Below are 60948 nucleotides of genomic sequence, written 5' to 3' on the forward strand. Positions count from 1 at the left end.
TTCCCCCATGTACCAATCACCTTATCCCCTGGTGTGGATGTAAAACTTCAACTGGTCATTCTATGAAGGGCTTTACAATGGTTATTTTCTCTTTTGCATGCAAGACTTACAGCAAACATATAGAAGGAAAAAAATGACTAGAAACAGAATCTAAATTCCAAACTTCAAAGGCTTTCCAGGCAGAAGTATACAAGGAACACATTTCAAGGCACCAGATCCTTGACTACCTACAGCCCTCAACCCCTTATTACCTTTTCTTCCAAAATCAAGTAATAATTAAATGGGGAAAACTTATTTCTTCCAAAAATTTAGTATCAAAAGGGAATTGAAATTATTCTAAAAGATCAGACAGAAGACCCAAAGAAACACAATGTACTGTTTTCTATGCATCATGTTGGTTACATCCCTGATGATTTGAAAAGAGTTTGATGCCCTGTTAAATTCTTCCAGCTTTGACTGCTAACACTTTTCTTAGAATTCAGAACATTTAAATAGGCCAATGACTCCAGTGCAGTGACAGTCAGAAGTGCTTGTTGTCATAGATGATGATGATTGACAACAGTATGGGTCACAAGTTTAGGGTTACATGCGTTTATCCTACAGGGACTTAGAAGGATTAAAGTAAATTACAGTACTTTAAATAGAAGCTGCGGATTAATTATGATGTTGGGTTTGATTTATAGAGAATACAACATAATGATAACTGGGTAACAATGAGTGAAAGCAGTCCGGTGTGTTGTCCAGTTGAAGAGCTGGTTGCTGGGGGGGGGGGGGAGGAGAGAGAGGGGAAAAAATGCCATAAGCCACATTTGAAATAAGCAGAGTCTGCATTTCCTATGACCCCTTTTCTCATAGTACAAATCAGTCCGAACCTTGACACTGTTTGTGGTAGCTAGATGTGGCCAGTAAGTTCTCAACAAGGCAATAAACCACACTGATTATCATTTTTCACCTGCACAGGAGTGCCTATCTTTTGTGCTGCCCCATCCAGTTCTTGTTCTTAGTTGTTCAGCAAGGTATTTAGCAATACTGTAGAATCCTAAGCATGATAGCTGAGAAGTTCATTAAAAAGATGACTTTCAGTCTACTTAGATGTGAGTCCCACTGGGTTCAATGAGACTTATTTCCAGGTAAATGTGCATAGGATTGCAAACTAAGGGAGGAACATCTAAACAATGTTTAGAAATTGTGTTCTGGGTCCTGTTTAGCACCTTACTCTCTATACATTTTCTTATGAGAAGGTGAGGTAGATTGTCCACAAAGCACTCCACATATCAAGGATTAGGAGGATGGGGCACAGAGGGAACAAGCTGTCACTCCTCAGCAGAGAAGGTCCCAGGTTCAGTCACTGGCTACACAAAAGGATCTTAAGCAAGGCTGGGAGGTCTGCTAGTGAACTAGATGGACCAAAGATCTGATTGAATATGAAGGCCATTTCATAGGTTTATGGGAGTTGTGAGAAAGAAGGTGATGACAGTATAATGGAGACAAAGATTTGTAAAAATATGAAATGCTTTATGGCAAATTCTGGGCACTGGAGGCACTAAAGGAATGTCTTGACAAGTTACCTCGGCAGTTCTTGCCGTCTTCCTGCAATGTCCCAGTTACACAGCTGCAGAGTGGCCCATCTACCTGGCTTGTGCATATCTGCTCACAGCCTCCATTGTCTTCACACCAGTCTAAACCTTTAAAAAAAAAAACCACAGGAAGATGAAACTATGATAAAAGAGGAAACTGCCTATGTCTTTATACTAAAAAGTATATAAGGAAATTTCCCATATCTAGGATTGCAGTCTGCAATGGAATGATACAGTGAGGAATAGCCAGACCAGGGTTGGCATCCTTCAGTCTCGGAAGACTATGCTATTGCGCTCTGAATAGTGGTTCTGGATCAGTGTCCTCTCCAGTGTGCAAAGCCTGGGTAAAGTAGATATGGAGGATAGACTGTTACCCATGCAGCAAATCTCCCCCTCTCCACGTCGCTGAAATGGTCCAATGGAAAGGCAGAAGCCGATACGGTTGGTTCCAGCGGCATCGCAGGAGTTGCCAGAACGTGACTGTGTTCAGCCATGAACTGCCTCAGGGACTCCGGCTCTGAATTTTGCCCCTGGGGGCTGGGGATAAGAATAGGCCTTCAGCCAGACCAAGAAGATTACAAATACTTTCCATTAAAGCTGTTTTTTTTTTTACCTCTGCACAAGAATGCTAAGTTTATGGCAGGTCAAAAGCCAACATTCCATTTTGTTTTCTGTTAATCGTTTTTCCTGGAGGGCTGGAGCATAAAGGGTATTTATTTTTAAAATACAAAAAAGTGAGATTCTATTTCTGGAGCACACTGGTTTCCAAAATGGATGCCTCACTTCATGATGAGGTCTTGCACTCTCAGTGTCCTTGCTGGAACTTTGGGGGAGGGGTGTCACACTTACGCTTTCTCCTGATTGGCCCCACAGAGATGATCTGCTCATTCAGCTCTTTGGCATTGTCACTGCCCCTCCTGGTATTCTGTGGACAGCTCTGAACAAGTGAAAGCAAAGAGAAATTATCCTAAGTGTATGTGCTTCAGAACTCCTTAAGCATACAAGTTGTTTGGGGGCTACATGAAGGACACCATTCCTCCTCACGCACTCCTTACAGGGCCCCTCCTGCAGAACATAAGGGATGCTGATTACTGGTATGGATGGAGGTGTTCCCTAAAATATTGCAGAGCCCAAGGTATGAACAGCTACAGGCCCAGATGCATGGCTCCATGTCACCTACTATTTTGCATGAGTACGTTTCTGAGTCGCAGAGGGAGACAGCACAGTGCAGATGAACCTCGTCGTAATCCCCAATGAACTTGAAGACAGTGACATGGAAGCGGCAAGTCAGTGAAACCCCATTCTCTTCAATCCCGATGGTGTTGTCCTTCAGGTTCTGGCAGCTGGAACACACACGACTTCACTGGTTGGTCCTGCTGCAGTTGCAGTGAACTTGCAGCTTCTATGCATGGCATCTCAAATATCATGAGGGCGGGGGAAGGCGTTACTCACCCTTCTTCAATGATAAAGTATCTCAGCTTGTCATTGCTGTCTCGAGAAGGTGTGGCATAACATTTATTCAGCATCAAGATGAGGTGGGTGGAATCTGCGCCAAGGACAAAGACTCCAACATACAACACATCGCGTGTGGTCAACACTACTTCCCCTTGTCGATAGGGATGCTTGTAGGAGGAGTTTTTGTACAGTGCCATCTTGGTTGTGAAACTGCCTTCTTGTGTAGGCACTGTCAGATTAATTACACTTAAAATGGAGAGAGAGAAAGAGAAGGAGATGAAGAATGAAAGGAAGATCTATGGACTAAGCTGACTCACGAGAAACATAATTTTGGCCAAGAAACACAACTGTCCGAGAGCCTGAAACTTGTACTGCAAGACAGTGCCCTGCTTATGCCCTACTCATGACATCTTATGCTCTACTCATGACATCACTCCTATGAATTAAGATGCATGGATAACATTAGCTTCTATTAAGACCTTACCCAATGTAAAGCATAGGCCTGTGGTTAGAGACTCAGTAGATTGTGCACTTTTCCAAAAGAAATAAACTAGATAAATTTCCTTTATTCAAAACACCAAAGTCCCACTACAAGCCCACAAAGGAGCCAGGTGTGTCTCTTACCTGAGCATTGGCTTTATAACAGAATCCAAAGAAATTTTGATGTCAAGCTCATATGCACAGGAAAATTCAACGTTAATGGTTCGGTCCCGGGTGATTATGTTTCCTGTGTTGTTTGCGCTTTCAATCCAGACTGTGTTTTTGTACATGATGTGGGTGCTGTTGGACTGTGCAGAGGAAAGAGAAAAAGAAATGGAAAAAAAGGACATGTACACCAAAGGCAGCAGAGGTTATGTCAACTTTCTTCATGTTGTATGCACCATTTCAGGATCTATCTAGTCATTTATTTAGGCTACAGAAACTTATGGTTAAGCATATTGATATAACACTTTTAAACAAAAAAGTTAACAAAGCAGTTTGCACAGCAAGTAAATAAATATATGGTTCCCTGTCCCCAAATGGCTCATAGTCTAAAAAGATTAAGAAGAAACATCAACTTAATTTTCTTTTTACAGTTAAGTGGAATGGAAGTGGACATCAGACAGGCAGCGGTAGTCCACAAACCTCAACAACAACCTTGAACATTTTGATTGATCTGTTTTCATAAATAACAACTTAGGCATTGGTTGTTTTGATTTTTTTTTTCCACTTTCTGTTTTATGACATAGGGCAGTGCTTCACAAATGGTGAGTTTGGACCCACTAGGTGGGTTGTTAGCCAATTTTAGACTGGTCACCTAGCTCAGCCACCACTGAAAATACAGAGCGGAAAATATAGGGTCCAGAGCTGCTGGGGGGGGGGGGGGCTATGTGGTTGGAGAATGATCCAAAGTCTGTGTTCTCCTTTGACTTCCAAGCTGGAATGTTTGAATTCTAAGCTATACAAAATAACAGCATGAGCATGTTATGTAATGGGAATTTGGTAATTTGGCTAATCGTGGCTGAGGTTTGAAACCTAAACTGATGATGTCATTTTCAGCTAGCTGCCTTGGGTCCCTTCAGGGAGAAAGGTGGGGTATAGATAAAGTAAATAAATAAATAATAATTCGGCTACATCACTTCCAAGTTAATGGCATCACTTCTGCTGGATCCTGACAGATTGGCATTCTAAAAAGTGGGTTCTGGTGCTAAAACATTTAAGAACCACTGATGCAGAGTAATATTTGAATTAATACTGCATGTTAACCTTTTTTTTTTTTTTAAGTCCTCACTAAAACAACAATAAGGAAAGTGTGGAGAAAAGATGCCCAGCAAGCTTTTGGTAGCATGAAAACATATTCAATGTGATCAATCAATCATTTGAAAGCTAGACAAGCAACGAACTAAGCAATCAAGAACTTTAGTTAGTGGATAATCCTTGAAAAAGAGAAACAGCAAATACGGCATCACAAGATACCCTCTCTGCCCTCCATTTTCTTCCCTGCTCTCTGTTTTAGATGATAACTTCCTTGGGGCAGGAGCTTACATGTACTTGTTGAAAGTTTAGTTAGTGAAGTGCATACTGATGATGCTGTATGAGTAAAATAATCAGAATGCTTATGCTGTCATTTTTACTGCAGCAGTGCAAAATTCTTCACATGAGGAACCCCAGAAGACTAGCAGAATTAAAGAAGAAAAACTTTGAGAGCAGAAGTAAAAAAAATCCAGAGTCCCCCAACCATTCTGACCTGGACTATGTTTCCACAATTGCCTTTGGTGTTATTGATCTGGAAGGAAATGAAATCTTCACCCTCAATGCCGAGGCACTGGCGATCATTGATGCGCACCCCTTCTCTTTCAAAGCCCAGCTGGAACAGCTTGCACTTAGAAATGGAGACCTCCATCTGAGCAGCTTTGCAGGTTACCTCAGCATCCAAGATGTCATGAGTATCTGCAGGAAACATTTAGGTTGTTACAACAACAACAACAACAACAACAACGAGAAGATGTGTGGCACCTTAGGAATGGACCTTTGGAGAACCGTCTTTCAGTGCTTTAGCATTCAAGATTCCAAAGCAGAAGCCAAGAGTCTGGACACCAGCAGTTCAGTTCAGTTGAAGCCCTGGGTCCGATAGCACCACTACTTTGTTATTTTTAACTGTGCAAAACTGCAGAAGTCAGATTAATTGCAACTTCTCTGAGACGGAAGTACCTAAGAATGACTATATGCATATATTATAGGCTTATCTAGCATAAAACTAGTTTAACTCTTATATTCAGACATTGGGTACAGTTGTAATACTTTAGAGAAGTGGTTGTCAAACCTTTTAGCACCGGGACCCACTTTTTGGAATGACAGTCTATCAGGACAAACCAGCAGTGATGTCATGACTGGAAATGGACATCATCAGGCAGGAAAATTTTTAACATATCCACAAGACAAAATCAAATCCAATCAAGTAAGCAAGTAAATAAATTAAAAGTTTACAATAAGTTTAAAAATATATTTAAAATAAAGAAGAAGCCTCCTAATCTTCCCAAGCAGTAGCTGATCTGTTTTAGAAAAATTCACCAAACATTCTCAAGGTTGCAATCCTATCCATACTTACCCAGGAATGAGCACTATTGACTATCTTTTTTCTTTCTTTTTTTTTTACTATTTTTTTTTAAGCAGCTTTTGCTGGTTAGCTGAGTAAACCCCAGATGGATTGCTGGATCCCTTGAACTAAACTTTGATTTCTTGCAATGTCTAATAGGAAGCAGGGTCTGTATAGCAGGAAAGTGTAGCCTCTCTGTATGTCAAAGCACAAGGGATTTGGGTGTCCTTGTGAAAACAGGCCCTCTTCTGCCTGGGAATTGGCACTTCATGGCCTTTTTGAAGCTTTACATATTCTGCCAAAATCAACCAGGTGCTGATTAGAAAAGTTATTATGCTTCATCTCAAAATTGGGCATCTAGAGTGTGCCTGATAGTTATCCTAGGGCAGAATCAACTTCTCACCTGGTATTTGATAAGAGCTAGAAATAATTGGGGTGCTTCTTTCAATTAAGTGGCAATTCCCTTCCTCAAGCATGATTTATGGTACATTTTGATGCTACTTTAGATTAGAGATTGAGGTAGGTCAAACAAGAGTTGTGCTTTTTATTGCCCCCTCTGATTAGTGAAGTTTCAATTGCAGGCCCTCACTTAGCGTATTGTAGGCTTTGATCCTCTTCTCCCTCTTAAAAAGGGTGCACTCCTACTTCAGGAACATGAGAGTGTGCATGTGAGAGACAGAGAGAAAAAGTGTGTATGTGTACTGACAGGCATGTTTGCAAACACTTACAAGGAGATAACTTCAACCAACTTCTCCCTCTCTCTTGGAGACAGTGGAGTCTTGATTTGAAAGTTGGTTCTTTGTTTGCCAGTTGGAGAACTGCAGTGGGAACAAGCAACTGCTGTGTGACATTCAACTGCCTTTTCTGAGTCAGATCCTTGGCAGATCCACCTCAAGACAGGCAACTCTGACTGGAAGCAATTCTCCAAGATTTCAGCTTTTCCAGCCCTACCTGGAGATGCTGTCAGGGTCCCATCATTTATTTGAAATGACCAAATGCAACCAGTGGCATTGGGGCTTTTATGCCCAACAGGGAGTTTCCTATGCGTGCTATAGGAACTTCCTGATGAAATGACTCAGAGCTGGCTACCCTTTTCCACCATCATCCTGGGAAACTGCATAGGTGAGAAAAATCATTAACATTCCAAGCATCCCAAGCACAAGCACGTGCTTGGACACCTGAGATTTGCTGGCTCTTTTCTGGCATATTCTTGGAACACAATAAATTATAACAGCAGCCGTGATTGCTGCCCAACCCTGAAGGTGTTTTCTGACACCATGCCCATTTGGTGCCAAGAACAGGCAACACACCCAGGGCATTAAATTGCCTCTATGAATAGGAACTGTTTTGATGCTCTTTTAAATGTGTGGAAAGCATTTGTTTATCTATCAAGAAGGTTTCTGCTCATTCATAAGTTTCTGTGCAATTTCCTGGGAAAGGACTCAAGAATCAGCCAGGACCTGAAGTTACAAGCAGGGCTCTCAGATGTCCACTTAATGAAACCAATGTCCTTTCTGTTGTCAATCCAGAGTTAACAAAAAGATCCAGGCTGCATTTTCCATGGCTGGTGAACTGAGGCTACAAGTGACATTCAAGTGACAGCAAGAAAGAGAATGGTGCAGAATTGATTTTTTTTTTTTAAATGTGCATTTGTATGGAAATTGGATAAGACCCCCAGGGCTCATGGCAAACTGAAAACAAGGCTGGATAAAGCAATAGAAGATCTTGCTACTGGAAAGAACTAGGTGTTGAGAGTCAAGGAAGAAGCTAGATGAAATAAACGTGACTCTCCTTTTTAAAAAGTTCCAAGGGTCTAATTCTTCAATGATGTAAACGAACACAGCACTAGCTACAGTTGTTGGAAAGAGACCAAAATGTCTCAGTTGAAGATCAGATTCTACATTTCTATGGTTCTGCTTCCAATCTAAGAATCTCTGTTCAAACCAGGAAATTCTAGCATATTATTTGCATGGTTTTTGTGTCAGTGGACCATCCCCCTGGGGCAAATAGCACCTGTAGAAACCCCCCAAACTGGATTCTCACCTCCTCTGTTGTTATTTATTACAAAAAGCCCCAAGAACAGGCTTAGTATAGTGTGAGCCTAAGAAAACATACCAAATCATTACATTCCAATGTTCTCCATAATGTTCTCCTGTGAAAAAACAATCCAGTGGGTTTTTTCAGACCTAAATTGTGATTTTAATAAAACACAATAGCACTGCCTAGCCATCCAGTGCAATTTTGTTAAAAAGAAAAAAAAAATTTGAGGGCATGACTCATAAAAGGTGCAATTTGTTATTTATTTCCCCAGATGTGAGAAACATGAAGCCATAAAACAGCTAGACCCTGCAAGGAGGAAACTTTTAATTAACACTGAAGGGGACATTGCTGAACAGGACTTACTTGCAAATAAACATTTAAAAAGGATTTTTGACTCCTGGGAAAGGCATCGCTGGACAATGTCGAACTATATCCAGTGCTGTGTAGAACTCCTGTTTTAATTAGGTTTTCAGCTGACTGTGGAATGTGGCACCTATAGGGCTCCAGTATAGAAGCAAGCCATGACTGCTGGGATGGTCAGTTACCGGATCCTCCAGGAAGTTACGTATATGCAGGCTTTCTTTAACTTAAACATGTAAAATGCAAGCAGAAGCATCCCAACTAGTTAGCCCCTTCCCTGAGGCCACTCACTGTTTCCATAGGGCGGGGGTTCAATGCAGCCACATAGTTCTTCACCATTGTCTACTTCGCAAGTTCTGTTGGGACAGTCTGCCCCCACGCAGGGATCTTCAACCACTCCTGCTAAAAAGGAAAAGGGGGGAAGGGAGAGACACCAACAACCAATTTATTTTAAGACCAGTTACCTGCACTGCTGTTTGTTACTCACACATGCCATGTGCTTGGACAAGGAAAGACCCACTTCCTTCCCTGACTCCCACAGGATGCTAGAAAGGAAAGAAACCACTTGGGCCAACCCCCTAGTGATTGCCACGCATAACTCGGTTTTTGACATATCCCTACTGTAAACAATTGAAAAACAGAGCTGGACCCACTATGACAGAATGAGGTGGGCCACCAAAGACACCAGTTGGTAGAAGGTACCAGTTGGTAGAACCAGCCCCAGGAGGAGGATGGAACAAAACCCTAGCTCGCTTACAGCAATTTTCCTTCTCAATCCACTCTGTGCTGAGGATCCCAAAGGAGCGGCAGGCTTCCCCATAGGCTGCCAGAGAACCGCAGAGCTGGTACTTCTTCTGGTTGTAGCAGCCGTCGAGGAAACATGATTCGTAGAAAGGCAGTGGGTCCAGCAGGCCGTAGCAAGGCTGGAAGAAGCCTTTCATGTCAGTAAGTTTGAGGCAGTAGCTGTCACTCTGCAGGATCTGGATCTGAACGTTGTCACAGGCGGCGGCATACTGAGCGTACTGGAGCTCATTGCAGCTGGAAACACAAAACTTCAAAGACTACAGGACATGGAGGATGCAGAAAGGTGGACTGGAGACCGTGAGCAGGAATATGGTGTCAAGGAGCTACTGGGGTCAGAACCAGAAATTCAGGGCTCTGTTCACCATTGCCCCCATATGACGACCTGCTAGGGACAACATCCTAGGCAATAAAGAGTTCTCAGGGACTGGTGTGAAGCCACCTCAACAGGAAGTGACAACAGACGCTTCCTGCTGTGGCAAGGACTTTGCCTATGCAATGGGTTTCTCCTGGCTCTGCTTCATTATGACTCTTGGCTTGTTCCCTGGCTTGACCCCCTCAGCTCAACCTCTCAGACTACTGGTTTCATCCCTTACCTCTGACAAATGGTTTAACTCCTGGTACCAACTTGACAGCTTCCTGAAGCTAGGTTCTGACACATGGATATGTACTGAGTGCCAAAGCCATTCCACATCACGTCTAGAAGTACCAAAAACCCATCCACCTATTCTTGTTTCTGAACTATTTGACATATACTGCCCTGCTCTTTTCAAAAATTTCTTTTGCAATCAGTGACATCTAATATTTTTTCGTTTTTAATGAGAATTGAAAAGGTTAGGGTTTTTCAGTCTTCACATCACTGCCCAGACTTTTGCAGCAAACCACAGAGAGGATCAGAGCTGGGCCAATTGTGAAACAAGCTATTTCAGGAACCAGAACTGTGGGTCAGTTCTCTGGGCAACATGGCACCCTCTGACATCCCCCCTCCCCCCCATAGATGGCCTGCAAAGGGAGAAAAGCTAATGGCACCACTCTGCATCTCCCCTTTCCTTCCTAACAGAAGATGAAAGAAGGGGAGAGATCTGGGAAAGAAGGAAGGAATTGGGATGGGTGTGTGATTTTAGCAGAAGAGAAAGCAGACAAAAGAGAAGAAACACCATTTTAGGTAGCAAAATAGGCAAGTGCTGGAGAAAACTCTTTATCCTTTCCTTCGACCAGGGAATGACATAATAATGAGATGATACTGATTACCAATCAGACATGCTGGGTATGCATCGTGGGTACAGAGTGGCCTTTCCTTTCAAGAACTGCCATTGCATTTGACTTACCTCTTCTGCATGCCATTGGTCTTCCAGCTCTGGGCCAGGAAGACACTGCTCACAACTGGCTTCCCTCGTAGAGTGACATAATCATCTGTGCGATCCCCATTGAAATTCCCACAAAGACCACAGACTTTATTTTGCAAGCGTTCGCTAATGCTGATCTTGATTACATTGAAGCCGTTATAATGGATCTGGATGTCTGGGCTGGTGTCAATGACCAGAAAACCCTCCATGCTGTAGATCTTGGTTGACAAACCCGTCACAAAAGGGACGCTCACCTGGGTCCCATTCACCTGATTGTGAAAATAATTATCACTGAGGCAGAGAAGTGAAGATTTGGAGATTTTCAACTAGTTTATTTACTGGCTAAACTTGGTAACATCACAGAATTCCAATATGGAATCTGGAAGATTCCATTATGAAAACTTAAGTTCTGGAACTGCAAATCCATGTCAGGACTCAAGTATGGACAAGTTCAAAACCTAGGTCATACCCTACAACCCAGACCCTACATTTGCTGATGGGTTTAAGGCACAATCCTAAGCAGATCTACTCAGAAGTAAGTCCTATTGTGTTCAATGGGACTTATTCCCAGGAAAGTGAGGTTAGGATTGTGGCCTTAGTGTTTTCTACCAAAAACCAGGAATTCAAGCATATGCATTTGTGAATTTAGTGTTCCAAACTTTCAATCAGATATGTGATATATTTGGAGATTGCAAATTCACAGAAGAGATCTGAGTTGGGGAATCTTCAGGCTAAGATATAGAGCCAGACTTTTTACTCCCACTTTGATGCTAGTTGGCAATGAAGAGAAGTGGCTGATATTACACCAGTAGATCCCTACCAGCATTCTTGGAATATAAGCAGTTCTTAGTGGGCCCATCAGATACCAAATTTATTAGACCATGTTCCAATTTTGCCTTGAAAGTACCATGATGAGTTGATACTCTTACCTTGACAGTGTTACGGTCACTGATAAGAATCTGCTCCTCATTAATATAGAAGTAAATGGGCGAGATGACAGTTAGGTTGGGAGAAGACCACTTGTCAAAATTGATAATGAGCTGAAAGGAGAAGTCAGGGAGTTTTTGGCAAATGGTGGAGAGGACAAAGGCACAGTTGGCAGGGAAGCGGAGGAAGGCACCATCGAATGTTCGGAACACCCCTCCACCTGCTGCGATGCAGTAGGAACTCTTCATGCTGAAGCAGCCCCTGACTCCATTCCGGAGGGCACACTCCTCATCTGACTTGCACTGCCGTGGGTCACACTGAATGAGGTTGCGGCGAAAGCAGCGACAGCGGCGAGTACAGTCACTGTTCCAGAACAGTTGCTTGGGCTAAGAGAGAGAGGTGGCACAGAATTGGAATGGATTTTGCTAGGAGGAAAAGCCCACCATAGATTTCCCCTCCCAAAGGCTGCACCAGTGGCCATCACCGGTGCCCTTAGAAAGTAGAACAAGATTTGAAAGCCACTTATTATGTTATCTGTAAGGAGAAAAAGCAAACCACCATTGTAAGAACATTGCCATGTATTGGTTTCCTGGTGTGCCTGTCTCTGTGCCTGTCTCAACACTCATGCTATCACAGACATCCTTCAATGCACATGCTTTTCTGCCCAACCTGTGTCAGAAAATACAATGTGTGACATAGCCCTGATTCACAAGGAACAGCACTGGTTACAAATGCAGACATTTTTTGTCTCTTGGGGTAGCTGGTGGGCTGATCACAAAATCTTATTTGATCCAACCATGTATGCTGAAAAAATAGTGCATTTCATCTTTTCTTGTGCCTGTTTCCTAGTGTGTAATGAAATGTGATTCCAACTGCGGGCAACAAGGGCACAGAGTTTCAGATCATATCATTGGGCATGCTCAGTAGCATTTAGTACCTCACTGACAGAATGTCATACAGATTGACCAAGAGTTTTCACTTCAACCAGCAGAGGGCAGGCACGTAGTATACATTTAAATTAACATGCTGCAGACCTGCTTCTGATCTAAAAGTGATTGACAGCCTGTCTTAAAGAGGCTTCAGGCGTTTGCCACACTTAAATATGGGAACTTGGGATATGTGGTTTTGCCAGATGTCCACAGAGATGTTCATCCAAATGTCACTTCCAGGAATGTGGCATGTCTTGGCCTTTCAAACACCTCCAAATGATACCAAAAGTGGGCAGAAAAAGTCAAGTACATGAAGAACCATTCAGACAAAACAAACAAACTGAGGATCTGCAGGACAGAAATCATACATCTGAAGTGTTGCTCACCCTTTAGGCTCTTTCAAGCACACATTTTCACCACCTGATAAGAGCAGCAGAAGTCAGTGCCTTGCACAAGTGTGCGGAATCATCACAAATCTAATACCAAAGACAGAACTTCCACTGTACTTTTAACAAAATGTTTTTCAAAGGCGCCAACAGGCACTCTCAGTTGACAGTCATCAACTGTTGAATAACCAAGTGACAAACATGCATGTGTGAACCACATGAGTCCCTTCGGGGAGAAAGGCGGGGTAGAAATAAAGTTATTATTATTATTATTATTATTTATTAACCAGTTCTTAGCAGCACATAATTCCCAAAGCGTTAGAGGAAGATAGATGAAAGGGAAAAGTAATAGCTCCAAATTCTACTTGTACAATATTGTAACCAGGAGCAAAGAACCTGGAGTGTTGGTAATACAGTGGTTAGATCAGTGTCTCAACATTTGTCCTCCACCGTACCACTTCCCATAGTCCACTTATTCAAAGTGCCACTGGAAGCAACTGGCAATGACATCATTGCCAGGGTTGGGAGGCCAGATGCAAATACCAGTAAGAGGCTTTGGGTGGACGGGAGAGCTTTTTTGAGCATGGAAAAGCCTGCTTTGGAGTCTCCTACCACTGTTTATTGTGTTGCATTTCTGGTCTTGCTGCCAGGCAGCAGGTGTCCAGGGGTCCCACGAGTACCACCAGATACCACCTCAAGTACCACTGGTGGTACAATATACCACTGATTGAGAAACATTGGGTTAGATGGGTTGGAGTAGGATGATGATGATTTATGTAGCACCCTCAATGAACATGGTGTATTATTACACAGTGTGAAAAGGAAGTTCCTGTTCCAAAGGGCTTACGATCTAGAAACTGACGCAAAGGAGACAATAGAGGGAAGGAAGGGAGATGAAAACAGGGCTAGATGGGAAGTATATGAGGTTGCTTCAATTACATATCCTTAGCTTAGATCACAATCCTATGCATGCCTGCTCAGTGCTGCTGCAGTCAATGGGGCTCATTCCCAGGAAAGTGTGTATAGGATTGCAAACTTTGTAACAAGGAATTGAGACCCATGTTCAAGTGTCCACTCATTGGGTGACCTTGGGTTAGTCATTCTTTCTCAATCATTCTTTCTTTTACAAGGTTGCGGTGAGGATGAAGGGTAGAGGGAAAGGACCAAATAACCCAACACGAGCTCCTTGGAGGAATGGTAGAGCATCCAGTAAATCTAATAAATAAATAATGTTTCCAACAGACAAAGGCAAAAGCATGAAGGAAGATTCTATATTACTGGCCTCTAAATTAGCCAGACAGATTCCAAAAAAGTAATTAAAAAATGCAGTGCTGTTCCCTTCCCCCGCCCTTTTCTTTTTTTTACAATCTTGCCTTGAGGTCTTAATTCACGCAGAAGGGTGTGTGTGTTTGTGTTTGTGTGTGTGTGTGTGTGTGTGTGTGTGTGTGTGTGTGTGTGTGTGAGAGAGAGAGAGAGAGAGAGAGAGAGAGAGAGAGAGAGAGAGAGACCAACCTGATACTACTTGTCTGACACTTATCACAGTAGAAGCAAGGAAATTCAAAGTTACAGTTTCCACAGCAACCTCCCTGCTTCTTCCTTCACAAGAGAGCACTACAAATATCCTGTTGACCACTGATGTGTACCTTACCAGCAAAGCACAAATTACATTCCACCCTCTTGTTATCAGATTTATAGAATAATTGAGCATATGAGCTTGCTCCTCTGCTGATAAGGGGCTTCGATGCCACATTCCTTAAAGCAGGGGGAAAAGTAGGTGCAGGGAAGTGGAGGGACCAAGCTAGCCAAACAAGCCTGGGCCACTGCAACAGATTCTTCCAAAAGGTTCTTGTTTAAGAAAATGGAGGATGGTAAAGGCCATAGTAAAATTGTTCTGTGGCAAATCCTTCCAAGGGCTTCCATGCCCTCCAACATTTCACAGATAAAAATAAGGACATGCTTGTAATTTATGTATATCTCACCTTTCTTCAACCATGGAGCTCAGGGCAGGGTCTGATTCTCATTCAGACACTGGTCTGGCCTGGATGAGCTGGGCTTTTGCCAGGCAGCTATAGCATGTTCTCTGAGCCATGCCCTAAGGCCCTGTCCTGAGGCCAGTGGTGATGGTCCAGACCCCCCCCCTCCAACTCCACAACCATTTCTGATTGCTAAAGATTCCAGTCCTTCTGCTGTTTGCTGCATTATTCATTGCTCTGCAACAGCCCATCCGTCTATTTACTTAAAAGACAAGATGGTGTTTGTTCTTCTCTTTAAAAATATATTAGGAAAACATAATTGTCCGATAAATATGCCATGCTCTTGAGGCTCAGAATCAAAAACACTCCCCAGCAGCTGTGGCCTGTTAAGTGAGGGGCTGGGGACTGCCTGGGGCCTCTCTTGCAGGAGCAGACAGACTGCAGGCTTGCAGGATGCATCTTGTGCTTGTCTGGCACCCCTAGGCTAACCAACCAGAGCCAGGCACAGAATATTTGGCAGGGCAGAGCCAGGAACAAAACAGTAGATCAGGAGCACATCCAATTCCCTGCTACACCCCATGAGCCAGGCAGTGAGATAACCTGCATATACAAGTACAGATGTATACTTTAGATCAAAGATTCCAACACAAAATGGGCTGGCAGAGCTGAACAAAGACCAGGTCAAAGGAAAGCAACCAGGCAATTTTCTTATCTTACGAATGATACCTCTGGGCACAGGGCCTAGAAGAGGGGAGTAAAGGAGGTAATTTGTACCCAGGCCCAGGGTCAGAAAGGGGACCCAGAAGCCAAAGGAGGGGGCCCAGAAATTTCCTGGGATCTTCCATTTTCCAATCTCACCCAGACTCATTGTCCATGTGGGATGCTGGGGGCATTACCATGGGCACATAGTGGCGACTACTGCCACAAGCAAACACACCAGGCCCAGGAATGCATATATTCCTGCATATCTTGGAGGACACTGACCTGCTACAGTAGCTGTTTGGCTTGTGGATCCACTAACCATGAAAGAGTGTATAGGAGCTCAGCAACACAGCTGCGGGACTACAGCTGCTGCAGAAGTTTTGGTGTACACAGGACACTTTCCATTCTAGTATGAGCCTAAATACAATGATACTAACCTCCTGCAATGAATTTTCTATATTTGAAAGTTTTTGGGGAGACTTAGGAGTGTGTTTTGTTTTCCGTATTACTGTGTCTAGCTGCCAGTGCTGGGCAGGCAGGTAGACCTGAGCTCTGCATTGGGAAGACAGGTAGACCTGGGCTCCAAGGACTATTCCAACTGTTACCACTTTCCCCCTGCCAGTTGTGCCCCCATTCCACCCACCCTTACTGCCACAACCCACTCTGTCTCACCCCTCCCACTTTGGGAAGGGGTCCAAAAGAAACTTTGTACCCCCTGATAAAATTCCCCTCAGAGGCCCATGCTCATCTGGGCATGGTTGGAGGGCACATGATGAAGCTACTCTGAGGAAGGGTCAGTCCAGCATCTGGGTAAGAGAAGACCTGGGCATGCTGCCTTGAGCTCCATGATGGTGAGAAATGGAGTGTAAATAAGTCAGCAATTAGTACAAGGCTAGACCTGGGAGATAATTTTTTTCCTTAGATTTTTTTCCTTGCTGTTATAAATCCTTGTTGCTCTACTGCAAATCACCCAGAGATCTACCAGTAGATCCTGATCAACCATCTGTCTACCCTTGCTCTAGTGTTCGTGTACATGCATTGATATACAGCCGCACTAAAGAAAAGATGCATTCAACCCCTCACTCAGAAATGCAACTTCTGGGAATCCAAGAGAAAGAGTGAAAGGCTGACAACCACACAGCTAACACAAGCAACACTGTTACAAGACATCACCAAAGGTGAAAATAGAGGCAGAGATATATTAGGGCAGGTAATGAATATAGGGACTGTCATTGGCCAACAGGGACACATATGAGCATCCCAGCCAACTCTCCCCTGTCCCTATATCAAAAGGAGAGATGCTTTGGGGTAGGGAAAAAAGCCCAACACACATTCTAGTCATTTTCCTTCTTTATCCTACTGCCATTTCTTATTTTAACAAAAACCACACCCTCCTGAATTTATACTATCTCATTGATATACACGGAAAGCAAAATCCTGGGATTCAGTAGTCACCCTGGTGTAAGTAACAGGGAAGACTCTCCTCTGGGTCCATGCAAATGATCATATAAATTAAAGTTTAATTTCATTGTGTGTTTTTTTACCTCTACCAAAAGCAAATCTGAGCAGCAATGGCCTTATTACTGGGAATTTGTCATTTCATTGTGAGGATTAAATGGATTAATATTACATAATGCACAGCACTGTTCCTTATTTGGGGGGATCGTGCTCCAGGATAATGGTGAAGGAAACGGGTAGCTGACAGCAATGCAAACTAGCAGAAGAGAGAAAAAGGAGCGGAACATTCTTTGCAGGAAAATTTCACCTTTTGAAGCAATACAAGCGGGTTCTCAAGGGCATTGTGTTTACATCCTCCAAAATCAACCTATTAAGGAGCGAGAGCATTGAAAGCAATGATGGCAGGCAGAAAACATTCCATCTCCATCCTCTAGTTTCTTCTTATTTGGAAACCGTTTACTATCCAATTCCACAGGCAGGTTAGGGAAGAAAATCACCATAATTTGTACTGTACACTCTCAAATTCTACAAGTTTCTTTCTCTTTTTTTTTGTTTTTGTCGTTATTTTTGCTGCTTGGAGGAATATAGATGAGGCATACTCCTTGAAGGAGCCCTTATTTGGATGCATTGCTCAGAAGCTGTTGGCGGAGAGCATCAGAGATGGTGGGAAAACAGAAAGGCCCTTATTCCTTCCCAGAGAAGAAATGGAAAGAACCTGGAAAGCCGTCATGTGGCAATACTGCCGACTGGCGGTTGCTGCTCATTACAGATAATGCCTTTTTGGCACCACCTGGTAAGTGCAGAACAGCTCCCAAGCAGGAATTTTCTAATTTGCTTTTATGTCCTTTTGTACCTTACAGTTCTGATCCTTTTGGAAAATCTGTCCAGCTAATAGAACTTTCCCTCCTCTGAAAAAAAAAAATAAATTGGCTGGCCTCTCCATGAGACCAACTGAGGCCTTAAACAGCGAATTGGTAGGGGGGCACCAACTTACTTGTACCTGCCCACTTCCACTTGCTCTGTGGATAAGGAAAACGGGGTGGAAGAGGCCAAGTGGATGAGAGAAGAGTGGTTGGCAAGACACTCCAACTCTCTTGCCCAACTACTCTCTGCCCCTCCACACTTCCTTTTCCCCCTCTATCCCCCTCTTTGTTTTCCAGTTCAGGGAGTAAGAGGAGGAAGTGGCTGATGCACCACTGAGGGAGAGGGGCAGCATTTGTTGTACCACTTCAGGCACCTAGAAGTCTTAGACCATCTCAGCAAAGAAACGAAACACATGAAAAGTCACATTTTCATTGAAAACTGGTTCCCAACACTTCGGTTTTCTAGTTCCGTTTTGTCTTCACAGGGAAATGTTTTCTGTGTTCAACCAGAAAGCATTAATGCAAATAGGGCTATTTGCTTTTCTCAGCTGCACTGAATTGTCAGTTTGGATACTGCTCTCAATGCGACATTGAGAGACCTATAATTGGACTGCCTCTGTGTATGTATGGGTGAGATGCATGCATGTTTAAACCGAATCACAGCTATGGGGAAAGAGTGAGGCAATTCATATTGGGATCATGGCACTATGAGATTTAACAGACAATGCCTTGGGACTGCTGTCAGTTTGTAAGAGTCGCCCACGCCTTACCTCATAGTATTTGCCATCAGAGTAGCAGCCACAGTTGTGAGGCAGTATGCAGCTCTTGCCATTGAGGACATAACCCGGGTCACACTGGCATCCTTCCACGCAGTAATGGTTGCAGTCGCTTTTCAGTCGGATGGCAGCACAACGAGGCTGGCACACGCTCACACAGCTCTCGTAGTGGCTGTTGGGAGGGCAGCTGACCGCTGGCAGAAAAAGAGGCACACTTTCTTAACATTGATATGGCCTCCACTGCACCATCGGTCACCACTGCCAGCATGGCGGGTCTAATAAAGATCATGAACAAGGGCTGGAGGAGGAGGGCAGCCCAATCCATTGTAACTCCCTGCATGGTGATACAGAGGTGCCGCTGAATCCCACAGGGGAGTTTTGGCCTCGGGAGGCCTCCTTGGGGTAAGACAACATTTGGTCCCTTACCCATTGGGCAAGTCCCTGCAGACTCAGTGGGTCAATCATGACCTGCACCAGCTCTGTAGCCGGCACAAGTCCATGTTGATCTGGGAAGGCAGATCATGCCCAGGAAGAGGATCAGGATTTGGTGTGTGCTTCTGCCACTGAACCTTCCTCCCTCCTGGGTCTGATCCACCCTCCTCTTTGCCCCACCACTGCCTCATTCCACCCCCCCCTTCCACCCTCCCCCACTCCATTCCACCCCCTGTGCAACTTTACCTGGTTCAGCAGATCTTCAGGTATCCACAGGTGCATGGAAGGCCACTAGTGTCCCTCCAGAGGCCTAGCAGTACATGCAGCAGAGGCTGCTTTGCCACTGCCATAAAGCAGCCTCTGCCAGCCCCAGTGTATGTTACGCCGGCACCCGGCTGGCATAGGATTGGGCCAAAAGTGATCCCTCCGAAGTACTGAGAGTTGCAGTGCCCCAGGAGCCTCTGTCAGTGGCACTACTGTCCCTGCCACAATGCAGCCAAATGAGAGAAGCAGGGGCTGCCCACCAGCATCCCACTCTGAACTACTGCCGCCAACAAGAATGCTCACGGAAGGGCAAAATGGTTGTGGATTTGGGTGGATTTTTCTACAAACTCCCTGCCAGCTTCAACACTCCCATTGCGTCCAAGGAAAAGACTAAACCCCAGGAAATGCCTCTTCCCTTCCTGCTGGTCTTGGTGAAGTAAGAACTCCTTGAGCTACAGTGTGTGCAACCTTGGCACACACTGTAGCAACTGAAATGGCCCATAGAGAAGAAGGGGGAAGTCTATTGGCAGGAGCATCCCAGGTAGCTTAAGGGGAAAGTGGTGCTCTAGAGCAGGGGTGTCCAAAGTTTTTGGCAGGAGGGCCATATCGTCTCTCTGACACTATGTCAGGGGCCGGGGGGAAAAAAGAATTAATTTACATTTAAAAATTTGAATAAATTCACATAAGTTTATATAAATGAATATATTAAAGATGAACTTAAATGAATGAATGAAGGTCTTGCAATAGCTCAAGACCTATAAAAGGCCTTGCACAAAGCAAGGCTGGCCTTTCCTTTGCTGCTGCAAAGGAGGCTGCTGCAGAGGCTCATTGGAGACTGGGGGCTCCCTAAGGGCCGCATTGAGAGGCTTCGAGGGCCACAAGCGACCCCAGGGCCGGGGTTTGGGCACCCCTGCTCTAGAGAAACATACCACAGCTAGGTGACAGTCTGCTGGTACTCAAAGGAGGTTGGACCTCTGTGTGAGTCACTGAAGAGGGAGCAGGCTATATAGCTATATCAGAAGCAATACTGGGCTCCCCAAATGGAGCAAACTTTTGACTGCCTGCTCCCCTCCCCTGCTTCTAAGATCTACAATCTGGCTCTTGAGTTTCAGGAGCAAGGCTGATTTAGGCCATCAATCTGAAGACAGAAAATGATCCAAATATAATTTTTAAATCTTATTAGCAATGAAAATGACTTTTCAATTGATTTGCCAGATGGCCTGCCTGCCGGAGAGGCTTTGCATCTTCATTTATGAGGAGCGTAATTGAACAATACATTGTAATCCTATTGACCGTAGAAACAGGCCTCCCTAGAACAAATACGTACTCTTCCCCTCACGTATATAAGCTAATAACATTTGAATTTGACAAACAAAGAATGACTGCCTTTGGGACCGGGGAGTTTGCCTACTTCTTTCCAGAACAGCGTTACGACATGCAAGACAAAGTAACTTCCTGTAACAACCCGTCCTTCCAAAGTGGGCTACCTGGCCATTCTTTCATGGGGGTGGGGGGACAGAACATCCAGCATATGGGATGCAAAGGTTAAGAAAAGCCTGGTGACATGCTTGATCTGCCTGTCCTGCCTTGTGTAATGTCTGAAGGGCATTACCCAATATGATCACATTTCTTATGAGACCCTGCTTCAGAAATGAAGTGATAGTGGCTGGCTAGCTATTCTTTTAGCATCCATTCATCATCACCATCATTATCTTATGCCATCTATGTGCCTGGCAGTTGACAAAAAAGGCAGGTTCCTGTCCCGGAGGTGGGGGGCAAACAATATACATGGTGGACACTTTCTTCCTCCAAAGCAGGCCACTCCTCCATCTAGCCCAGAATGTCTTTTCCCAGCCTGGCTACCTCAGCTCATTTAACTTAGGGAGGTCACCAATCTAAATCAATCTTCACCAATTAATCACGCACTATTTGCATGAATTTGCACATGAATAGAAACAAGGATTCTGAAGCAAGAAGCATCCTCACTTTGTTTCTAGGTGATGCCTGCATGTGTCAGAATAGGTATAAGAAGAGGCACCCCTTCCTATGGGAAAGGGCAGGAATGCCTCTTCAGGCAGTGTTTACCGTCTGCACTTTTTAGAAGTGCTTTCATTCAAAGTGATTTCTTTTAATGGTTGGCAATCTTCAGTCTCGAAAGACTATGGTATAAGCCTACAGCATCCGGTATTCCCAGGTGGTCTCCCATCCAAGTACTAACCAGGCCTAAACCTGCTTAGCTTCCAAGATCAGGGATATGTAGGGTAACAGTTGCTGCTAAACTTGCTGCCTAACTAGGAAGATAGGAACCTGCCTTGCATCAAGTCAGACCCTGGACATATCCGGCTCATATCATCAACCCTGGCCAGCAGCAGCTCTCCAGGGTTTCAACAGATTTTGCTCTGCCCCACCTGCAGATGCTGCCAGGGATGCAAACCGGAACCCTCTATATGCAAATCTTGTGCTCTACTCACTGAGCCATGGGCCCTTGGCCTTGGGGTACTGTTGTGATAGCCTATGAGCCAAATCCAGCCCACACCACATAAGGACAACAGTTCCGAAGTTTGCAGCAGCCAGACTTAGGGCATCTGCAGAGCCACGAAGCCACAGGAGGCTTTTTAGCAGGGAACTCAAGGAATCAAAAAGGGCAGCCCAAGCTTGTGCCCTGGGTGCTTAAATATCTGTCAGGCTTAGAGAGCAAGCCATCAGTCATCTTCTCGCAGCTCAATTTCTTTTATGAAACCAGTGACATGAGAGATAATTTTCCATGGCTCTAGTACACATCTCTTTCACGTTGAGGTATTTGTGAAGCTATTCTTTTTCCCTGTCTCCTCTTATCAGTGTCATTTTTATCCAATACTTTCTGCTTTATCATTAGTTGCCCTAATTGGAGTCTCTTTCTCTCTGCCTCTCTGTCAAGGAATCCTGGAAGCCCAGAATCTCTGTCTGTCCCCATCCCTGCCAATAGAATCATTGAGCTCAACATCATGTTAGCTAGTCTCCATCTCTGTTACAAACCATCTGTCAAGATTCCACAAAAGTAATGCAACATCATCTCCATGCAAAGGACAAGCTACGGGGTGAGCCTTAAACCATGCAGGGCAAACAGGCCAAGAGGAAGTCGGAGGCAGAGCTGCTCCAGGAGAGCAGACGCATCCCAAGGCAGTTCATTAAGTTGACTCTGCTGTTGGAGGGCAGAGCACAAAGTGACCAGCAATCAGGCTGAAAGACAATGGCCACAGGCCAGCCAGGTGCCTGGAATCTGGAGGGATGCAAGGCAAGTTGACTGGTCAGCATCCTCTGCAGACCCAAAAGCCTCATTGGTTCGGAAATCACTTTTGTATGCCTAACATTAGTCTCAAAAAGAATCTAGGTCAGGGATGGATAGAAGTGTCCTGAAGCCAGGAACTGAAAGGGGAAGTTCTACCACACATGCCTCTATCAAGTTGCACCCAAGTAAAGGAAGGACAAGGCAACCATTCCAACAAGCACTATAAACCCAGCATAGGATTGGGTCTTAATACTAGTGATAGTACTATAGCTGGTTCAAGGAGATTAAAAAGGGCTCTGCTCACAGCATGAGGTGAAATTTCTCCAGCCAGTGACGGCAATCCCCTGGGTCTGGCAGGTGCTGGCATAATTCTGCAGCCAGCTGCAGGCGGTTTGCACAGCTCCACCATCAATGCAGGTGTCGAACAAGCAATTCTTGTAGAAGAAGTTTGGGTTGACCTTGCTGTGGCACCTGGAGAAGACGCCGCTCTTGCTGGGAATCAGGCTGCAGAGTTGCTGGGGCTTCCAGAAGCCTTCCACCTTGCGGCAGGTTGGGCACCGGTCGCCACATCCCACCTGACAGAAAGGATCCCGCTTGACCCAGCTCTGGCCAAAGTCATTTACATTGGCAGCCATGAGACCGCTGGGGGTCTGGAGGTCATCATCAGGGTCACCATTATATTGCCCACACAGTCCATACGTGGTGTTCTGGAGACTCTGTGGAACGGTGATGGAGAGGAAGGTCTTCCAGTCATAGACCACCTTCAGGCCAAAGTCGGTCTCTACGACAATGTGGAAACCAAAGGCAAAGATGTTGACTTTCCCTTGGCCCAGCTTCAAGGGCAGGTAAAGGCGCTCATTGTTAATCTGCAGAGAAAATGGGAAGAAATCGGTTGAAGAGGGTGACAGTAGTTTTGAAAGGGGGGGGGGGTTTCAAAGAAAAATGGCCTGATCCAGGAACCCCTTCATGCTCAAATTGCGAAACTCATTGTACAGCTTTGGAATCATGGTGCAGACACTTTGCCCATCCAGGCCCTCCTTGCTTACAGGTTTGTTACAAGGCCAAAATTCCTCTCTGAACCCTTTGGAGAAACAGTGCCATACAAATGTAATTAATAAATGTGAAAAGCAACATACCAATCTAGGAGGAGACATGCTACACCAATTTAAAACAGCAGAAGACATGGGCCACAACTGAGCTCATTAATTGTGTGAACTGAAGCACATTGAAATCTGTGTGGAGCTTGACTGCTGTCAGTGTCCATCTTAGCTCCTCCTACTCCTCTGACCAATGCAGCAGCTTCAAGGCTTGGAAAATTAATATTTTACAGCTGCAGGTAGCTTCTCTCTCTCCCTCCCCCACACTCATATAGATTATTATAATGCCCTTTATGTTGATCTTTCTTTATTCCATTAAAAACCACTGAAAGCTGTACTTTGTTCCACAGTTTGTCTCAACCTGATTGCCCATAAACATGCTCATGTTCCTCCTCTCATTTCTGCTGTGCCTTCATTTCCTTTCCCAGATCATGTTCTTAGAATTCTCCTTCATACTCTGAAACACTTGTACTTTGTTGCTGCTTGCTAAAGTCTCTCATTTCTCTTTATACTTCTTCCATAGCTCTGAATTCTTCTCTTTCAGTTAGACAACTGGTTCCCAACCTGTGGTCAGTGGACCACAGGTGGTTCACGAGGCCCTGAGAAGCGGTCCATGAGGTCTCAGAAAAAAAAGAGATCACCTTCTATCACATCCAGCATTGCCCAAATGAGCACTCCCCCAATTTTTGAATTAGTGGTTCACTGTCTCCTAATGCTGCGAAGCACTGAGTTAGATAGAACAAGGCATCCATGGTCTGCCTCTCTCCGTTTTTGCTTAGGAATTCATTGCCTCCAAATATCTGCAGGATTCCATTCTTCCCACTATTTAACAAGTGCCTGAAGACATATTTATTTTCTCAGGCCTTCCCCAATTTGTTGAGATTTTCACTTAGTGTCTCCCCTATAGTCTTTCTGTTCCCCCTCTCCCTTTCTTTTCCTTATATGTTTACTTATTGTAAGCCTGGGGCAGGATTTAGTCACTGCTATTTTTATAATTTGTAAGTGCTTTTTTTAGGTGTTTAAGAAATTTTTGTTGGACATCTCCCATTTGGCCAGGGAGAGTCAGCTGACCTGGAGATACAATATGGCCCCAGTTGACTTACCAGCACTGTGTGTTTGTAGGCCCGGTGAATGATAATGTTGTAATGAAAGACCTCCACCTCTACCTGCTTCACCCACAAGGCCAGGGAGGGGTCCCGGTCCTCATTCTTAGCTGTGACTGTAAACTCAGGGATTGTGTCCAACCTCTCGGACTTCTGCTGGGAGACAGTTGTGCAAAGCACCAGTGGGCAGCTGCTCTGGAAGTCAAAAGCAAAACCATCGAAGGTCAAGTAATGGCTGTAGCCAGAGATGATGCAGGAGGCATCAGTCCGGGCCTGGCAGTAGTAGAGGCCACTCTCCTCCAGGCAGTACTCATCCTCCTTGCAGGGGATGTTCTCACAGCGCACGCTGTTGTCGGACCCGTTGCAGTAGCAGAAGTAGTGGCAGTCAATGTCCATCCAAAAGGACTGGTTGGTGAAGAGGTGGTGTCCCTCAAAGCTGCAGCCGCACTCGCTCCGGGGAATGCAGTGGGTGCCGCGCAGTGCAAACCCTTCATCACACTGGCAGCCCTCCTTGCAGCTCTCCATGCACACAGGCCCCGTCCCCAGAGTCTCACAGGTCTCCAGGCAGGTCATGCACTCCTCAAAGTGGCTGTTCTCAGGGCACGCAAGAGCTGAAGCAAAAGAAAAAAGACACCCGGTCAGTCTCTCATTTGCCTGTGTCTCTTAAATCTGATCTCACTGCTTCTTCAGACTGAACCTCAATGCTGTCGTTCAGTGTGGAGGAGCGACGGGGGAGTTGGAAGAATGCAACTCCTCTTCCAAGATCCGCAAGAACATAAGGGGAGCATCACTTTTCAGAAGGGGTGACAGATCTGCCTTGCCAATCTCTAGCATCCAACATATCCCCCATCCTCTCCCATCCTTCAGCTTCCATCCATTTGGCTAAGCCCCCTGACTTGGGAGAGAAATTTCAGCTCAGGGTACATTATACCACAATGTGGCATTTCTATGTTTGCTTTTAGGATTGTCAAATTACCAGCAGCAAGGATATTACCACAGCAAAACAAAACAGAACACCTCCCTGCATACCTGTCTCTCTCCTTCAAATTAGTTTTTGTTGTTACAGCACAAGTCACCATCTCTGCTGCAATTCAAGAACACTCATACACAGTGCCATAAAACTCCTGATGTCTCCTGAAATGCCGTCTACCTAACTGGGAAACTGTGTCTTGGGGCAAAAGGTAGCCGCAAAGAAAAACAAATATCCCAGGCAGCAAAGGCTATGTTTTAGATCATTTTAATCTTTATTGTATAGAGAGAAGTGGAACGTTCATCATTAAGATTGGTAGTTTGTATAGAGTGGTGCGGATGTGTTTCGCAGGAATCCATCTGTGTGTATGCAATATGTGGCATCCTGAGCTTTTGGAGCAGAGGGTACAAATATACCCACAATTCCCCTCACAATGATGCTACATCACTATGGGCACAATCCTAACCAACTTTCGAGCACTGACTTAGCCGCATTGAAGCCCCAAAGTAAGGTAACAAACATGCCCTTACCTTGAGGAGGTCCCCTTGACTGCCTCCCCACTGCAGAATGCAGCGCATGCCACACTGGCACAGCTATGTCAGTGCTAGAAAGTTGGTTAAGATTGCGGCCTATGTCACATAGTTCAGAGAAGACTTGTGCAGGGAAGAGAGGGAGGCTGCCAAGAGAGTCATTATCACTACCACTACTGGAAGAAGTGCTATCCCAATGAAACAAGGTGACAGTGAAGTGATGTGAGCCTCTTCTCCTCTTCACCAACCTTCCTCCCAAAATCCAAGCAAAAGTTCTCCATAGAAAGACTCCTAGTCTGGGACACAATACTGAGCTAGTTAGAGCAATGGTCTGATTCAATGTAAGGCATCCTCCTATTCTTCCAAGAGCAATACAAAGGATGGTTGAGGAAGTCAGGTCCTGATCCCTCCTTGAAAGAACAAAATTGCTCCTTCTGTGCTCTTGAAATCTCCTTTTTTGCCCCGTCTTGCTGTGGAGACAGGTTTTGCCCGACTCCAGGGTTTGCTTTCCCCAAGAGTTAGCTAGCCTCAAGTCTCAAGCACTTTCCTGGCTTCTCCTAGCCAGAAATAGCCCCTCCAAATCCTTGAAGGAGTACCCAAAACAGAAGAACCGACGGAGCTCCTGAAAGCTGCGTCTTGTTGCCCGGGCTGTAGCTCCTCCCCCCTTTTTTGCCCCGTCTTAAAAGGTTGGCCAAGTCCTCTAAGGCAAATCTAAGTATGTGATCCAAGAACCATACGGTGTTGAGCTCTATTTGAATTTACTTTGCAGCAAAGGCAAGGCAAAGAGGCCCCCCCCCCCAGAACCCACAGACTCACGGCAAAAGTCGAAGCTCCTCCATGGCCCAACTTCCACTTCTGCATTCTTACAGGCGCTCGCGTAGCGAGCCACCGAGTCGCAGAGTTCCGACTTATTTCCTCCACTCTGGCACAAGCGGAAGAGGCAGGTCCGGTAGTAGGCGGAGACATTGACCACCGAGTGGCACTCCAGGAAGGAGCTGTTGGTGGGGTCGTTGATGATGCCACATTTTGAGCGGCTTCGGTAGTCCTTCAACAGCTCCGAATCATTGTTGCAAGCCTTCAGCAGGTCACCGCACTCCCCATTGCAAATCTCATCAAAGGTCGTCCAGCTGTCCAGGAAAACCACCAGGTTGTCCGTGCACTTCCCATTGGGGAAGCAGAATTCATCGCTAACATTCCCATTGAAAAAGCCGCAGAGGCCCCCAGTGCAGTTGAAGTAGATCGTTGAGAGGCGCACTTCCAGTATCCCAGAGTCTGAGTACTCAACACGTATAAGCCCCTCGGATTCAATGACTGTCCCGTTTCTGCTTCTGTAGATCTCCAGTTGTCCAGAAGGGTGGAAATATGGAAGCTCCAACTCATAGCCATTCACCTGCAAATGAAAGAACAAATTAATGAAAGGAAAAGTGGATGAGACAGAAACCTACCTCAGTTTCCTTCTCTTTAGATAGCAAGCAATAAGCAGAGGTGGGCCGTGGAGGGCAAACAGTGAAACAACATGTTTTGCAGATGCAGGGAGTCTGATGCCTGAAGACCAGACAAGAGGCACTTCGATATTTGCTCTGCGGGAAGTTTGATTAGAATGAGACATTTTGAAAACTTCAATGTGTCTTCCTGGTCCAAGGCATCTTCCACACCGTATTCTGTGGTGCCACTCAAAACACCCTTTACAAGGACCCACAGCAATTTTGGTTCTCTATTGAGTTCGTGTAGGTGTTAGATTATCAAGTCAGGACCAAGGGACATGAGTTCAAATCCTGCCTCAGTCATGAATGTCACTGGGTTATCTTCTCTCAGCCCAACCTAAGTCACAGGGTTGTCTGTGGGAGACAAAATTGGAGGAAGAAGAACCACAAGCTCTTTGGAAGAAAGACAGGACGAACAATGGATGTTCCAGTTTGCAAACTCACAGTTCATATGTATCATTTGGGGAAACTATTCGGTAAAGAAGGAGAAGCTCTAAGTCAAGCAGTTCAGGGGTTTAAAATGGCTCTCCAATAGGAGAAGTTCACTTGCTTGCTAGAATGCCTCAGAAACAAGGCCTGCATCCCCACAAGCTCTGATGAGTGCAGAAGCTCAACCAGGAAACCATCAGAGACTTAAAAATCCCACTATGTATGTGCAACTCCAGGGTACCCCTTTCCTTGCCTTCTTTAAAGGGTTATACCAGCAAATACCATCAGACTATCCAAACTGTTTGTGCGCAGAACTGCTTTGAAAGACCTGATCTGTCCTTTGAAGTGTGGTTGGAGCCCTGCTGATTCCATCCACCAGGTGGCAGTGTTGCCTATGTGCATGAGACAGCTTGAGAAGCCAAGGCTCAAAGTATAGAATGTTTGGATTTTCCCCAAAGGGTTGAAGACGATGCCATAGAACAGGGATGTCCAAACTTTTTTGCAGGAGGGCCACTTCATCTTTCTGACACAGTGTCGGGGCCCAGGAAAAAAGAGTTAATTTACATTTCAAATTTGAATAAATTTACATAAATGAATACATTAGAGATGGAACTTGTATGAATGAATGAAGGTCTTGCAATAGCTCATGGCCTATATAAGGACTTGCACAAAGCAGGGCTGGCCTTTTCTTTGCTTCCATTGCTGCATCACAGACATGAAATAGCAAACAGTGGAGGGAGCCCTCATCCCACAGCTCACACGAGAGGTCAAACAGTTGGCCGTCACACTGAGAGCAGTTTCGTTGGGCAAGTGTGGACTCCAGCAAGTCTCCGGAGGGCCAGAGCTCATTGGAGACTGGGGGCTCCCAATGGGCCTTATTGAGAGTTCTCAAGGGCCGCAAGTGGCCCCAGGGCCGGGGTTTGGGCACCCCTGCCATAGAAGTACGCTCATCCCTCCTGCTGCTTCAGTCCAGAGGTTGGTGTCGTACCTCAGAAACCCGGGCAACTGCTTGGACCAAAGTCGTCAGTGGGATGAGAGAGAGATGAATGCACAATCCTATGTGAAACAATGCCTCTGAGTCACACACACCTGTCTCCCTCAGGAACTAGAGTGCATCTCCATCCCAGAGAGATCACCGCCTGCAGGAGGTGCAACATGACAACAGCATTTCCGAAAATACCGCGCGCCACTTAGCTTCACAGAGCCCACCTCGTCGCACTGACCCTGGCGGTTGGTAACAGCCAGGGACATGCGGTGGGTGGGGAGGCAGGGAGGCAGGGAGGCAGAGCCTCTCCACCAAAGTCCTTCAAAAAGTGCTGCCGCTGAGTGAGGCACCGCAGAACCCACAACCCAAGCGCAGCCTCACACGGTGGCGGCACTTTTCAAAGGACTCCAGCAGCGAGGCTCTGCCTCACCTGTCTCCCCACCCACCACATATCCCTGCAGCCATCTACAGTGTAAGCACGTCCATTCTGAAATATGTTTCGTTGTTTTCAGTGGGCTTTACTCCTAGATAAGCATATAGAGGATTATTGTTATTAACAGTATTTATATACCGCTTTTCAACTAAAAGTTCACAAAGCGGTTTACAGAGAAAAATCAAATAACTAAATGGCTCCCTGTCCCAAAAGGGCTCACAATCTAAAAAGATGCAAATGAATACCAGCAGACAGCCACTAGAACAGACAGTGCTGGGGTGAGGTGGGCCACCCCACCTCTCCCCCTGCTAAAAAAAGGAGCACCCACTTGAAAAAGTGCCTCTTACCCAATTAGCAGGGGTAATTAGCAGGATTGTAGCCATGAGCATACAGTCCACTGAACATGCATAGGACTGCACTCTTAGGCTGCAAAGTCATTGGTACCTGTTGGAACAGTCCCCCTGAACTTCCCAGCGTCACACTCACACCACCTGTTCTGAAGTTAGTGTTGAGCAAGACTTAGGAGACAAAGAAAAACAAAAATTCAGAGTTTCCCATATATCAATCACACTGTAGGAGCTGTTTTCCCTCCTGTCAAATCATCCAGATTTTCTTTTTTAAAGACTCTGTCTAAGCACATGATTATTTTAAATTGTCAGTGGGATCAAGCTGAAGTTGTCTGATCATTCATCTAAACTTTTTTTTTCCCTGTATATTCCATCATTGGTATTACGATTGTGTTGTGGGCAAGAATTTCAGCTCTGGGTGCAGCTAATGAGAGAAACTGCCTTTGATGATAAGCTTCCATCTCAGCAGGAACCAGAAAACAGCCAAAACTTTCCTTCATCAGATAAGGCGAGTACCTGGGATTTACAGATACTGTCTATCGGGCAAGATATTTGGAGAGAATGCAGTTTCTCTCATTTAAAATACCATTCTGCTGGCTTTGGTTGCAACCATAAAAACACTTACTAGGAAGTTAAGAAGCCTGAAGACAGTGAGATTACATCCAAGTAAAAAAGTAGAACATTGTGCTGCCGAACCTGCATTTCAACCCCTGGTACAACCAGTGGCGTAGCTAGAGGTGGTGCGAAGCACTAAGTTTTGCAGGAAGCCTCAATGCAGCATGCAACCAGCCCCTCCCCTTCTGAGCTATTCTGGGAATTGGGAGCAAAATGGAGGCGAATGCTAGAGAAGACCCAGAGAGGAGGCAAATGCCTCCTTTTTGCTCCGAATAACTCCGAAGGGGAGGGGCAGCTTGCATGCTGTGGTGAAGCTCCCAGCAAAACTTAGTGCTTTGCACCCCCTCTAGCTACACCACTGGGTACAGCAGGAAATTAAAATCTAGTTAATCACAGGGGGTTAACTGTATTCTGTTCCACCCAAATCTCCCAAAGGTCCCTCTGACTCAGACTCCAGTTTCTCCGAGTGGTCATCCAGATGCCTCTGGGAAACCCAAAAGCAGGAGATGAAGACCAGAGCCGTCTTCTGGTGTTGCTATTCAGAAACTGGAAGTCAGACTAGCCCCACGGTTGGATGCAGCATTGTTTGATTTGGGGCTTATATTCCCTTTCCAACAGCAACTGTGCAGGAATCAGGACTGTGGCTTAACCCTTTGTTGAAAGCTTTCTTTCTGCATCTTTTCCCCACTGACAAATTCTGCTCCCTCAACCGCTGTAAGCCCCCAAAGATGCCACTTCAGCAAGACAGCTCTCATCACAACACCCCCTGGATCGCTTACCTTGATTTCAGAGTTATCTATGCCTCCGATCTTCACCTCTTGCTTGGCTACCTGGACTTTCAGACCCCGTAGCCAGTCAGGGCTGGACTCTGGTTTTTTTTTGCTGATGTCGATTTCCAGGAAGCTGGGCCTGTCCGGGCAGGTTTTGACAAGCGTGTAGGAGTTGTCTGGGGGGTAAGCAAATGTAGCACCGTCGAAAGTCTGCAGCACGTGATCCTGAGAAACATAGCAGAGCGTCTCCCGCTTGGGATAGCAGCCTTGGTAGCCGTTCTCCACAGCACAGACTTCCCCTTCTCGGCAAGTGGCATTGAAGCAGCTGATCTCGCCACCGTCCTCGCACAAGCACTGCACCGTGCAGTCCATGGAAGCCCAGAATGCCTCCCCTATGGCAAAGTATCGGCCATCAACATCACAGCCGCACTGATGAAGTGGGACGCACAGGTCCGCGCTGAGAACATAGCCCTCGTTGCACTCACAACCCTCGGTGCACGGGGAGGTGCAGGCGGAGGGAGCAGTCAGGTCAGAGCAGGAGGCTGGGCAGCTGCTGGTACATACCGAGTAGTGGCTGAACTCTGGACACTGGACACTGGTAGCTGGAAGAGGCAGACAAGGCTGTAGCATCATCACATTGCAGGGCATACAGGGCAGCAAAGGACGTCCCTGGTTTGCATCCTGCCCCTGCCATTAACTCACCGAGTGGCCTTGGGCAAGTCACTCCCTCTCGCCTCAACCTTCCCCAGCTGCAATATGGGGATAGTGATACGTCCTTTCCAGGGTTGTTGTAAAGACAGCATCAAGACGATACACATGAAATACCATCGTATTCAGGAAGTGGGGTCCACATTTCTGCATGTTCCCCCAACATTAAACAAAAACCCCACCTCCCAGTGAGTGCCAAGCTAGCATAAGTGGGAGAAAGGCTCTAGCTGAGCCCTGCTGTGTCAATTTTCTTGTTACAGGGAACTTCTTAAACAAGAAAATATTCAAAAATGCAATTCCCACCTGCAGTTTAAATTTGCACAGGCTTTTCTAACATCCTAGCTCAGTGCAACGTAAGCCAGCTGCCTACAGGTGCAGATCCAGCCGGAATGAAGTGGGAATATGGTTGGTGCATGAAAGAGGAGTTTGCCTTTTGAAGGCACAACAGAGAGAGAGAGAGAGAGAGAGAGAGAGAGAGAGAGAGAGAGAGAGAGAGAGAGAGAGCACATTGCAAGTTTCTAGCTGGAGTAACCTGAAAATAAAGGATAAGATGGATCTCACCCAAGATAGTTCTACCAAGTGCTATTAGCTGTGATAGGTAAATGGGATCTCCATAGACATGTACATAAGGAGCTGCTTTATATAGGGTTGGATGACTGGTCCATCTAGCTCAATTTTGTCTACACTAGTGCTCTTCAACTTGTCAAGAGCAGGGACCTACCTCTAACCTCAACCTGCAAAACAGGATCCACCTTCAAGAGATACAGACAAGTGAACAGCCACAGTGATAGCCAATCAGCATGTGTGGTAGTACTGTGTGGAAAGAAAGAAAGCCTTTGCTTTGCTCTTAAGCCGATTGGAAGGAGAAGGGGGCAAAGAGTGGCATGGCAATTGCAGCTTCTCTACTTCGAAAGGCAGAGAGACAGATGGGTGGAGTTTGGTCAAAGCAACCCCTCCCAAGTCAAAATCTCCAGTGGGATTTACATAATTTAGCACCTCTAGCCTTGGATGCCATTCAAATGGTGTCAGCCTGAGCCTCAGATAAAATGATGATTGCAGCACTGCTGCGACCCACCTGAGGCTGGGTACAATCCAAAATCCACTTTGGGTTCCTGACCCACCTATTAAGGACCCCCAGTCTACACTGATTGGTTGCAGATCTCCTCGGTTTCAGAACTTCCCAGCTCAGGGAATGAACCTGGGACTTTCTGCATGCAAAGCAGTTGCTCTACCACTGAGCTCCATCCCTTGTGAAGGCCCACATTTAGGGAAGCTACCCTAGTTGTAGCTGACTTCTGCCTTCACTCATGTTCTTTGTGAATAAGTTCAATTTTACCAAGACAACTCATCCCTGCTGATTTCTTCCATCCAAGGAAACTAAGCCAGGAAGCCCTACTCCTCGAATGCTCAGGAGTTGAGGCACATATATAACAGTAATACACTCAACGGATTGTGGGAGGCTGCTGCACTCCCACCAGGCTGATGGTTACCTGAGACAGGTATCTAGGTAACAAGCTATGTGGTCTCTTTGCTTCTGTCACTCATGCAGGCACAAAACCAGAGTCATTCCATTTTAGCCGGTGGCGTTATGCAAGCATGAAGCTGGGTGATGCAGGCGCAGAGCCAGGGAAAGAATGAAAGAGTGACAGAAAGCAGCTTGAGTGCCTTTGATTGATTGCAGCCCCAAATGTCAGCTGTAGATCACCTCCCTCTTGCTCAGATGCAGCCATGGACTTAAATCCCTTCTATCCAGCACTGAATTCCTTCCAGGGAGTGAAAAACAAGCCACAGAAGGTTTTGCTGCTGCTTGTCCTTTACTCTCTGTCCCTTCATTCCTTCAAGTGTCCCTTTGTCTTTCTTGGATTGCAAGCCAGCAAGGGTTGAGTTGGCAACAATGCCCACTTGAATCCAGATTTTTCTGGTTCTTCTGTCAAATCTCATAAAGGACGTTATTATATACTTTTTTTCTAATACTTGAACAAGAGCTACTTGAAGGCCCCTGAAAGCACTTATCACTTTAGAAAGGAAATTAATTTAGAAATATATATATATATATATTATATATATATGAATTTCTCAGTCCTACCCACTCTCACAAACACCCCAGTCCAAATATGTGCAACTGCATTTGTGCCACAGATTTTTTTTGCTCCTTCTCCATGTTGTAGATGCCAGGGTGCCCCCAAAACCTTGATTCCGTGGGCTGGGAGACTCTTGGGAACAGTTTAAGCTGCTGAACCAAGGGTACAATGGTTCCCTTGGTTACAAGGGTTGTAAGCCGCCTTGTGTGCCTGCTGGGCAAAAAGGTGGGGTATAAATTAATAAAATAATAAATAATAATACAATGGAGAAGAGGCAGCAAAAGGTATGCCCACCCTTGAATGAGCAGAGGTGCCTTTCTCAAGGCACTCAAGGCACCTCTGGATCAAACCCATGATCCACAACCTGGCAGGACTGAGGACTTTGGACCAATGGTCTGGCTGGGTATCCATCAGCTCATCCAACCATCCATCCACTCCCTCAAATAAATAGAAATCATCATTGCAGCCTTTCTGGAAGCTTCCCAGATCTCAGTGGTATTTCTTAATTTTGGGTAAGTCCGCATGCAAACCTCTGAGACACTCTTTTTCAATAGTGAGGGGACAGATGAAGGACATCTGTTGAGGATTTCTAAAGTCTGCCATTTCCATCCTTTTCTTTGAAGCACACAAATCTCCCTTCACTTCATCTGCCCACGCAGCCATGCTGGCAGTTCCCCTCCTTTTCTCCACTCCAGGAGATTTTGACAGACAGTCTGAAAGCTGCCCTGCCACAGCCTACTTTCTTAAGGGACTGATGGAGCAGGAGCACCATGGAATGGAAGCCCTGAGACACGCCGGTGGGTCTTGTTGCTGAACATCCCATTTGATTCACCACAGAGGCGGCATCTTGCTGAAGTCCGTGCACTTACCGCATCCTGCCTGCACTCTCCAGTCTCCGATGGGGATTCCAAGAGCTTGGCAAACCAAGGCGTAAGCCTGAATGGCTTGGCAAAGTCCTCCTGTGCCGTTATCTCGGATGCTGCACAAGTCGTAAACACAGCTGTGGACAAACGCCGTGGGGTCAACGATGGCACCGCATTCCCACAGAGGCCCGCCAGTTTTATTGATGAAGCCACAGTGCTCGGGGCCAAAATAGAGAGATTCCATCACTGCATTGCAGAGGCTGCAGTTGTCCAAGCAGCCTGGAGAGCACTTCCACTCAGGGTGATATACTCGCCAGCTTTCCCCCAGATCCAGCACAGATGTGGCCATTTTCCCATCTGAGCGCAATGCGTCATCTTCAGGATTTTTGTTATAGTTCCCACAGAGGCCACATGTAGCATTGATGTAGGAGCCTGGGACAGAAATGGCAGCATAATGCTCTCCATCATAGGTCACCAAAAGGCCAAAGTCAGTTTCTATCGCTGTTGACAAACCACTCTGATAAATCCTTATTGCTCCCAGCTCCAGGAAGACGGGGAGAGTCATGACCAAGTCATCTACCTGTAGGATGGGGACAGAACAACTCGTTAAAGGAGACATGTTTAGACATCAAGTAAAAAGGGGGAGGTCTACAATGTACTTATTTATACCGTGTTTATAGTAAATATTTGTACTGTGCTTTGACTTGTATGCAAACTGGGTGCCAGCAAAAATGAATGATCGTGGCAACTTGTGTCTCTGTCAGAAAGTTTAGTTTTGATCCCAAAAACCTAAAACAGGGGTGCCCAACTTCTACAGTGATGATGGGGAGAAGACTCTGTTCTCCAAACAACAAGCAGCTTCTGCACAGCTGTTTTGAGCATTCAAAGCGATTCACACGTACGTTATTGTGTTGATATTCTTAGGGCAACCCCGTAAGGCAAGCAAGCATTATTGTTTCCATATTGCTAGTGGGAAGGCTGCAATATGGGGGAGGGAGTTGCTGTCCCAAGGCCACCCAGTTACTTCATGGCAGAAATGGTCCAAAGTGGGGAAGTCCTGATTTGGTTTAGAGTACATGACAGTAGTCTAACTGAGATGTCACTAGGGCATGGACCACCATCGCCAAACTCACAGGTATGGATATGTCACAAGAACAGAGCTGTAGTAAAAAGTGGTGGGACATGTCATGAAGAAAATGGAGGCTCCTTAATAACCAAATGAGGACTGTTCATATTAAGGAGTGAGCAACTGAATCTCACCATTATTTTTCCAAAGCTGCCTTTGGGAATCATAATCTTGTGGGAGTAAACCTCAACTGAGACATCTTTCAGCCAGGAGACGGCAGAAGCTCCTCGGTTTTCGTTCTTGGCTTCAACACTAAAGAAAGGCAGGTTGGATCCTGGCCAGCACTGCCTAGCAAGAAGGTAGGAGCAAGATCCCTGGAAGTGGAAGAGGAAGCCATCAAAGGTATGGTAATGTGGGTCTCCAAACACCACACAAGTGCTGCTCTCCACAGGCACACACATGTAGAACTTCTCCCTTGGCTCGCAGACTTCGTAAGGGCCGCAGGGCATCTCCTGGCAGAAGATCTCGTTGTTGAAGTCTAGGCAGCGGCACTTGGTGGAGCAGTTTGTGTTTTCCCAGAATATCTCGCCTTGACGGAGAAACTGGCCTGGAAACAAACAAACAAACAAAAAAAGCCAAACTCAAAACTCAAAACATGTCACATTCACTTTCTTTTCCAGAACCTTGTGCGCAAATAAGAACAGTGTTTTGTGAAGTCCTCAACCGCTGCTTTCCCTGAGCCTGGAAAATTCATTTGGAATTTCATGGCAACAACAAACAATCACAGACAAACAATCTCCAGCTGCAGTCAACAGGCTTTTTCCCCCCCTGTCCATCCCATCCTTGTGGCAGGTGACAATTGCGACAGCCAAGAGCCAGACATTTTCATCCATGGCTCCAGAGCTATTCTATGGAGCCATAAATTCTTTGAAACCAGGAGCCTCTTCTCCCAGTCTGCGGCATCCTGGCCAGTTACCTTCAGGTGACTAAATCTATCCCATACACGTGCACTCCCCCCCTCCCCTGCTCAGGAATGTGCTCAGCATTTTTATTCCCCCCTCTTCCCCCAAAAAGAAATAACACCAGTGAAATGCATTGACCTGGGGAGCTTTTAAGAATATTTATCAGATGTAACTTCTGTGCAGATTAACGCAGGCAGGGTGGGGGGAAGAGAGAAAGCAAACACATTCAAATCACTGTGTATTGACCACAATTAAGCTACATCTCAAACATGCCATCGCTGCTCTAGCTCTCCATCCTAATAACAATGGGTGAGTTATGTTTGCAACTCAAGGGGCATTAATCTGCAAATGTCTTCGTCAGGCTCATTTTCCTGCAATATGAATTAAAGGTAATTAGACATCAGGTAAATCTCTCTATCTCTCTATCTCTATCTCTAGATACTGAGCTAAACAAACGCATCCATAAAGCAGCTACCATGTTTTCCAGACTCACAAAGAGAGTCTGGTCCAACAAGAAGCTGACAGAACATACCAAGATCCAGGTCTACAGAGCTTGCGTCCTGAGTACACTTCTGTACTGCAGCAAGTCATGGACTCTTCGCTCACAACAGGAGAGGAAACTGAACAATTTCCACATGCGCTGCCTCTGACGCATTCTCGGCATCACCTGGCAGGACAAAGTTCCAAACAACACAGTCCTGGAACGTGCTGGAATCCCCAGCATGTATGCACTGCTGAAACAGAGGCGCCTGCGTTGGCTCGGTCATGTCGTGAGAATGGATGATGGCCGGATCCCAAAGGATCTCCTCTATGGAGAACTCGTGCAAGGAAAGCACCCTACAGGTAGACCACAGCTGTGATACAAGGACATCTGCAAGAGGGATCTGAAGGCCTTAGGAGTGGACCTCAACAGGTGGGAAACCCTGGCCTCTGAGCGGCCCGCTTGGAGGCAGGCTGTGCAGCATGGCCTTTCCCAGTTTGAAGAGACACTTGGCCAACAGACTGAGGCAAAGAAGGAAAGCCCATAGCCAGGGAGACAGACCAGGGACAGACTGCACTTGCTCCCAGTGTGGAAGGGATTGTCACTCCCAGATTAATAATAATAATAATAATAACAACAACAACAACAGGTATTTATATACCGCCTTTCTTGGTCTTTATTCAAGACTTTATTCAAGGCAGTTTACATAGGCAGGCTTTATTAAATCCCTTGTTAAATAGGGATTTTTACAATTTCAAAGAAGGTTCTTTCTTTCAAGAACGACTACATTCAAGGTGTTTCAATTCCGATCTGGCTTCACATTCTGGCCTCCATCCTCCCACGCTCAGAGCAGATGGAATTGCTCGGCTTCAGCTTGTCAGCTGCTCCAAGGTCGCACAGTGCCGGTGGCCTCGAACTGGCGACCTTGTGGATGTTATCTTCAGGCAGACGGAGGCTCTACCCTCTAGACCAGACCTCCTGCCCACTAGACGCTGGTTGGACGCTAGACCAGACCTCCTGCCCACTAGACGCTGTGCCAGAACCACCTTTCAGAGCGCGATACCAGAGTCTTTCGAGACTGAAGGTTGCCAATACAAAGACATCAGGTAACATAATCTCAGGGAAAAATGCCATATTACAGCCGTAGTGGTCCTGAAAATAACCTATAGGTTTTTTGTTTTAAATCAAAGTGCAGTACATGGGTGGGTTAAAAAAGGCACACACAATTATTTCAGCAAAAGCACAAGAGAGGCATCCCAAATCTGTGCCAGGGTCTTTGCTCGGTTTACTTGCCCCTGGAACTTCTCACCACTCAGTGAGCATGCAACAATATAAACACATGAGCTCTTGCAAATGGAGTCAAATCACTGGTCCATCTAGCCCAGTCCTGCCTGCCCTGACTGGAAGCAGCTCTCCAAGGTATCAGAGAGAGGTCCCTGGCAGTCTCATTGGGCCATCCTATTAAAAGTGGTTCTGTAGATGTGTTAGAAGTGAACACAGAATAGGGGGAGGAAGCTTTGGCCAGCATTCAAAGAACTGCTCAGGCAGTGTGTGCAAGTCCTCCTGGGATTTTTAAACAGTAGGTCACTTGTGCTATATAAACTGCTTTGGAAGCTCCTTTCAGTTTCAAAAGCAGCTATGGGTTGGTGGGAACTGTTGTTTGAGAAGAACAAGTCCCTTGAGCTCACTGAATGAGTTTCAAAGCTCTTTGGGCCTTTATAAATCAACCACTCTCTTTCTGAAACAATTTTTTTTTTAATGCTTCTCTAACCCAGACATTCTCGAACTTTTTTTTGGCAGTGGCCCCCTAGGAGCACATCTCAGGTTCCAGGGCCCCCTCTGTCAAACAATATGAACCAATCGACATAGAACATTTATTATTGAACACAGTCTGTGGCCCCCTTCATTGTGCTGGGCTCCGCAGCCTGCATCCTTCCGTCTTGCCTGGGGGAACAGGAGTGGCATCTGCATGCTGGGTGTATGTGTGTGAGCAGCCCCTTTGGGGTGAGTTGTAATCTTGCTGGGTGTGGCTGCAATCCTTTCCACACTTTCCTGGGAGTAAGCCCCATTCACTCAAATGAATTCACTTCTGAGTAGACCTACATAGGCTTGGGGTCTGTGACAGCTTAACCCAGGATCTTCACCTTTCTCTTTTTCCTCCCCCTCCAAAAAAGAGGAAAAAGCCACTCTTGATGGCTTTGTCTCCAAAAATTGATTAAAAATAAAAATCCCCATTCCTTTTCAGCCATTCCCCCTTTTCCTCCTGCCTCCTTTTTTTTGGAGGGGGGGGTACTCTGTTGGCTGCTATTGTAAGACAAAAGGTACAATCCTAACTGGGTCTACTCAGAAGTAAGTCCTATTGTGTTCAATGGGACTTACTCCCAGGAAAGTGGGGTTAGGATTCCAGCCAAACCGTCTCTAGGTCTCAGTTTGCATCAGTTTGCAATTAGCAGATACACACAAAACAAAGTCTTCCCCTCTCCCAGTAAATTCATCACTTCCCCCCTCCCTTTCCAAAACCCTCCAGGTGTGCTGCTAACAAACTCAGGGCACAAGCCTAACCAGGTCTACTCAGAAGTAAGTCCTATTTTGTTCAATGGGGCTTACTCTCAGGTAAGTGTGGTTAGGATTGCAGCCTCAGAGTGCTGGCAGCCTTGTTTCCAGTGTATAATTCATCCCCATTTCGGGGGTAACTGAGGTGAGGTGTTGTAATGGAGAGCCATGGCCAATGGCTACAAGGATCAGGGGAGGCGCAAGCCGGAAAAGTTCAAGAACCACTGCTTTAATTCCTTCCTTTACTCCCTGCACCCCTTGAAGTCTCCTAATTTCCCCTTTGGCTTCCTTAAACCCTCATCCAACTTGAATCTGACTGACTCCAGAGTTTGCTCAACCCCTGGTTTGCAATTAATTTCACCTCCAGACTGACCCTCCTGTGGGTCTGCCCCGGGTTTATCACGGCCTAGTGCCAACACATATACCAATGAATATTGCATTCCCTGCAATTTGTAGGCATCCATCCAACAGGCAGCAGCCATTCTCCTGTGACAGAAAAAAGGTCTCAGGAGTGAAAGAAACATGATGTAGACTTCTTTAAATTTGAAAAGTGTTAATGCCATAATCTCTATGCAGCCCAGGTCCCAGTGGGATGGCAGAGATAGTTTCGGCACTGCTACACTGATGCTCACAAAAACGTTATACAGAAATTGGCACGGCAGGCCTTGAACGAGCCTGTGATCCATAATTCAGGAGCCAGGAAAATTGAGATCAGCCGTAGTGCTTTTTTATTCCAGTGGCATTTCCGCCGGAATAAGCCGGCGAGGCTGGCTTGTTATCGGTGGAGTGTCACATTTGTAAGGATAAGGTTAATGGGATCTCTATCAGCCCCGGAATTTTAAAAGTCTAAATGCAAGAGGTTCTTGAATTGGTAGTGGGACAGTGAGAAAAGAAACTGCTGCTAATTGGAAATTACTTTCTCAATTATGTCAGCTGAATCTGTAAATTTACTCCACTAACTGCAAATTAACGGACGTTTCAATCTCACAGGACGTTCTGTGGCCGACCTTACAGGCTCCACTCTTCAGCAAAAAGGGTTTCAAAGAGAGACTTCAGTATGAAGTAGCTGAGATAGAAATTCATTAGAAAATCTGATGCGCTGGAGCTTTGGCTCAGCAGTCCCTGGCACATGGAGTGACGCCGCGGTTGCTTTACTCAGCAGTATGCCGGCCTCTGCACCTGTTCCTCCCACTCCTTGGATTCAAAGTAGAAGAGGGGATGCAGAGGTATATCTTGGGCAGAGCCTGAGGGGCATGTGCACCAGGCACCACGCCACGGGGCAGGGGAGGGCATGACTGCCCCCAAGCTCCGCACAGTCACCTCTAGCCTGGAGGGTGGGGTGCTGCTGCGGCTTCACGCACCCTGTCCCTTTCCCTTTGGAGACTGCCATCCTCCAAAGGAAAGGGACAGGGCAAATGAAGCCACAGCAGAGAGTGCCCTGCCCTCCAGGGAAACCTGGAGGTGACACCACAGCATCACACGACATCATGACAGCACTGCCCCCAGTTCCAGGGCAGCTCGTTACTGGGAGAAAGAGCAGGAGGAAGTTTCTTGTTGCTGGGGGAAAGAGTAGAAGGGGAAGTGTGTGAGCTGGGCTAGCTGCTGCACTGAACCCGTGGTAAGGCTCACAAACCCGCCTCACAGCATCATTGTGACTGCGCACCCCACAGTAAGCCAATGCACCGGGCTCTGGGTCAGGCCCTCATGGACTGGGTGGCTCTGGTGCTTGAAGTGGTTATGCCATAATGTATTGCTAAGGTACCACAGGAGCTAATGTGGCTCTCTCTCTCTCTCGCTCTGGAATCTATTAATTTCTAGTACCCCATAAGAATGGAAGGTAGAGGAGATAGAGGACAACACAGGTTACTAGCCTTAAATTAGATTCATTTTTAATACTGAAGGCTCTTAACAATGTTCATTATATTTGTCCTTTACTACCAGTAGGTCAAAATTATTACCGTATGGCATTGTGTTCTAATTACTATTAATAATGATTAATGATACTAATGTTGTTGGTATCCTTCAGTCTCGGAAGACTATGGTATCGCGCTCTGAACAGTGGTTCTGGAACAGTGCCTTCTCCAGTGCGCGAAGCCTGGGTAGAGTAGGTATGGAGGATAGACTGTTACCCATGCAGCAAATCCCCCCTCTCCACGTCACTGAAATGGTCCAATGGAAAGGCAGAGGCCAATACGGTTGGTTCCAGCAGCATCGCAGGAGTTGCCAGAACGTGCCTGTGTTCAGCCATGAACTGCCTCAGGGACTCCGGCTCCGTATTTTGCCTCGAGATTGACTCCTGAAGCCTTTTCCATAACTAGATGTAGCCACAAGGCAGTGGAGGTTTGGTATCAGAGTTTTCCTTCTCTCAGATGAGCTGCCTTCCCAGGCTAAGGAGTCCCATCTACCCGGTGGCTGTTTAGTCGCCTCTTACGACAAGTACAGCCAAACCGAGGGCCTATTCCTATCCCCCAGCCCCCAGGTACTAATGATACTAATGAATGAGAATATAACTCTCACACAACTATAGTTCCCAAAGTTCTCTCAGAAAGGCCACCATAATTGAATACATGGCTATGTGAAATTACCCTTAAAATGTGTCTTTCCACTTCCTTTGACAAAACACAATTAATGGGTGTTTTGTCGGAGATGGAACCTCCTCTTTTTCCTTGCATTTCAGCTAGGGCAAAACTAGATTTCAGGCTGCAATCCTAATCACGCTTTCCTGAGAGTAAGCCCCATTGAACAAAATAGGACTTTCTTCTGAGTAGACCTGGCTAGGATTGTGCCCTTGGTGAAAGAGATTTTAAAACTGGGTTACATTTGTAGTGTGGGTGCAAACTGCCATACAACTCTCATACCTTTGCAGTCAGTAAATGAGAAGTGGGCTGTTTGTGATGGTTTCCTCACCTTTCAAGCTGCATCCGTTGGCTGGGTCGATTTCTCTCCCATCAATTTTGAAGACCCAACGGCCAGGCAAGTTGACATTGGTGGTGTCTTCAATGTTGGCGATGTCCGGAGTTCTGGAACCAGGAATACTGAAGAAATTGGTGTTGTTTCCACCATTGAAACCTGCCTATGAGACAGAAAGGGCAAACTTCACTTGCAAAAACACAAAGCCATGCCCGTTAAGGTTGACATCATCTCTTCTCAGCCGGCATCAGACTCAACATTTTACTTAGCCTTTATTCATTTATTTATATTGAGAGACAGCCATGCTCTGGTAATCTACTTGATTGCCATAGTGCAATATACGTGAGCTGCCCTCGAACTCTTCTCAGAAACATCACTTAGTTCAAGAAGAATAGCTGCTAGCTTGGGACCAACTCTACAGAACTCAACATGCTAGATTTAAAACAGCAGCATTGGCTATTGGTCAGTCTTTGAGCACAATTCAATATGTTGGCATTCACATGGAAAGGTCTAAATGGAACCTGAAGAACTATGATTGTGTGAAGATGTACACAGCCACAGTCATATGTGACTACATTTTTCAGCAGTAGCAGTATTCTTAAATTTTTGCCTTGGTTCTTCCAGCTAGGACTTCTTTCTTAGCAACAATTTTTGTATTGGCAACCTTCAGTCTCGAAAGACTCTGGTATCGCGCTCTGGAAGGTGGTTCTGGCACAGCGTCTAGTGTGGCTGAAAAGGCCAATCCGGGAGTGACAATCCCTTCCACACCGGGAGCAAGTGCAGTCTGTCCCTGGTCTGTCTCCCTGGCTATGGGCCTTCCTTCTTTGCCTCTTAGCCTCAGACTGTTGGCCAAGTGTCTCTTCAAACTGGGAAAGGCCATGCTGCACAGCCTGCCTCCAAGCGGGCCGCTCAGAGGCCAGGGTTTCCCACTTGTTGAGGTCCATCCCTAAGGCCTTCAGATCCCTCTTGCAGATGTCCTTGTATCGCAGCTGTGGTCTACCTGTAGGGCGCTTTCCTTGCACGAGTTCTCCATAGAGGAGATCCTTTGGGATCCGGCCATCATCCATTCTCACGACATGACCAAGCCAACGCAGGCGTCTCTGTTTCAGCAGTGAATACATGCTAGGGATTCCAGCACGTTCCAGGACTGCAACAATTAATTACTAGCAACAATTAATTACTAGTTAAAAGCCAGTGTCTTACATAGGTTCTGCTGTGACAGCACAATAACCACCATACTATGGGATGGGATGGTTGGCATTCAACGCTGACATTGCTTTTTCTATGGTACCATCGTCAGGCGAGTAAATCGCTCACGAAGGTGAGCTGAAGATCTTACCTGAGCCATCACACCACCAAGGCCAGTCAGAGGGTCCCCTCCACTTGCAGTCCCCGTGGTCCAGTTTATTTCCTCATAGTTAAACATGGCAAATGAGGATACCCCATCCGTGATCAGGATAGTCTGGAAAGTGTTCACCTGTTGGAAACATAAAAGTTGGAAGCTCAAAAAGTGATGCCAACTGTTCTCCTGCGACCAGTGCTAGTAGCAGGTTGCCAGGGGCTTGGGGACAAAGCTCTTCATTGAGCTCCCATGGCACCCTAACTCGCCTCCTGGTCCTAGATTGAAAGCTGTCACTGCCTCTGGCACAGTGGTTTCAAGTGGAATCAACCAGGTAGACCTTCCGGTGAGAGTGAGCCCTTGGCCAGGGCCCAGCCCCTAACACCACCTCTGACTTTGGTCAACCACATTTCAGGAGACAAGCTGGGACATGGTCTGTATCAGGAGGCTGAGGAAATCTGCCCAGGTAGGACCAAAAAAGCTAAGCACGGACAGACAGTGAAAAGGTGCACACAAAAGTGAAAATACAAGGCAGATACAAACACAGGAAAGATCAAGGTAGGACAAGGCCATTCAAGCAAGAGAACAAGATGGTTTTATGCATAGCTGAAGAGCTCCCAGCAGGAAGTGACTGACTGGCAGCAGACTCTCCCTGGTTCCTGTTCAGGGGCAGATGTGAAGCTGGAGCTACAAAACTCAAGGAACCTCCAGCAGTCTCTGGTGAACTTGCCCACTTTACACAATCTATTCCAATCAGAGAGGTTGGTTGGTATTTTTCCTGCCACAGAGATGGGGAAAGTGCATTTCCGTAAAGACCTGCATGACCACACTGAATCCAAAACAAACTTTTGCAGCACCAGTTCAATATTATGTGCAGGAGGTCTGGTCTAGAGGGTAGAGCCTCCATTTGCCTGAAGATTAACATCCACAAGGTCGCTGGTTCGAGGCCACCGGCACCGTACGACCTTGAAGCAGCTGGCAAGCTGCAGCTGAGCTGTTCCATCTGCTCGGAGCGTGGGAGGACGGAGGCCAGAATGTGAAACCAGATCGGAGCGTAACACCTTGAATGTGGTGGTTCTTGAAAGAAAGAACCTTTCAATTTGTAAAAATCCCTGCGTGGATTTAATAAGCCTGCCTGTGTAAACCGCCTTGAATAAAGTCTTGAATAAAGACCAAGAAAGGCGGTATATAAATACTGTATATTATATTATTATTATTATTATTAGAACTACTTGCAAAAATTGTTTTTAAATAATCTTTAATGATCATGCAGCTTTTAATTTTTTAAAAAAATAACCTTCAAGTCGATTTTTAAACAATGAACTGGTACATTCTTTGTTAACTTCAAGGCAATTCCTTCCATGGTCATTTGTCAAAATCCACCTTTAATTGGACACGTTGACAGGAAGAAAAAAAAATTAAATCAGAAGACTCAATTCTGAACTTTTGCAAGCAACATGGAACTAAGAGAACTGTCTTGAGAATTCTGCCACCCGCCCACACAGAAACACACACACCAAATTCCATTTGAACTGTAGATTCTACATTAATTAATAAAAAACCTCAGTTCACCTGTTTTGTATCTCCTGCAACCTACAGATGGCAGTGTTAACTTAAACTAAACGCTTCATATGTGCTTCTGTTACAGCTTTTTAAAGCCATTTCTGCCCAACCTTGCATATATGCAACAGGGATCAAATGTGTACGCCTGTGGGCTGGACAGAACAAAAAAAACACTATAATAGCAGAAGAGATCCAGGGTTCCATTGAAAAGCTTGTGTGAGATCTGCTGGAGCTTCTCAAAACATTTTCATGATTACATCGTTATTCGTGCCAGAACTCAGGTGCCCTCAACTGGTGCAATAAAACAAACCATGGATGATGGCCGGATCCCAAAGGATCTCCTCTATGGAGAACTCGTGCAAGGAAAGCGCCCTACAGGTAGACCACAGCTGCGATACAAGGACATCTGCAAGAGGGATCTGAAGGCCTTAGGAGTGGACCTCAACAGGTGGGAAACCCTGGCCTCTGAGCGGTCCGCTTGGAGGCAGGCTGTGCAGCACGGCCTTTCCCAGTTTGAAGAGACACTTTGCCAACAGTCTGAGGCTAAAAGGCAAAGAAGGAAGGCCCACAGCCAGGGAGACACACCAGGGACAGACTGCACTTGCTCCCGGTGTGGAAGGGATTGTCACTCCCCAATCGACCTTTTCAGCCACACTAGACGCTGTTCCAGAACCACCTTTCAGAGCGCGATACCAGAGTCTTTCGAGACTGAAGGTTGCCAACATAATACATAGGACTTTACTGAACAATCAATTAAATTTGGCATCTTTTTGTCACGAAACGACCTTCTCCTGCTTCGGAAAGTGCCTACAAGGATACCAGCTCTCCTTCACTAAGTGGAACATCTCTGGGCTTTTCATTGGTCCAGCACGTTTGTCCTTTCAAAGATTTCAAGTCTGAAAAGTCAGCGGTCACGAGTGCTATTGCGATTACACCAAAACAAACAGGAGGTTAGCATGGTTATACCATGGGCCTGTTTGAATTATACTCTGGCAGGCAGCAGTCCAGAGGCCTGATTGAGATTTTCTTTACTTCTTTATAGCCTGATTGTGGACGCTTCTAGCTGCTTACCACACGCATATGATAAGTGGTCGCTCCGCTACTCCTCAGAACTGTGGTTTTCATTCTGGTCAGAGGCAGTTAGTAAAGGAGGAAAACTTTTTTAACCTGTTTCCTACTGCCTACGTCCCCCCCATCCCATCCAAGGTTTTCCTGAGGTAGCTCAATTGGTCAAACAATTCAAACATTTCAGAAACATACAGAACGTTTTTTCTAACATTCCCCCCCTTCTGCCTTCCTTCTCCCTTGAGGTAAGTATAATCAATAACCCTGAGATAAGATTTTTTACACAACAAACTTAAGCAAACCTATTGAAACCTTCATTTATCAGTCCACTTAAGCTCACTCTCCCCACAAGCCGGGAAAAATTAAGCACTGCCTTATACAATAGGGAAAGTGAGATTTTTTTTTTGTGAAACACCCCTAAAAAATAAAATAAAATAACTCCCACAGAAAACTTACAGCCCAAGCCTATGCATGTTTACTCAGAAGTAAGTCCCATTATAGTCAATGAGGCTTACTCCCAGTTCCCAGGTAAGTGTGGATAGGATTGCAGCCTCAGTTCACTATTCCAACCATGGATGAAGTTCTCATTTTTGCCCTGCACTTTCTAATAGAAAGAAAACAAGCTGCAGCTTAACATACAATTAATTTTTAAAATGTGGCTAGATAAGCATGATTATATTGAGGTTGGTCCTTGATGTTCTATTTGTTTTGCCCCACTGACACGCTGACAGATTGGACAGTCCATCCTTTACAAGGTTAAAAGATGACAGCTTTAAAATGTTGCAATCTGAATTTGTTTCCTTCCTGAGATGCACAGAGCAGTCAGACTAACGAATCAATGCCCCACACAGCAGTTTTACAGTCTCCTCATGAGACTGGAAGTTCAAAATATGAATCACGGGATATTAAAACAGTCCAGCAGATGATACATCAATCGGCAGCTGGTTTCCTCCAGAAAATTAAAATCCAAGCAATCCCAGTTTACATCAGGGTCAGGATATTGCCCACTGTCTGGAAAAGACCCAATTTCAAAGCAGTTTGGTGGTGTGTAACTTTCATTTTATGGCCTCTGTGTGACAGGTGTTTTATAGAAGCTACTATTTCAACCACCATAAAAACGGGCTCCCTCCTCCTGCCAGCCAACTTCCTTAATTCCTGTGACTTTAATGGAATGATTAAACCAAGGATCAATTTGGCCCGATAAATCTGAAGCCCACAGCAGTGAAGCAAATGCTCATCTTAACTTGGGAGAACATATTTGCCAGCTCATTCTTTGGAAAGGGTTGGCTTTTCATGGACTGTCAATTTTTAAAATTTGTATTCTGACCCGGTCAATATGTCCACCGATGTCTGCCAACCCAGGTCCTAAAGTAGTGAGCACAATGAAAAGGCATTTAAAAACATACCTAAGATCAGCCTCTAAGGTCATTGCAGCATGAACAGGACTGAGAAGAGAGATAAGCCTATAATGTAGGAGACGGTCATAGCCAAACATCTCTTGCATCCGATTAGACTAATGTAAATCCCATTTCAGCCGTGCATACATGCTAGGGATTCCAGCACGTTCCAAGACTGTGTTGTTTGGAACTTTGTCCTGCCAGGTGATGCCGCAGAGACGCCTGCGTCGGCTCGGTCATGTCGTGAGAATGGATGATGGCCGGATCCCAAAGGATCTCCTCTATGGAGAACTCGTGCAAGGAAAGCGCCCTACAGGTAGACCACAGCTGCGATACAAGGACATCTGCAAGAGGGATCTGAAGGCCTTAGGAGTGGACCTCAACAGGTGGGAAACCCTGGCATCTGAGCGGCCCGCTTGGAGGCAGGCTGTGCAACATGGCCTTTCCCAGTTTGAAGAGACACTTGGCCAACAGGCTGAGGCAAAGAGGCAAAGAAGGAAGGCCCACAGCCAGGGAGACAGACCAGGGACAGACTGCACTTGCTCCCAGCGTGGAAGGGATTGTCACTCCCGAATTGGCCTTTTCAGCCACACTAGATGCTGTTCCAGAACCACCTTTCAGAGTGCGATACCATAGTCTTTCGAGACTGAAGGTTGCCAACAAAGAAACAAATCCCATTTATTCCAATGGAACATGGAGTCCAATTGTTGGCATATTTAGTCAGAAGTAAGTCCCACCGATTTCAAAAGGGGCTTAATCCTAGGTAAGAATACATAGGATTGCAACCTTAGTTGCAACTAACTTTAAGCAGATCAGGTTGAACTGAACTGCTTACTTGTTGGATTTTGCAAGATCTTGCTACTTTAGCAAGATCAGGTTGAACTGAACTGCAGCCTGGAAGATCCAGGTTCAAATCCCAGTTCAGCCAAGAAGCTTCCAGGATGACCTTGGGCCAGTCACTCATCTCTCAGCCTCACCTACCTCACATGGTTTTTGTGAGGTCAAAAGGCGGGGAGGAACCATGTACATCACCCTGAACTCCTTGGAGGAAGGGAAGTATAAAGATGTGAGAAATTTTCCACTCAATGGACCCACAAAATATATTTTCCCCTCAAGATGGAACATAGGAAGCTGTTTTATACCAAGTCAGTTCTTCAAACCATCTAGTTTGGTATTATCAAAACTGACTGACAGGGTCTCTCCGGGGTTGCAGGTGGTCTCTTTCACACCCCTACATGGAGATGCAGCCAGGGATTGAACCTGGGCTCTAAATGCAAAACATCATTGAGCTACAGCCTCACAGGACTCATTGTGTTAAGAAGATTAAACGTATCTCCTCTTTCCCTTTTTTCCCTCAACAGAATCAGAGATCGTGCTCTGCTCTCCCCCATCAACCAAAGTGCAGTACATGAATATGAGCCAGGGACTTTTCAGCTATGGCACCTACATTCTTGAACACCCTTCTCAGGTAAGCCCTCCTGACCCTTTCTTTATTTTCATTGTATCATATCTAAAGTCTGACTGTTTAAGGCAGATTTTTGACAGAGGCTGTTTAAGGCAGATTTTTGATTAGACCACATGTCACCCACTGCTCTGTGCCAGGAAAACTAATCCCATCCTTCCACTGTCAATTTCTGTGCTGCCCATTTTCTGTGGGACTGCATTCACATTTAGACTGTTTATGTCTTTAGTGCTTTCCCTACTTGCCTTAAGTTCCATTTTAGAAAGAACAATGGGATACGTTTTCATAAGAACATATATGAGGAGTATAAGTGAATTCACCACTTAATATTCTTCTGCTATTGTCCGTACTGTGAGCCCCTGTCTTAGTGAAAAGTATCAAAGAGCAACAGAGTACTCTTGTTTGCTTCCAAACTTCTTATCTAAAGAAAACTGGCAAGAACACAAACTCAAACTGCATATTTAATAAAGGGGGAAAAATTAAATTGAAGTGTTGCTCCATGCTCAATGCAGTGAGATGGTTTTTCCCCATCCTCAATTACCTCCCTCTTTTTTTGTGTCCTCTGTGTGTAAATCTTAAGTGCTATTTTATATGAAAGATGGTGCCAACCAAAATAAATTACATTGTGCTCCTCCGTACCTGCAAGGCAATGCGTGATTCCTCAATGTCACAGCCCCCACCAAACGTTTTGAATTTAGTGCCAACAAGATTGGTAAAGGGCATTATATTTCAAGTAAAGCTAATAAAGGGAAGGGAACAGGTCCTTTGTTGTGGTTGCTCTTACTGCTTCTTATAAAGTGGGGCAATATTGCAGTTTCAAGTTGGAGGACAGAGGAAGCAAACATTCAGCCTTCTGTCTCTCCATGGAAGACTGGAAACTAGTCTCAGACTTATCCCTCCAAAGATGCCTGGGAATTGTAGTTTTTCAGATGTGATGCCTTTTCTTTCTCCCAGATGGCGAGCTCCTTCATAGAATTAGGAGTGTTCTATAATTAAATCAGCTGGACACTGACTTTTAGTGTAGACACAGCTCTGGTCTGTACATGCATCTGAATGAGGATGTGGTGAGAATTAATTAAACAGGTTTCAATAGGTTTGAAATGTGCAGAGTGGACTTAGCCTCACTGAGGCTGCAGTCCTAGCCATGCTTTCCTGGGAGCAAGCTCCATTGACTGTAATGGGACTTATTTCTGAGTAGACAGGCATAGGATTGGACTCTGAGGGCCCGATCCTGTCCAAATTTCCAAAACTGATGCTTCTGCAGTGCAGCCCTGAGATAAGGGAACAAACATTCTCTTACCTTCAGGATGCTTCCATGATTGCAACCCCAATGCAGGATGTAGCACACACCCTGTTAGCATGGCTGCATTGACACTGGAAAATTGGATAGGACTGGGCCCCGAGACACTGTTCAGATTCAGTGTGCTGGCCAAAAGGATTGTGAAATTCCAATGACACATAGACTTGAATACTGTCTGTGGATGTGCATGCATCATCTCTCCCTGGTCTATATAAGTGGAACGCCGCTTTAAAAATTCGACTTGGAAGCAAGTGCCCTACCACTATTTTTGACATGGGCCACCTTCCGGGCCCACTCAGATTAACATCATGCAGGAGTAATTCCATCTGTGCTTACATTGAAAGCCATAAAATTCTGGAAATTAGATCAGTCACTTGGGCCAAAATAATGTTTAAAAGGACCCCTACTTCCTCATCCCACGAGGCAGCTATTTAAGAGAATGGATAGCAGCCAAAGATTAATTTATTGTAGCAGAGGGGAGACTGAAGGTTTTTTTTAAAAAACTTCATTTATAGACTGTATCGAGAAGATCTCTCCCTTCCATTTAATATCCACTGGGGATCGGTTTGGGGCTTGAGCAAGTGGCTGAATTTACTAGCAGATACCATTCCCATTCAGCAACTGCCACTAAAAAACAACCCTGGAGCATATAGTTTATATGAAGCCTCTCTTCAATAGAAGCCCCTCCAACAAGTTCTAAAGAACAGAGGTCTGCATAGTGAAAATGCTAATGGGAGCAACATTAGCATTGCTAAATAGTTATGTGCACCGGATCTTGGCAGTAACTTACAGATAGCGCAGGCAAAGCATGTAAAACTAGCTTGAAGGGAAGGAAACACTCACAGCCAGCAGATCATCTAGTTTAGGGAAAGTGAGAAGATGAATGACCAGTAATGTAGCTGACTGACATGGAATAGTCAGGGCATCACTAACTACATCGTCTAGGCCTCCCACCAGGTCCCTCTATGGTGCTCTGTCTGGACAAGCTGGCGCTGCAATTGCATTTTGAATGTAAAAGATCCCAACAAATCAGGTCTGAAAAATACAAGAGGACCACCTGGAGGAGACCAGTATGCAGTGCATTGGGAACACCACCACCTGGATTCTCTTTAACTACTATGAAAAGTTTTGTTTCTAGCCTTAAGGCACGTGATGTCTAACCTGGGAAAAGCCAGACCAAACTGGATCACTTGAGCAAAATTCCAGAGGATGGAGAAGTCTCATGGATAACTGACATTGCCCCAGGCAGAAACTGCACAAAGGCATCTACGCCTCAGACACACAGTGAACACTACATATTGAGTGCAGACGGGGTAGGCAGGTCGGGCAGTAAAGCCTGCAAAATTCAACATTTCTTGCCTGAATTTGTGGAATTGCACCCTGCTGATCCGTCTCAATTCCAGAGCATTTCAAGTGCAGAGCAGATCTGAAGTAGATCTGGTTTGGGGCCTTGGTGGCCTTCAAAGTCCAGCACGTGGTGGCAGGGGTAGCCTCCCTTTGCATTGCTTCCTGCCTTATGAATTAGCATGAATGCAGGCACTAAATGTTACCCCATCCTTCCATGTGGAATTTAACATGTGACTCAGCCCAGTTCAGACCACACACTCAGACAAAGGTTGTTCCATGACAAGATCATTTTAAACTTGAGTTTTTAATACATCATGTTAGGTCAACACTTTGCCCTTACCGGGGTTGTGCTGCTGCCCCCGTAGAAGGTGACGTCTTCCCAGGTAGCCACGAAAACCGACACTGCAGAAAATGATGGCATGTTCTTGAAATACTTCCGGATATCTTTGGAGACTTTTTTGAGGAGGGCGGGGTCTGCGCTCTCACGGTAATAGATTTCACCTCGGATCCCATTGTGGACGTCTGCCCAAAAAGGAGCAATGAAGGCCCGCCCATCGGCCAGAGGGAAGGCCTCTGGGGTGAACTGGCTGACCAGCACATTAAAGGAGACAACACCATTGTTGTTGACCTGCAAGGGTAAGAGGAAGCTTTGATTTAAGCCAGTGGAAGCCCTGGCAGCAAGAGGCAAAAACATCTGCTTCAAATTATACTCATGATGGAGGATTCAGCAGCAAAGGCTGGCCTATGCAATTATGGGTTGTAAATAGGACTATATATCTAGGTTCCTCCCTGCCCCATATGTCATCCTGAAGCTGGGTGGAATTAAGATTCAAAATTTCACAAAGGGATGAAAGCCGGAAGTTAAACTCCACGGAAATGCCCATGTTCTGTATTCATCTGATGAACATCTTTCTGTACCATGTACACTGAAAGAGGCTGACTTAAGCAGACTGTCAGAACGATCGACTGCCCACTAGCACTGGTGTTGTGTCCCCCGCCCAAACACACATGCACACACAGTCCTCTGCATATTCCCTATGTTCCTTTTCTCCTGGAAATGCTAGTTTTCCATGTCCAGGAAATAAATATATTTCCGAGAGGAACAATCAACATACAGTAATCTCCATTTCACACACTCATCCCTGAAATGCAAAGTGGTCCTGACTAGCAAAGACTTCACCTTGCAATTCTCTTGGATTGTGAAGCTACACTCTTGGGCTATTTGGAGATATCACCTGGTAAAGCTCGTTCAGGACTGACAGCCCAATCCTATCCACACTTTCCTGGGAGTAAGCCCCATTGACTCAAATGGGACTTACTTCTGAGTAGACATGCATAGGATTGGGCTGTGAATCAGGTCAACTATAAGTTAGAACATTTCTTATTAAAGCATGAAATTTTCTAACTTGTAGTTGAACTGGATCAGTCCTGAATGAGTTTTACCAGATGATATCCCCAGATACCCCAAGAGTGAAGCTTCATAATCCAAGAGAATTTCAGGATGAAGCCTTGCTGTAATATTAAGTATACTGTGAAAACAACATCTCTATGCCCACAGTAGATTAAAGCCATTTCTGCCCAACACTGCATATATGCAACAGGAACCAAATGTGTACACCTGTGGGCCAGGCAAAAATGGGTTAATGCATCATGTGAAATGAAACTTTCAATATTTGTCTCTTTTTTTCCTTCTGAATAACAGTTATGCAACCCCCTTCCCCAGATTGGGACAACAGCATGGGTGAACGTGGATTTAACCTTCTCCCCCAGTGGTCCCAACAAAGAAAGCTGTTACTGGTGCATGATAGCTCCTCTCACAAGGCAAATAGCTGGGGTGAGGATTATTGGGTACATACTGGATCAGCCAGGTTCTTCTCCTGTCACTTTTCAAACCCAGCAAGTTTGTCACCTCTTGCCCCAGAGTGGAAGAAGCCTTCCCCCCCCCCTTCAAACACCAGCACAAAGTTCCAGTGAACAAACAGGCCCTTTGCAAAAATTCTTAAAGCAGGTACAAAAGAGGCTTTTGGTGTCTTGTTTTGCTTTGTTCTTTCTTCTTTCTAAATTTCCTTCAGCTCTCTACATATTCTTGTTTCTTGTCATGCAACAGGAGTAATGTTCGACTTGTCAAGGCCCAAGCATTGCTTCGGTGTTTAATCACGTGCAAGCGGCAATTTATTGCTCTTATATTTTTGCCCCGTGAACGTTAGCCCATTAAATATACCTTTGACTTTCTTAATCATAAAACCTATCAGTTCATGAAATCTAAGAACTTGCCAGGTGGGATCCAATAAATCTTTCTTTTCCTTGAGCGCTGGAGGCGAGCTGCATTTAAGATGCAGTCACTAATGGCGGGGACATGACAAATACGGTTGAAGAAGCCGACACAGACTCTGGCTTGTACTTACAAAAACAGTTCTATAGGGGATTCCGAAGAAGGTGAAGGGAAAAGAAAGCTTGATCTCTGGGGAGCTTCCGTCGTCCACCTTGGGGGTCTTGGTATCATTCTGCCAGAATGGATACAAAATTGCCACTGACTGAGCTGTAAGGGAGACAGATCAATTAACAGTGATATCATTTTGCACCTTTTTATCCCACTCTTCCTCCAAGACATGTATGTGGCCCACCTCCTATTTTATTCTCACTACAATTCTGCGAGATGCATTTGATGAGAAAGAGAAACATCGGAACATAAGAAGCTGCCTTTGACTCAAAGTGCACTAGCTTTGGAAGGCATTTTGGAGGTTATCTAGTAGTCCAGACCTCTGCTCAGCGCAGGCAATTCAAAGAACCTAGCGGACGAGCAGGTCCATGTGGAAGAAGATGGACCTTTAAGTGCACCAGTCACTGAGAGAGAGAAACCTGCTAGACATAACATTCCATTTTTCTGGTGAGGTTACCTTCCAACATGCCGTTGGCTTTTGACATGAGGGGATCGGCCATCTCAAGTGGAAAATAAATTCACTGTCCTCATTATATTCAGTGAATGAGGACCTGAGCAACTGCAGGCAAAAACAATCATTCCTCTGTTTAGCACCCTTCGCTACATTTGGGCCCAGAGGGGAACCATTTTATTATGGGTTTCACACTGGAGCCTGGCCACCGGCACTTCTTGAATTCTGGAAACATGGAGATGCGTGACCTTTTCCTGCCTTCTGATGGCTTTCATTTCAATCATTTGACTCGAGTGCCAAAAGACCAACCCTGTCTGCGCAGAGCAGAAATGGAGCAAGATTCTGAGTGAGAAGACGCAGAAAGCCGCCAGGGCACTTGAGGGCACTTGCTGCATCCACACTGCTAGAGTTAAGGGGGTTTAGGTCAGGTCAGTGTCTGGATGGGTGACCCTCTACCCCAGAAACAGCCTACGTGTGCTTCTACAAACACCTTTGACAGCAGATGGGTGGGGTAGGTTTCCTCCTCACCTCTGTGTCATGTTACCCTCTGCCTCCTGACACTGCCCGTTCACCTGATTTCACTGTAGGAACAGCTGTTTCTGCTTGCTCACTGTCAGGCTTATTTCACAATTGCTGGTAATGTGTTAAATGCAGAGACCCACAGCACTCAAGAATGGCCTTTCCCCCCTTTGAGAACCTGCCCACATCCCCGTTCCGTATTCGTGTGGCTTTTGAAAACACTGATGCTCAAGTGGATACTTAATGCTCAATATTGAATGCCTTGCTTATTCTCTGGCATGTCTGGATAGTTTTCCTAATGTGCTAGTTTTGCGTGGGAGCATTTTCTTGGGTTTTGTCCATTTTAATGCACGATGCTATAGAAAAGTGTTGTTGGAGGGTATGCCTAACTGAAAGAGCTTTGCAAGGTGAGGCAACTTAGTCTTGCATTCTGGATATCTCTGTGTGTGTGTGTTTAAATGATGGTTCTCAAGGCACACACATAAAACTTCAGCATGCTATAAAACAGAGACTGGCATATGGCGCAGCCACTCAGAAAATCAACATACCTTTGCATTATGGTTATGGACAATGTTAATGGCTTAGCAAAGATCCTCTGGCCAGAGAGCAGATGAAATCGTTTCACAGCTGTTATATAACAGCAGAACAAACACAGCTCAAGTCGCAGCTATGAAACGTGGGGCTGTTTTTTTCTTTTTCAAGCGTGGAAGTCGTCCATATTTTTTCACTAGTCTTCAGGTTTAGCAATAAGCTGCATTGGTGAAAGGGCAGCCTCTCCAAGCATCCCAGAAGGATACCTACAAGTGACGTTCACCTGGTCTTACAGCCCTTTCTCCCTCACAGGTGATGAGGGACCATGTGGTCATTCTGGCAAAACTACCATAGAGAAAAATGCTTGTGGTGCCTGAGATGGCACACGAAACATTGCCCTGCCTGACATGATGGTGTGCCAACCACTCCTTCCACCTCTCCTTCTCCTCCTTCATGAATTCAAAAGGAAGAGGAGAAAGGTGCAGAATAGCGTGTGTAGAGGAGGGGAGAGTGGTCAGAGTGTCTCCTCTCTGACACTCCTCCATCCACACTTCTCCTTCTCCTTTGCTCCTCTTTTCCTTTGTGAATCCAGGACAGAGAGTAGCAGCAGAAGCAGGAAGGCCCCTGTAAAACTGCCACCTGAGGCAACAGCCTCACTCAGCCTCGAGAATGAGCTGGCTGTCATTCAACGCATGTACCACCTGTGTACACTGTACATATGATTATAGATTTGATGCAAGTATTCATATGTTACATTCAACACACATACAGCAGTGCACTCCACCTGTACTTTATGTTTGAGGGGTTTTAGCTTTTAAAATGAATGAGATGTGGTCATTTACATGAACACGTGTGTACAAGCTTAGGGATACCCGTACATGTGTGCAGTCTGATGTACCAACAGCCCTAGTAAGTCTGGCATTAGTTCCCAGTCCTCCAATGGTTCACTCTGAAACCGTGAAAATAAGGACACTCATTGCTACGCACCACGTGCTTATTGCCACACCAAGGATTACTCATTCTATTATCACAATATGGCTTGGCTGAGTAGAGATGGAAGGAGGTTCATGGTGGCACATCTTGCCCTACAATCTATTATTATTTTTATTAACAGTATTTATATACCGCTTTTCAACTAAAAGTTCACAAAGCGGTTTACAGAGAAAAATCAAATAACTAAATGGCTACACACATTTACTTGAAAGCCAGCAAAGACTCAACACATGTGCAACTGTAAACGCTTGGACTCTTTCCCAATATGGAGAAGAAAGTCTTGTGCCTGTACAGTTGTGCATGCATTGACACCATGTGGCAATCAGGGTGTGTGGGGAGGCAGGTGAGGCAGAGTCTCTCCAAAGGACTCTTTTGAAAAGCACCACAACCCGTGTGAGGTGCGCAAGCTGTGCCCCAGATTTGTAGCCCAATCCTATGCACATCTCCTCAGAAGTAAGTCCCATTATAGACAATGAGGCTTATTCACATGTAACCATGGAGAGAACTGCAATCTCATTTGCTTGGCATCAGCTTGTCCTACTGGCTTCTGAAGCTGCCTGTGTTGACACTTTCTGCTTTCCTTTTGTAAGAGCGTAAGCATGCAACATTTAAAGCAAATGACTGCAACTCAAAATGCATGTACAGCAACATCTGACCTTAGAATAGGCAGCTGTGGAGGACTAGAAAGGAAGGGCTGTGTATATCAGGAAGGAAAAGAGGGGCTGTCCTAGGTAAATGGGGACCGCTGGAGCACAACCACTTCTACAAATAATGTATATTTTTTTTCTCTAGTTAAATAGCTATTATATTTGTTTGAGAGCATCGCTTTGCAAACAAAGAAGCTGACTGTTATTCCACATGAAATGTGTTTCTAAACCAATGACCAAATCAGTTTTTATCAGAAGTGAATGAGAAAGCTAAAAAAAAAAGATATCAGAGTCAGAACTGAAACTGTACCCAAATTTTAAAGGTTCAGCTTTCAACCAGAAACAACCGGCTGCAAAGCACAGCATCAAAACACAAAATTAGAAGCGGTTTCAGGCCAGAGGAACACTGCCCCCCCACGTGGCCCATCCTCCAGGGGGCGGCAAGAGGGGCCCTCTTGCATGTTCCTCTGTTGCCCCTGCCAGAGGCTGAGCTGGTGACAGTGACATGAGTGAGGGTCTCCACCGTAGGCGCCTCCTGTTTGTGGATTGCCCTGCCATCGGGGATCAGGCAGGGACCAGGCCCCTCTCCACCTGTGTTCCAACAGCAATTGAAAAGCCATTTCAGGTTATTGGCTTTGGGGGAATTCGTTCTGTTTCCTGATGTAGTGGATTATAATTATTTGCCCTCAGGTTCTGAGGTTGTGTTTGCTGTATTCACTGCTTTATCATTTTAGGTGTTGGGGGAAAGATATTGTATTTTAATGTTTTCATTATTATAATATTATTTTTAAGATGCTGTAAGCCACCTTTAGTACCTCCCTGTGGAGACAGGAGACACAGCATACACACTCAGTGTATCCCAAATGCTGATTAGCACAAAACCATCTTCACTTGCCTTCTAAAAACAGAAAGAAAACTGGGTAGAGAATTCCGCAATCTTGGTGCTGCTCCCTGAGAAGTCCCAGTTTCCTCTTTACACCTCTGCTGGAGAAAGAACCTGGAGCAGGGCCTCCATAGATGATCTAATGAGTGGGTTAATTCATAGGAGAGGCCAAATCCATGAGGGGTGGTCAAAAGCAAGAGCCTCACAGTTGAGTTGCAGCCATGTACAGTAAGCAGGTGCTACTGAGTGCCAACCTTGTCATTTCACCTTCAGCATGGTGCCCATCACATGCACTGCAAAAGCACTGGAACTGCTTTTGCAATTCCACATGGCTGCAGGATGCACATGAATTTCAGAAAGACAGTGATTGAACCAGACTTATGGTTCTTTCTTTCCTTCTTTCCAGGCCTGGTGAAAATAAGGTGAGAAGAGCTATGCAAGAGGGCCGTAGTACAGTGGCAGGACTGACTCAAGACCTGTTGGCATTTGCAACAGGGTGTCAAATGCCATTCCCCTTTACCTGGTGCAATGATGAGCAGCTGCTGCCATCAACCACATCCTTCATCACCACCTTTACCGTCACACCCACTGTTTTTCCCACGCTCCCTGCACTTAGAAAAGGACAGGAAGCTGGAGGAGAGGAGATTGATGGCCTAGAGAATCTCCCAAGAGATGCTATATGCCATCACTCTTCTCTCCTCCTTCCTCTTCCACTCCATTTTCTCTGGGTCAGACTCTTTCCTGATTTGCTGGAAAGCTGCTGCCTGCCAGTGCAGTCTATAATGAATTCAATGGTCTAAAGCAACTTCATGCATTCATGGGGAAAGAAAAGGTCCCCAGTGAGAAGACTCACTGCCAGTCAGTTTAGACAGTGCTGAGTTTGATGGGGCAACAGTCTCACCCAACACAATACAACATCCTATGTTCATGTTGACCAGATTCTGCTGATTCAGAGTTCTTTCACATTCCCAAGTCCTGTGAGATTGCACCAAAGTGAAACAACTGTTTGTTAGGCTAACAGCCTGCAGTTCTAAGTATGTCTACTTGCAAACAAGTTCAGCTGCAGACAGTGGGTAAGACAGTACTCACTCCCCTCCAAATGCACTTTAAGCCCAAGAAACCCTTCTCAACACATGCCTGGGGTTGCTTTATGCAGCAAATCACTGAAGGGAAGAGATTGCTATTATGAATGCCGTATCGGTATCCAGGCATGGACGAGCTGAAAAACTAACCTTGCTGTCGCACAATTATGAAAGTAAAGGCCACCCAGGTTCTGAAGAATGATGGATAATTCATCCTAGAAGGAGAAAGAAAAAGAAAATGTGCAGCAAATAACCATCCATGCAGAACCAAGCCCAATGTGGAAATTCCACACAAAAGGTTTGCGGTATAGTTTGATTAGCTCAGACTGCTGGAAACTTAGGAGATTGTCATCTGTGTACACAGACACAAACCATCTTAATTAAGCAGTGTGGTGGCTCTCGTCTTGTTAGAGCAAATAAATTGCTTGGTTGATGGCGTTGGGGAAGCACGGAGCACAGTTCTAGAGCTTGGGGAGGGCGGGGGATGGAGAATGCTTCCATTAATAAGGTTGAACAGTGGAAAGAGCTCTCAGGAAACATTCAATCCCTTAATAACCCAAACAATTCTTTGATGATCTCTATGCCACAAAGCTTTGGGCTGAACAGCTTCCCGTTGTATTGCAAAATGAGAGCCAATTAACAACTCTCATCACTGGAAAACATTCAACGTTGCTTTAACTAATCCGTTTTCATTTTTGGGACCAGCTGGCAAGACGACTAACACTTAACATTCCTTGACGGGTAGGAAGCGCAAACATTGACACAGCTGCCCATCTTCTGCGCTATCAATTTTATAAGAACGTGGGGGGGGGCCTGGTGTAGGGGAGCCGACGGGAACAGGAGAGCGAAATGAAGCTGCAGACATTCTAGGAGAGTATTTTAATTCCTTTTGTGCCCAGTGGAATTTGA

At 45.6% G+C, this 60948-nt stretch overlaps 1 protein-coding gene across 1 annotated transcript; it reads right to left on the reverse strand.

The window, feature by feature from the left end:
- Positions 1-658: 658 nt before the first annotated feature.
- TECTA (tectorin alpha) lies at positions 659-60253 on the reverse strand. The gene is given in 23 exon segments (XM_066639545.1): positions 659-759; positions 1569-1685; positions 2427-2514; positions 2758-2920; positions 3030-3278; positions 3657-3820; positions 5260-5462; positions 8800-8910; positions 9266-9560; positions 10634-10924; positions 11585-11968; positions 18664-18863; positions 22938-23499; positions 24834-25444; positions 27150-27723; positions 31406-31998; positions 35055-35628; positions 36309-36721; positions 43018-43183; positions 44360-44497; positions 52834-53121; positions 54899-55032; positions 60190-60253. Coding segments are annotated over 23 exon segments (6483 nt in total).
- Between the last annotated feature and the right edge of the window lie 695 nt (positions 60254-60948).

This window comes from Tiliqua scincoides, chromosome 11, assembly GCF_035046505.1.
Source record: "Tiliqua scincoides isolate rTilSci1 chromosome 11, rTilSci1.hap2, whole genome shotgun sequence".
In the NCBI taxonomy this organism is placed as follows: Eukaryota; Metazoa; Chordata; class Lepidosauria; order Squamata; family Scincidae; genus Tiliqua; species Tiliqua scincoides.